Source organism: Panicum virgatum, chromosome 5N (assembly GCF_016808335.1).
Source record: "Panicum virgatum strain AP13 chromosome 5N, P.virgatum_v5, whole genome shotgun sequence".
Classification (NCBI taxonomy): Eukaryota; Viridiplantae; Streptophyta; class Magnoliopsida; order Poales; family Poaceae; genus Panicum; species Panicum virgatum.
In genome coordinates this window covers 234,117-303,329 of record NC_053149.1, presented here as the reverse complement: position 1 = coordinate 303,329, position 69,213 = coordinate 234,117, and the positions used below count along the sequence as shown (strand labels likewise).

The window sequence follows — 69,213 nt, the reverse complement described above, 5'->3', positions numbered from 1 at the left end:
GAGGAAGTTGACGTCCAGAATCTGTCCCGGTGCTGCGTCACTGTTTTTGGACCGCGGGTATGTACGTAAAAGTCTTAGTCCTTGTGCCATTCCTGCGCTTTTGGTTCCCAAGAAAGATGGTACTTGGTGTAGGTGAGTTGATTGTAGAGCCATTAATAACATTACCATTCGATATCGCCATCCTATTCCTAGACTTGATGACATGCTTGATGAGTTGTGTGGCGCTATAATTTTTACAAAGATTGACTTGCATAGTGGTTACCACCAAATTAGAATGAAACTTGGAGATGAATGGAAAACAGCTTTTAAGACTAAATTCGGCTTGTATGAGTGGTTAGTAATGCCTTTTGGTTTGACTAATGCACCAAGTACTTTCATGCGATTAATGAATGAAGTTTTAAGAGCTTTTATTGGACGATTTGTGGTGGTTTACTTTGATGATATCTTGATTTATAGCAAGTCTTTGGATGGAACATATGGATCACTTACGTGCTGTTTTTAATGCTTTACGTGATGCACGTTTATTTGGTAACCTTGACAAGTGCACCTTTTGCACGAATCGAGTCTCTTTTCTTGGCTATGTTGTTACTCCACAGGGAATTGAGGTGGATGAGACTAAAATTGAAGCCATAAAGAGCTGGCCGGTTCCCTAGACCATCACACAGGTGAGGAGTTTTCTTGGTCTTGCAGGATTTTATCGCCGCTTTGTCAAAGATTTCAGCACCATTGCTGCGCCGCTGCACGAGTTGACAAAGAGGGGTGTGGTGTTCCAGTTGGGGAAAGGCACATGAGGAGTCCTTTTGCACTTTGAAGGACAAGCTTACACATGCTCCTTTGCTGCAACTTTCAAATTTCGGTAAGACTTTTGAGCTTGAATGTGATGCTAGTGGAGTTGGCATTGGAGGTGTTTTGATGCAAGAAGGTAAACCCATTGCTTACTTTAGCGAGAAATTGCATGGCCCTGTTTTGAATTACTCTACGTATGATAAAGAATTGTATGCACTTGTACGTTCTTTAGAGACGTGACGTCATTATTTATGGCCTAAGGAATTTGTTATTCACTCCGATCATGAATCGCTTAAGTATCTTCGTTCTCAAAATAATCCGAATTGTAGACATGCTAAGTGGGTTGAATTTATTGAATCTTTTCCTTATATTATCAAACACAAGAAAGGGAAGGATAATGTGATTGCCGATGCTTTGTCTAGACGTTATACTATGCTGTCCCAACTTGATTGTCGGATTTTTGGGCTTGAATCGATAACAGAACAATATGCGCTAGACCCTGATTTTAAAGATGTGTTGCTGAATTGTAAAGAGGGACGTACATGGAACAAGTTTGTGATAAATGACGGATTTGTGTTTAGAGCTAACCGTATATGCATTCCAGTTGGTTCCGTTCGTCTTTTGTTGATGCAGGAAGCGCATGGAGTAGGTTTGATGGGACACTTTGGTGCGAAGAAGACGGAGGATGTTTTGGCCACACACTTCTTTTGGCCAAGGATGAGGAGAGATGTTGAGCGGTTCGTGGCTCGCTGCACTACATGTCAGAAAGCTAAGTCGCGCTTGAACCCACATGGTTTGTATATGCCTCTTCCTATTCCTTCGGTTCCGTGGGCGGATATTTCTATGGACTTTGTTTTGGGATTGCCTCGGACGAAGAGGGGGGGAGTGATAGCGTTTTTGTTGTGGTCGATCGTTTTTCCAAGATGGCACATTTTATACCTTGTCATAAAACAGATGATGCCATTCATATTGCTAACCTCTTTTTCAAAGAGATTGTTCGCTTGCATGGTATGCCTTCTACTATTGTTTCAGATCGTGATGCAAAATTCTTGAGTCATTTTTGGCGCACACTATGGAACAAATTGGGGACAAAGTTGTTGTTTTCTACAACATGTCATCCCCAAACTGATGGACAAACAGAGGTCGTAAATAGAACATTGTCTACAATGCTGCGAGCAATATCGAAGAAAAATTTGAAGATGTGGGAAGAGTGTTTGCCGCATGTGGAGTTTGCATATAATCGGGCGGAACACTCCACCACCAAGGTAAGTCCTTTTCAGATAGTGTATGGTTTTAACCCTTGTGCTCCCATTGATCTTTTACCTCTACCTACTACTGAGCATGTACATAGTGATGCTAAGGAGCGTGCTGATTTTGTTTTGAAATTGCATGCTTCAACTAAAGAGAACATTGAAAAGATGACTGAGAAATATAGAATTGCTGGTAGTCAAGGTAGAAAGGAAGTTAAACTTGAACCGTGATTTAGTATGGTTGCATTTGAGAAAAGAAAGATTTCCAGATTTGAGAAAGTATAAATTGATGCCACGTGCTGCTGGACCATATAAAATTTTGAAAATGATTAATGATAATGCATATAAGCTTGAGTTGCCTCCCGAGTTTGGGATTAGTCCCACCTTTAACATTTCAGATTTGAAGCCATATTTGGGAGAAGAAGATGAGCTTGAGTCGAGGACGACTCCAATTCAAGAGGGGGAGGATGATGAGGACAGCACTCCTACGGATACAAACAAAACTCCTCAAGATGATATACAAGGTCCTATTACTCGCGCACGCGCTCGACAATTGAACTTACAGGTGAGCTCGTTCCTAAGTAATGTTTATTGTGAATCTGAGTATAGATGGCTACCTAAAGACTTAATTGTACTTAGGAACAAAGGAGAGGACCAGCAAGGGCGTGGAGAAGGCCTTGGAGACATGGAGGACCAGCAAGGACGTCCGGAACAAGATGGAGGCCCAAACCGATTCGACTTCGTTTCAGTTTCGGACTCCAGAAACAGCCCATACTAAAACGGACGCCCAGGTCGCATACGGAGTCGGATTTGGTCACACTTGATATGGATAGAAATATAATTTCAATATGCTTCCAATGGCACTGGTTTCAGGCCCAAATTCATCCGGAGTCGACGGGAATAGTCCAAGGAAGTTGACATCCAGAATCTGTCCCGGTGCTGCGTCACTGTTTTTGAGCCGATGGTCCGTGTATCGTGTTGGAGCCCAATAGGGGCGCGTCCAGGGGGTCTTGCATGACCTAAACCCTTATTAGCAGCCGCCGCTGCCATCGTGAGACTTTGGGTTTTGCTTAGATTCATTCTGTCAAGAACAGTTGTCACCGTTCATCAGTTTGTGAAACCCCAACTCGTGAGATTAATCATTCATCTGCAGAGTCACTTCATTTGAGCTGTGTTCTTTCAAGTTCTTGCTTGTGTTTTTCATTGCGCTTGCAGGGATTAGCCTTCATGGCGAGGTCAACCGGGTTGTGACACGGTTGATAACCAAAGGAGGTGTGGTGCTAAGATTGCTGGATTCGGGTCTTAGGATCTGAAGCCGGATCGGTGTGTTGTTACGAAAATGGCCTCTCATGCCATATTTCAATATAATGTTTTGGTGATTGATATAGACAACACAACACTTGGACTAATATGATTGTTAAGATGACCATTCTCAGGCTTTTAGGTTCAAGTGATGACAAAGAGAAGATAGGCGTAGCTAGGCCCGAACGGCCGCACCTATGGTGGTTCCGCACCTCTTCGGTCCAAAGGACAAGAATCGAAGAGACTGTGAAGAAAACCAAGTCAAAGAAATCAAGACAGAGATACTTTAGTATCACTGGTTGAACCGACGCTGAGAAAATCACATACGTCGGTGCATTGACTTGGAGCACACCAGGAAGTTTAGTATCACCAGTTGAACCGACGTTAGGGATGTTGAATACGTCGGTGCAATGGACCCCGAAGCTGAGGCAAGGTCTATACACTAGATGAATCGACGATAGGGTCTTGGTGAACGTCGGTGCAGTTGTCCAGAGAGTTTGTTTTTTAGAGTTCACAGGACAACTATACTCATCGGTTAAACCGACGCAGCATTGGTTGATTGCCCGTACACACAACGGCTAGTTTTTGAGGCGGGCAGTTTAGTATCACCGGTTGAACCGACGATGGCTATTGGAGGTGCGTCGGATTAACCGGCGTTAAGTATTTTTCTGGCAGCTTTTCTCCAACGGCTATATTTGCTTGTGCTGCCTATATATACCCCCAAGGCCGGGTCATTTGTGTGTGCTGGAGTTGCTGAAAGCTTACTACACTTGAAGAACACCTCCAACCACCATAGAGCTTCATTGTACATCATATAGGCTTAAGCACACTTGTGAGAGTGCTTAGTGCTTGATTAGGCTTAGTTCTTGAGAGAACTAGCTTGAGTGAAAGTCTTGCTGCGGCAAGTATCTTGTGTACTCATCGTGTGACCATCCGAATTGGTGTGGAGCGGCAATGACACTTTGTGCGGGGAAGGAGACCCCTCTTGGTGAGAAGCTCCGATAGTGAAGACGGTGCCGTGGGTGACGCTTCGAGAGAGACGGTGGCGGTGGCCTTGTCTTGGTGACTTGGGTCACTTAGCCTTTGCTTGCTGGGAGCCTTGGTGGCGAACGCAAGACAGTGATCAAGCGGAGAGACTCGGCATCACACTTGTTCGTGTTGGACAAGTGGCCGTGGACGTAGGGAGGGACTTGGTGTCCTAACCGAACCACGTTAAATCGTGTGTCTTGGTGTCTTCACGGGAGTTTGCATATTCTCTCACTTACCTCTTTACTTATTGTATTACGTTTTCGCATTTACTCTATCTTGCGTGCCTTTACTTTCCTAGTTAGTTTGATTAGGATTGGCTATAGGTTGCAAGTCTTTTAGGGGTAAGTAGAGAGTAGCATAGATAAACCTTAGTCATAACTAGCATGTGTAGGACGTGTTAGGTTTATCTCATGCAAATAGATTGAGCCCTAGGATAGAAAGCGATTAGCGACCCTATTCACCCCCTCCCCCTCTAGGGTCGGACACCCCGGTGATCCTTACATGTGTCTCGCTCCGCCTACAACGAGAGTTATCCAGAACCTGACGGAAGATCGGGAACCCACGTCCCCATTATATCTGCCAAGTACCCCGGTAACAAAACTCAAGTCAGGGCGTATGCACACTTGTGCATACTATAAGCTTCCGACAACTAAAGCATAAGGCACTGCCTTCATTTGTTCGAGCTCGTACTTGTTCTTCGGACACTGATGTTTCCCGAAACTATCGCCCTTGACTATTGGAGCAGGTGTGGGTTTACTCTTATGCATACCATATTTTTTTAATATCTTTTCTAGGTATGATTTCTGTGATAATGCCAACACCCCATTTCTTTTGTCTCGATGAATCACAATTCCTAATACGAATGAAGCTTCACCGAGATATTTCATATCAAACTTCAAGGACAAGAATTTCTTTGTTTCTTGTAGTAGATTGACATCACTGCTAGCTAGCGGAATGTCATCCACATACAGGATGAGGAAAATAAATTTCCCGTTCTTGAACTTTGCATAAATGCAATTGTCCTCTTCGATTTTTTTAAATCCAAACTTTCTTATTGTTTCATCAAATTTCAAATACCACTGCCTTGAGGCCTGCTTCAAGCCATAAATCGACTTCTTCAGACGGCACCCTAAGTTTTCTTTGCCTTCCACGACAAAACCTTTCGGCTGTGCCATGTAGACATTTTCATATAAATCCCCATTCAGGAATGCCGTCTTCACATCCATCTGATGTAATTCTAGATTATAATGTGCCACTAAGGCCATTATTATTCTGAAGGAATCTTTACATAAGACCGGAGAAAAGTCACATTGTAATCTATCCCTTCTCTTTGCGTAAAGCCTTTCGCCACAAGTCACGCTTTAAATCTTTCTATGTTCCCTTTGGAGTCACATTTAGTATTGTAGACCCGTTTGCAGCCTACTGTTTTAGCTCCTTTAGGAATTTCTTATAAGTCCCAAACTTTAATGGCACTCATAGATTTCATTTCATCTTCTATGGCTACAGTTCACTTGGATGAATTCACGCTTCTCCTGGCTTTTTCAAAAGAGGTGGGATCATCCTCCATTTGAATTTCTTCACTATTATAGACTTCATAGTCATCAGAAATAGCTGGTTTTCTAATTCTTTGTGGCCTACTCGGGGCCACTACGACTGGTATTTCTTGCACAGGAGGCTGCTGTTGCTCCCCCTCGTCCATGGCAACGGGTTCTAATTGGTCCTGAGGAATAGGCTCCTCATTTCCATTTGTTGCCACGTCAGGAGAACTAACAACAGGCGTCAGCACTGTAGTTTCCTGCTCTATCGGTGCCGCAACCACATGCAACGAGAAATAAGGCTCTTGACTCATCGGAGTGGGAATGAATACCCGCTTCTCTTCAAGATCAATTTTTCTGGCTACCATGCTCCCCCTGATCATCTGATCTTCTAAGAAGGCAGCGTGTCTTGTTTCTATAAACTTCGTGTGTCTGTCGGGACAGTAGAAGCAATAGCCCTTAGACTTTTCTGGATAGCCAATAAAATGGCTAGTGACTATCTTGGGATCTAATTTCCCAATGTTTGGATTAAATACCTTAGCCTTAGCTGGACAGCCCCACACACGAAAGTGATTAAGCGAGGGTTCTCTTCCTGTCCATAATTCATACGGTGTTTTTGGCACCGACTTACTTGCCACACGATTAAGAATGTAGATAGCGGTTTTTAACGCCTCCATCCACAAGGTAATCGGTAGCGTGGAGTAGCTCATCATGCTTCTTACCATATCCATCAGGGTATGGTTTTACTTTCTGGTACTCCGTTCTGCTGAGGCTCGCCCGGTGTAGAATACTGGGCAAGTATGCCATTTTCCATAAGGAACCTTGCAAAGGGTCCTGGAACTTGGCCATAGGGGGTGTGCCGACCGTAGTACTCCCCTCCACGATCGGATCTTACTATCTTGATCTTCAAATCATGTTGATTTTCTACTTCTGCTTTAAATATCTCGAATTTATCCAATGCTTCCGATCGTTCTTTATTTTCTTAGCGAATTTTTTAATGCAATCAATACATTATTTCTAATTCTAAAAATTCTAATGGCGGAAGAATTGATGCTTTCACTAAGCACTCTATTCTCCCCCTCGAAATATGGCCTAAACGAAAGTGCCATAATTTCGACGAGATTGCATTAATTCGTTTGCGTTTCTTTGTAACATTCTCAAATGAGTATGCATTCTTATTCTCAGACAGTGATAGCAAATGTAACTTGTCTTGTTGAGAGGCAAGACCAACACATTCTTTATTAAAATCTATTTCACACTTGCCATCACCCAAAACGACAATCAATAGAGTCATCATCTTATTGTGACACACTTATCGTATTCCTTCTGATTTGTTCTAGATGGGAAAAGTTTCTTATTGTTCTGATAGTTCTTATTTTTCTGCTAAACATGGAAGACAAGCTCACCTCCATTGACGGTTTTGGGTCTATCCTCTTTTTGACTGCACATGGTAAACAGTTTCTTAACGTTCATATTTTCTGACTGAGTGTTCTAATTGACATGAAAAGTCGAAAAGTCTTTGGGAATAGATTTGAACACCAGCTGAACAACAAAAGTATCTAGAAGAGGCATGTTCATTGTCTTAACCTTGTTTGCCATGTGGCTTATTTCTAGAATCAGTTATCTTATTCCACCGCCAGCATATTTCATGGTAATATGCTGCTCAGTCAAAGTGGCAGCATAAGCGTGGATGATTCAGTGAACTGAGTCTTCACAATTGCTAGATACTCAGTAGCGGTGGCTCATTCTGGAATTGCCAATCTGAAATGGAACCTCTAATGATCATCAGGCACTTGTTGTTTGAAAAATTCCAACATGCCTGCTGAATTTTCCATTTGGTCCAAGCAATGTCATGGGCTTTCTATCAAATAGCCCATGCATCGTCTACTTGTTTCTGAGCTCTTACGAGATATTCTGGTTCTTCTGGAGCTGGCATTATGATGACTAAATCTATATTAGTGATCGCCAGAGCAATTTGTAACTTCTGAAAACCATTTTCCATAAATTCTGGCCAATTAATTCTGGAATGGCATTCACATATGACATAGCATTGGATCACAAAATTCGAAAACATGAGTACAAATTCAAGATAACAATAATGGCATATTCAAATTTAACTTTGGTCAAAATTCAAACATACAATATTCTGTGCATCAAGTCTAAATCACCTTTGGGCAGAGATAGAAAAAAATACATAAAATTTCTGGACAAGATTATAATATTGTAACATCAATTTTGGTCAGAAATTATAATATCATAATTCACAAAATTCTGTGTTCAAGTCAAAATTCTATATTCAAAATTCAAATTCACAGTATTCTGTGCATTAAGTCTAAATCACCTTTGGGCAGAGATAGAGAAAATGCATAAAATTTCTGGGAAAAATTATAATATTGCAATATCAACTTTGGTCAGAAATTATAATATCATAATTTATAAAATTTCTGAAGAAAAAAAATGAAATTCTATATGCCTCTATATTAATTATCCCGTTGATTCAAATTAACATAGAGAAATCAATAATAATGATTCTTCGCAGCGGAAATACGTAAAATTCTAAATATTCATGACATATTTCTATAATTTTTTGCTCTTTAAATAATACACGTTGGTGCATATATTTTCAGAGTTTGAATTCTAATCAAATTCATCTAAATACATATTCAAAAAGTGCTTCTGAATAAAAGGAAAAAGGGAAATTCTCAATTTTCTTCGGAACCCAAAACTGAAATCGGCCCGCGGCCCAGTCGGCGCACAGCGCCCTTCCGCGCGCCCAGGCCGCAACCTGGGCCTGGGCCGCGCATTCGGCCTGGCCGCGGCTCCCACCTGGGCCGATTTGGGCCCGTTCGCCCGGCCGGCCACTGCAGACCGTCGGATCGAATCCGACGGCTGCCGGCGATTGCAGCAGATCAAAACCGCGCACGGCCGGTCCTCCCGAACCCTAGCGCCAGTTTCTTCTCCCCCCTTTTTCTCGGTCGAGCCGGCGGTGGCGGCTCTGGCGGCTGTCGCCGGCGCGCGTGCGGTCGCGCCGCCGTCGGGCCGGTGACCCGGCATCGCTTGGCCGCGGGCATGACCCGATGCGCTTCTTCTTTCTTCTTCTATTTCTTGACCGACGGCGGTCTGATTGGCTCGCCGGAGTTGGCTCCGCGCCGCCACAGGCCCCCTCGCCGGCTGCGCGCACACCTGTGGGGCGCGCTGCTGTTGAGTGGCCCTTGTGGCGGTGCACCGTGCGCGCGCACAGGGGTCGAGGAGCTGCGGCTCGCGACGTCGAGGGGCGGCTCAGACTTCTTCGCCCGCACGCGCGCGTCGGCGTCCCGGCGGCGCGGCAGTTTGGCTTCTTCACGCGCGTGCGCGGCGGCGCCCCGTCGGCACGGCGAGCTACCCGCGCGGCGTCGAGCGACGGCCGGCGGTGGACAAGGCAAGTTAGTCCCACCACTCCTTTCTTGGTTCTTGTGCTAGGGTTAGGGTTCTTAGTTCTTGATCTGAAATTTCTTAATTCAAAAAGTCATCTCCTCTAGTCTCTTGCTGATCTCGACCCCAAAACCCGATCTACACTCTAGATCGGCCAACTGATACCATTGTTAGATTCTGTTCTTCTCTGTTTCTGTACAAGATCATCTTCTAGATGTAAAACCGGGTATGGGGTACAACTTCTTGATAGGATTACAAAAGGGTTCATCCCTAAACTACTACAAGAGAGAGACAAGGGACAGAGGGAGAGAGAGAGAGAGAGAGAGAGAGAGAGAGAGAGAGAGAGAGAGAGAGAGAGAGTAGGTGACGCAGACCATCGGAGGGAAGTCGCGGGTCGGGGAGGAACTCGGAGTTGGCGAGGACGGGGACGTTAGCGGCGATGGGGAGCAACGTGGTGGCGCTTCCCGTCGGCCTCGCGCTTACCCTAGATCGGTAGGGGTGTGGGAGAGGGTTGCGGCGGCAGTGAACCTCGTGTCTAGTGCCCCGGACCCTCTCCTGTTCTATATAGCGCGGGCGACGGGGGCCCACCAGCCATATGGGCTGGACACCCCCGATTAGTGTGCGATCAAGAGGCACGGCCCGATCTTTGGATCGGCCCTGGAGATCAACTCCAACATATTTATGCTGGAAAGAGCAATTATCTTCCACAGGCAGTAGAGGTCATGTCTCAGAAATGTTTGAACTGAAACTCTCAGAGCTTTGTCACATTAAGCTCAATGGTTGTCTAATCGTTGAGATTGGTTGTTGCTGCTGGTTACATGCATTTGCTTCAGCCGTCGTGAGACACTGAATCATGAATGTATCTACTGAGCTATAGCCAGTAATTCCTTACAGTACCACTTACTTTCTTGACTGTAGTCTCAATTGCTGTGTTTACATAGTAAAAAGGTTAACCAATACAGATTTTGCTGGATTCACTAAACATGACTGAGGTTTGTACCTGATTTAGGATTGAAGGATATCTGAGTGTTCTAGTCTAGATACGCAAATAATAAACCTCTACATGTGTGGGTGGCATTTGCATGTAGCAGGTCTTTTGTTCTTGCTCAAACAGTTCACATTAGTCTGTTAGCTCAGTATCATGGATAACATGGCGGTGATCAGTTTTGACACTTTTCAAACTTTTAAGGTGTCAGGCCTTTTGAGAGAACATTAACTATGTCATAGCTCATGACAGTGATTTTATGTAAAGCCTCATTTTCATGCATTGTTTTCAAATTCTTATGAGAGTTTTCACATACACGTGGTTACTTCTATGATATATCAAATTAGATCACAATTAATTGCAATGTGCCAATATAGGTACTTAGCATTGGTATTTTGTTATGATTATGCAATGTTGAATGCGCACCTATGGTATTACCCTATGTTCTATGCTATAATAAAATATTCTGCGCATATAAAAATGGAGACTAGAGCATAAAAGTTGAGGTAACTTTCTTTTTTAGTACTACAGGTCTTGACTTCTTCATGGAATCAAATTTTCCATCTATTATAGGAAATTTCAATTCTGAAAATGCCCTGTTAATACTATGTCAAGAACTGAGCACATGTGTCTTGCAGTTCCAATCCTGTTGCACCAACTGGAAGACGCATAAAACTCTGTTGGACTGAAGAAGCAGCAGCTTTTTTGAGGGTAATGGTTCTTTGGATGTAAATTTTATTGTTGAAACACCATCTTTGGCGCTGGCTGTTGCCAGGCCAGGTTTGTAGTATGTAATTGTAATGTCTTGCTTGGCTGTGTGTATTTATACTTTTCACTGTCATGATTCAGGAAGCGATGGCAAAATTCACTCCACAGAATGATCGCAAATTCTGTGGATTCAGATACTAGAATATGGCAGTGATGTGTTTCACAGGACGCGCCTGCCATCTGATTTGAGGGTTAAGTGGAGGAACATGAAGAAGTGGGCAGGCTACTGATGCTGACAATCTTCCATATATGCAGCCGTTGTGTCATACTAAATTACTAACCATACCTTCATCTCTTTGAGTCTTCAAATCTGATGTTGTCCACATGGAACACTGATGAGGTACTAGAACATAGCAACATAGCGGAACACTGATGTGGTAGAAGTACATAGTGAATGTGCTGACTCCTCACTGCAAGTAGGAATGCAGGGGTTCTTCTAACTAGGATGTTGATGCTTGCAAGGCGTCGTAAGCCTTTACTGCATAATGCCATTATTAGTGAATGATCCAAGACTGGCAGGTAAGTAATTATTCCTGTATCTTTTGGCCGTGGTATCGCAACTAATGTCACAACCTATAATGACTTGTAGTTTAAGTTGATACTGCAGCAGGTGAGGATACGTAAACATGGGTAGAAAACTTTAAGGACATGTTTGGATGTAGTCGGATTAGCAACAGTCCACACGTATTGAGGTGGTTTAAAGTGTAACTTGAACTAAATTTTATTTCAGTCTACCCAACAAATATGGATCGAGGTGAATCCAATAACATCCAAAGAAGACCTAAGGACATGTTCGGTTGTGAACCAACATGGCCTAGAGTCAATCCTGTTCAGTTAGTCTGCCAAACACCATATACTGAGTCTATTCGACTATACCGCCGGAAGGAATCAAACCACTACTCTTGAGTCGTGGAACGAATCCCTGTAGAGGCGAGCGTGACAATCATGACACTAGGTCCTCACAATGGCATCGACACGAGAGGAGTATTTCACTAGCCCCTACTCACGATGGCTGGTCTCGTTGCACATGTACCCTCGCTTAATCCTCCCGTGGATTGGTCCCACTTGGAGAATTAATCCTTGCAACCAAACATGGCTTAAATTAGTTTCCATCTTTGCCAAAGTGATTCTAAACCGATTACCATTGGATTGTAACTCATTCTTTCCCCTGCCTGTTATTATTAGGTCTAGGGACGTAGCCAGTGGCAGGGCAAGCCGGGCTCGAGCCTGCCCTACCGCTGTCGAACACGTGGAGCCCCACCTCAGCTCTGCCTTAATTTGTTAGCTATGGATGAAGGTGTAGGAGGGGCTACTAGAGGTAGAAGAAGACGACCTTCAGCCCTCCCTTTATTTCCTAGCTTCGTCCCTGATTAGGTCCCATTTAGAACTCATGAAGTTTTATACATGAATAATGCAACAAATTTCATAGGAACCTTTTTAATTTTATAGAAAGAAGTTAGGACGTAACAACAAAAAACTTTCCAATATCACAAAGGAGACCTTAATATATGAATCATTCGTTTTTCTTTTTTGAAATCCAATAAGGAAATGCACTCATGCAATGTCCGCACCTTTTGTGTGGGCTGTGTTTAGATCCACACCAAATTTTGGAGATTCCCTGTCACATCAAATCTTTTGCCTCATGCATGGAGCATCAAATGTAGGTAAACGAAATAACTTACAATTTGGATGTACTTTGCGAGACGAATCTTTTGGGCCTATTTAGCCCATGGTAGGACAACAGTTACCACAAACAAACGAAAATTGCTATAGTGCTATTTTTCAGCCACTTGCCAAATTTTGACAGCAACTAAACACAGCCTGACTGAATTCGAGACAGAGTTTAAGATTTCAGTTTTGACATTTTGCATTGGAACGCTAGCACATTTACAAAATGCACCTTTAAATTTTGGGCTATTAGAAAATGTGCTCAAGGCTTCTTTCCTCCCCAAGTCGAATCCCCCCATCTGAGCAAGACCCCCGCCGCGGCTAGCGCCGCAGCCGTCGACGCCGACCCTCTCCGGCAGCCGGTAAGTTCCCCTTCCGCCGCATTTCCCACTTCCTGAAAAGAAAGTCTCGCATGCATGAAGTACTAAATGAAATCTATCTGCAAAACCTTTTTAGGGATGGGGTGTAATTTTTTGCGACGAATCTAATGATGGTAATTAATTGATAATTTGCTACAGTGATGCTACAGTAACCATCCTCTAATCGCGCGGTCAAAGGCCTTATTAGATTCTTCAGGGTCACTAGCGCGAGGGTTCTGCAGTTGGTTTTGTAAAATGGATTTGTTTGATACCGTAATTAGCGGTCAAAATGTCACTATTCATTAGCACGCTACAAAACTAGCGCGAACCAAACAGGGCCCCTGTCTCGCGTACGCATCAATCCCTAACCTCACCTTCCCAATGCGCAGCTTGCGGCTTGTCCCTTCACCGCTCCCGGCGGCATGGACTGCGCAAAGGGGACGGCGGTGGCGAGCCTCTACGACGAGCTGATGGTGGAGATCCTCTCGTGCGTGCCCGTCAAGGACCTCCGCCGTTCCACGTGAGTGTCCAAACCCTGGCGTGACCTCATCACCGACCCCCTGAACCGTAAGAACCTGCCACAGACCCTGGAGGGCTTCTTCCACGGCAGCGCCGACGGGCATCACAGCTTCGGACATTTCACCAGCCTGTCGGGGACCGCAGAATCCGTGCCTCCAGTCAACCCTTCCTTCTCCTTCCTGATGGGAAAGCTGCCTGGGGTTGAGCACATGGTCCTCATGGATTCATGCAACGGGCTCCTGCTCTGCTGGGTTCTCGCCTTTCTTATCACCCAATCAAAATGCATACACGAAGGTTAAACAGGGTAGAGTGGCAGAGTTTCGGCCTCATACATGCACGTGCCCAGTACAGATTGGTTGGGGTATTTATACCCCTAACCTTTATAACATACTGACTATAATGCCCCTACCTGCCCAGAATATTCTACGAATATTCCGGACCGTAGGTCATTTTATACAGGTTGGAGTGTACAAGTTGTTTACCCTATCCGATTCGTAATCGAGACGCTACCCCGAAGCTTCGCAGTAACCTTCGGATCAGCGGTTGACCTTCGTTCGCCTCCCTGGACCTTCGGTAGCTTCTAGGGACCTTCGGGCAATGGGATCACCTTCGGGCCCCGTCAACCTTCGGCTTCTTTCGGAAACCTTCGGGCGCATCTTCTGACCTTCGGTCGAGTGGGTAACCTCCGGCTTTCAGTTACCTTCGGATCCTTCGGCTCCCGCCCTACAGTTTTGGTCAACCTCGGACGTCTGAGACGATGATCCCCAACAGTAGCCCCTCGCGCGCGAGGGCCGACTTCGACGGGCCGAACCCTCGAAGCCTCTATCACCTGCAACCAAAAAACGTCTCCCTCCGTCGGAGGTTGGGACGAGCCGAAGGTGACTTCTTTATACGTGTCGATTTTTTGTTGGGTGGAGTTTGGTATTCTTCTCGATTTTACCGTTGATGCAATTGTTCACTTTTACCTCCCTATATAAGGGGGGGTGAGGCGTCGCTTTCACGCCTTCTGCTTGTAGCGAAGCTCTGTCAATTTTTCGAGCTTGCCACGTGTAGTGTTGCGATTTGCCCGGAGCTTCTAGTTTTTTTTTTGCCTCTGCAGCTTGTATGTTTTTTTAGGGAATTTCACAGGTGTTTGGTGCTCTCGCAGGAATGGCTAGAGTGAAGATCACTGCAAAAGACGTCATCAAAGGTGCTGGTTCATCTGAGGAAAGGGATCACCTTTCAGAAGGGGAAGAAGATTTGTCAAACGTTGAAGCCGACCCTTTGGAATTGATGAAGAGGGAGAAGCCTGCGCCGGCTCTACGGTTTGGACCTTTGCTCATGTCTGCTGCTCTTATTGAGTCGTATGTTGAGCGAGGGTACTTTCTTGCAGGGGTTTGCTGCCCGTCCCAAGCTGAGGAGACGCCAGACCCCCAAGACGGGGAGTGCATAGTGTTTCGCGACTTCTCTGTCACTGGGCTTCGTTTTCCCCTTGATCCGATGGTTCCGGAGATACTTGATCGGTTTAAGGTGAAGATTCATCAGCTGACGCCAAATGCGTTTGTCCATCTTTCAAAATTTTTCTGGGCCGTGAAGTCTTTCAGGGGGCCTATCTCTATCGACACATTCTGCTGCCTTTATGAGCTCCATCCTCAAGGTCGGAAGGTTAGGTTCGCGGACGAGGATGATGCTTACAGTGCTCAGAGCAGATATTGCACCTTCGTGCCTCGAAGGCACAACAAATCATTGAAGATTGATCGTTTGGAGCTTTCATACTGCTAGAAGAATCGATGGGATGATGATTGGGCGTAATTTTGGTTTTATGCTAAAGTTGCGTTCCCTAGCGCCGAGGACTCGACAGAGGTCTCCTATCCTTTGGCCTCGAAGGTTAATCTGGTGGAGCATATTAGCCAGGCCGAGTTCCGAAGGTCCGGTTCTGGCTTCAAGGATTGCTTGGACGCGTTTTCGTCAGCCGCTGTGCTGATCGGAGGAAGAGATTTGATTGAGGAGTTTGTTTGCGTGAGGATTTGGCCTCTGTCTGTTGGTTGGGATTCCAATTCCTTCGTGAGGGTTAAGGTTCGTGCTTCGAAGGAAGCACTTCCCTTCCCGAAGCTTGATTTGGTGAAGCCGTCTAGTGAGACGGATGAAGCTATCGTGGCGGAGGTCGAGCAAAGAGCGGCAGAGCTGGCTGGACCGTACCTGTTGAAGGAGTATGATTCTTTTGTCGTTTGCTGTCCCGGGAGTTCCCGAGTGAATTGGTCTTTGGTGGTTATTGGTGTGAACTATTTGGACCAGGAGGAGCCTAAGAAGCCGAAGAAGAGGAGCAAGGGAGCTTCGAATGAAGAACCCGCCGCCAAGAAGAGGAAGATCTCTTCTGCGGACGCTGGCTCTTCGAAGGCTGCTCTGAAGGTTTTGGCGACGAAGCCGCCCCGCCCACCTCCGAAGGTCATATCGAAGAAAAAAGTTAATCGCCTGACTCGGTACCTTCGGGGCGTTGCTAGTAGTGAGTCTTTTCTGCGAGAGCTAGAGGAAACCGTGAGTTTTTCTCCCCTTCGTGGGGATTCTATGGAGCTTTATCTTGATCAATTTGGGTCTCTCCTTTCAGGCCCAGACCGTGTTGGAGATGTTGTTGTGAAGCTTCACCCGTCAAGTGGTGCGGGCCTGCGGAGTGTCAGCTTGCTGGATCTTGAGGACGAGGGGGCTACTATTGACCTTATTATGCCTACTCCTACTGTCGATACTGGGCTGACTCTTGTCCCAGCGAAGGTTGTCGCGAAGGCTGCAGATGCTGCGGTTGCAACCTTGAGCGTGCAACCTTCAAAGGTTTTAGAAAGTTCTGCCAGCGAGAAGACTGATGACGCTGCTACTGGAACCCGCGGAGGCGGCGTTAATGGACGAGGACGCACGTGATGATGGTCAACTCCGCTTCGACGAGCTAGGTGGGATTCTACTGTCTCGTCCTCTTGATTTTCAGGGTCCGGATATTGATCCTTATCTTCCTTGGGTTCGTGAAGTAGATGTTGCCACCATGATGGCGACGTTGAGCCACGAGATCGATTTTGGGTCTGCGGTGGTACCTCTATCTTCGCAGGATACCTCCTCGTCCGGGAAGGAGCAACAACTGGAGAAAGAGTTCTTTGATGTCGAAGGTATTCTTGTTTATTTTGGTGGAGTGTTCGTTGTTGATTTGTTTTAATGGTTGTGGGTTGTGCAGGTTTTCAGAAGGAGCTTGAGGCGTACGGTACTGGTGACCTTGGTCGTGTGGTTGCAGCAATGAACACGAAGGCTCTCGTGGCTGGGAGGGTGCTGTTGCGGAGGGCGAAGGCGGAGTCTGATAGGGTGCTCGAAGGTTCGGCTGAGAGGCTTAAGCTGGTGGTTGAAAATGAGCGCTTGAAGAAGGAGGTTGCCACACTTCAGAATCTTGATGATCTTCGTAGCAAACAAAATGATGAACCGGAAGAGAAGGTTAGATGTCAAGATATCGTGATTGCCAAGTTGCAGAAAGAGTTGGACTCGAGGGAGGCGACCATCGAGGGCTTGTGACAGGAAATTGTTAAGGGAGTTGACAGTGAGAAGAAGGCTAAAGGCCTTGCCATTCAACTTTCTGCTGAATGCTCCAAAAAGGATCAGTTAATTGCAAAATTGCAGGAGGAGGCCCGAGAAAACATGCAGTTGCTTAGTGATGCAAGTGACGAAATCAGTGAGAAAAGCAATGCCATTTTTGAGGCTTACAGAGATGCGCTCGCAACCTTTGGGGCTGAGCCCGAGCCTTTGGCGAAATCGAGTGGTCTGGCAGTTTCTGGTTTGCTGGATTGGATGGTGCAAGAGTTTGCCGTCCTTGGAAATATCCTGACAAATATTTCTGATAACTCGGCCGTTGTCTCGTGCGAGAACGTTTTTGCGTTGCTTGAGCACGAAGGTTGTTAGGACATGGGCAAGATCGTTGATCCCGGGTATCAACTCTTGGATCCTTCGGAGTTGGAGGCTTGTGCTGCCAAGGTCCAGTCTGTAAAGAAGTCTTTTTTGCGAAGGTTTTGGCTATCTGCTGGTCGCCAAGTTGTGCGTGACACAGCCCGCCAACGTCTTGAGGAGGTTAGGGTGTTACACTTTGGGTTTGCATTCTTTGTGTGCTAAACTTTCTAACTGTTCTTTTGCTGTGTAGTCCAAGCGAGCTCATGAGGCGGCCAAGGGAATCGTCAATGAAGGTGTAGGAGCTGGAGAGCTGGCGGGGGCGTCTGGTCGAGCTGAAAGTGACGATGAGGAAGACCCGAAGGTCTAGGAATATAGTCTTTATGAAATGAACTTGTTGTTTTGTGACGTGAATTCTGATGTAAATATTCCCACCCTGGCCAGGCGGTTGTGCCGGCAGGTCGAACAATTTCTGTGGCGCCGCTTCGAATTGGGCGTGACGGCATCGCCGCTCTTTGGTCTGATTGGGAGCAATTCAGCTTTGCGCATCCGGGCGCGAGCGTAGCTGAGTTTTTGTAAGCTAGCGGAGCTAGGAGTATTTGATCTGGCTGAGTGGTGTGCTTTGTTCGTATGATGATCTGTGATGAACTTTATGTAATGTTGGCCATGCCTAGTCTGGTGATGCTTAAACTTGGTGTAATTTCCGCATGCTTTCTAACTTGTCGTTGTGTTTTGGTTGGCCCATTGCTTGTATGCCTTGGGAAAACGTCTCCCCTTACTTAGCTCTTGCTGCCTCAAGTTGGGCGAAGGTTTTGGTCTTTGGCCTTGTATGTATGATCGTGTGCTTTGTTCGGAATGAGCAGGTTTTGGTTATGGAGAAAAAACGTCTCCCCCCACCTTGCTCATGCTGGTCGGAGCTGAGCGAAGGTTTTGGGGTTTCAGCTTTGTATGTATAATCGCATGCTTTAAGCAGCATGGGCATATTTTGTTTTTAAAAAAAAGGTCTCCCCCCACCTTGGACATGCTGGTTATAGCTGCGCGAAGGTTTTGGGGGTTCCGGCCTTGTATGTATTATCGCATGCTTTAAGCAGCATGGGCACATTTTATTTTTGTTAAAACGTCTCCCCCCACCTTGCTCATGCTGAGCTGAGCGAAGGTTTTGGGGTTTTAGCTTTGTATGTATAATCGCATGCTTTAAGCAGCATGGGCATATTTTGTTTTTGAAAAAACGTCTCCCCCACCTTAGACATGCTGGTTATAGCTGCGCGAAGGTTTTGGGGGTTCCAGCCTTGTATGTATTATCGCATGCTTTAAGCATTGGCACATTTTGTTTTTGAAAAAAAATGTCTCCCCCCCACCCCCCACCTTGGACATGCTGGTTATAGCTGCGCGAAGGTTTCGTAGTTTTTGCTGTTAGGTCGACGGACCATGCACTTTAGTTTTTAGGGCGAAGGTATTTTGGCTTTGACTTTTGGTCAACAGCCCCTTACCTTTTCGTGCTTGTTGCACTTTAGTTTTAGGGCGAAGGTGTTTTGACTTCGACATTCGGTCAACAGTCCCTTACCTTTTTGTGCTTGTTGCACTTTAGTTTTGTGGCGAAGGTGTTTTGGCTTCGACATTTGGCCGACAGCCCCTTGCCTTTTTGTGCTTGTTGCACTTTAGTTTTAGGGCGAAGGTATTTTGGCTTCGACATTTGGTCGACAGCCCCTTGCATTTTTTGTTCTTGTTGCACTTTAGTTTTGTGGCAAAGGTGTTTTGGCTTCGACATTTGGTCGACAGCCCCTTGCCTTTTTGTGCTTGTTGCACTTTAGTTTTATGGCGAAGGTGTTTTGGCTTTGACATTTGGTCGACAGCCCCTTGCCTTTTTGTGTTTGTTGCACTTTAGTTTTATGGCGAAGGTGTTTTGGCTATTTTTGGCGAAATGGGTAGTTCTTGAGAAAACGTCTCCCCCCACCTTGCCCGTGTTGCTGGGAGCGAGGGTTTTGGTCCCTTTGGATAAGTATGTTGGGCTCGTGCGGGAAGTGAGACTAGCTGACATAGTTTTACAAATTGCATCGAGCGACGGTCAAAGTTTGCAGCTTTAATGTTGCTTCGGCTGTCGAGAGCTTCGGATATAGGAGAAATTATTTTCATTCATAATGATGAAATTTACAAAGGGTCCGCCTCGTTAAAAACCTCACCTCCTTAGTGGAGTCCCCTTTGTGAGGAAAAGAGTACGACCCGAAGGTTCAAAAATGAAAAAAGGAAACTGAAAGCACCTAATGGGTCTGGTCCTGCTTATAGCTTCGCAGTCCAGCCCGTTTTACATTTTGCTAGATATAGTACTTTTTGAGGCTGTCCACATTCCATGAATACGGCAGTTCGTTGCCTTCGGAGTCTGCCAGATGGTATGACCCGGGCCTTTTGTTTGAGATAACGAGGTATGGGTCGTCCCACTTTGGCTCCATTTTTCCTACGTTTTCTGCGTTTGGCTTGCGCTTGAGGACCCAGTCTCCCACATAGATGTTCTTCTTGACCACCATCTTGTCCCTCCATTTGGTGGTTTCTTTCTGGTATTTGCTCAGATTGGAGGCTCCTTGTAAGATGTCAAGCTCTATTAGATCTGAGTCGTCCGGAGGGTCATTACCTTCGGGTGCGAAGGTTGCTCTTAGGCTTTGGTTTTTTAGTTCTTCTGGACTCATGGCTTCGGCACCATACAGTAATCTGAATGGAGTAAATTTGGTGGTTCTCGTTTCAGACGTGTTGTGTGACCAAACGACCTTCAGGAGTTCATCAACCCATTTACCTTTTTTCTGATCAAAGAGGCATTTTTTGATGCCAGTGAAGATGACGCCATTGGTGCGCTCCACAGCCCCCGTTGGATTGGGGGTGATAGACTGAAGAGAACATGAGTTTGGTTCCGATGCTTCGGCAGAATTCTTTAAATAGCTGTGAGTCAAACTATTTGCCATTGTTTACCGTGAGCTCCTTCGGTACCCCGAACCTGCATATGATGTTCTGCCAAAAGAATTTTCGAACTGCCTCGGAGGTAATTTTTATCATGGGTTTAGCTTCGACCCATTTGGTGAAGTATTCCACGGCAACCACTGCATATTTGTAATTTCCTTGAGCAGTGGGCAGGGGGCCTATGAGGCCCATTCCCCACCGTTGGAGAGGCCAGGCAGGGGCTATCAGCTGTAAGGGCTCCGAAGGTTTGTTGGATTTTGGGCCTAGCTTTTGGCAAGCTTCGCAATTTTTTACTACTTTCTGTGCATCTTTTAGTGCTGATGGCCAGAAAAAACCCTGCCTGAAAGCTTTTGTTGCGAGGGGTCTGATGTCTATGTGGAATCCGTAGATGCCGGAGTGAATCTCATTAAGGAGTTCGACGCCCTGGGCAACTGGGATGCATTTGAGCCATGGGGTTACTACTCCTGACTTGTATAGCTCGTCTTGTGAGATCACGTAGCCTCTTGCTCTTTGGGAGAGCCTTTTCTCTTCTGCTTTGTCGGAAGGTTCGTAGTGTCCCCAAAGGTATGCCATTATCGGCGCCTTCCAATCTTCGCTGAAGATCGCGTTGATTCTACTTTCCTTTTTTGCTCTGGTCGAAGGTGTAGAGATTTCCTCGAAGAAAACATCTGGTGGGAGTTGCTGCTTTCTAGCGGCTGCTTTTGCGGGCCTGTCAGCTTCGTTCGTTCTGGGCATGGGGGATGTGGATGATTGTGAAGCCCCTGAAGTGTTTCTCCATTGCCCTTACAGCTTCCAGGTATTGGATGAGTTCGGGTTTCTTGGCTTCGGATTCTTTTTCTATATGGTCTGCTATGACCTTCGAGTCTGTTTTGATGAGACAATTTTGGTGCCCGAGTGCCTTCATCTTGCAAAGCCCAAGTAAAAGAGCTTCATATTCTGTTGTATTGTTTGTTGATGGTGCTGACTGGTCAAAGCTGAGACGGGCAGCGTATCTTATTTTTACTCCCGAAGGTGATTCGAGGATTGCTGCAATACTGACTCCTTCGTTCTGCCAAGCTCCGTCACAGTGAATTGTCCAGGTTTCAGTGGGCTCTTCTTCCTGAGCTTCGGGGGACGTCCAGTCTACTATGAAGTCGGCCAGGACCTGGGATTTGATTGTTGTTCGCTTTTCAAAGTCGACTACTAGCTCTGACAATTCTGAAGCTCATTTGGCTATTCTTGGCGAAGCTTCTCTGTTATGTAGCAGGTCGTGTAGAGGTTGATCAGAGATGGCTATGATTCTGTGGGCCTCGAAGTAGTGGCGAAGCTTGCGGGAGGCCATGATGACCGCATAGGCTATTTTTTCAAGTTCTGAATAATGCAACTTGGATCCTGCTAGAGCTTCGGACGCGAAGTAGACTGGGAATTGTTTGCGAGTGCCATCTGTGTCTCTCTCGACGACTAATGTGGCGCTAATAGCTTTTTGAGAAGTAAAAGTGTATAACAGGAGTGTCTCCCTCGAGTCTGGAGAGGTTAGTTTGGTCATGTTTTGGAGGTATTCTTTAAGGGAATTGAAGGTTTCTCTTTGTTGTTCGCCCCATTCAAATTTCTGAGAGCTTCGGAGCACCTTAAAGAATGGCAAGCTTCGGTCTGCTGAGCGTGGGATAAATTTGTTTAGGGCGGCGATTCTGCCCGTGAGCTTTTGTACATCCCTTATTGTCTCCGGCTCTTCCATGTTACAAAGAGCTGCAATTTTGTCTGGGTTTGCTTCGATGCCTTTGGTTGAGACCAGGCATCCTAGGATCTTTCCCTTGTGTACCCCAAAAATACATTTTTCGGGGTTGAGGCTCAAGTTTGCTTTCCGGAGGTTGGAAGGTTTCTGCCAGGTCTGAGATGTGATCTTGCCGTGCGGCGCTGATGACGACGATGTCGTCGACATAGGCTAGGATGTTCCTTTTTAGCTGTGGCTCCAGGACTTTGGAGGTCATCCTTGAAAATGATTGGCCGGCATTTTTGAGACCTTCGGGCATTCTTACGAAACAGTAAGTGCCGAAGGGGGATATAAAACTTGTTTTCTCTTCGTCTTCGGTTCTCATCCAAATCTGATGGTACCCTGAGAAGTAGTCCAAAAGTGACATTAGCTGACTGTTTGCAGCTTCGTCAACGATTTTGTCAATTCGTGGGAGAGGGAAATCATCTTTTGGGCAAGCTTTGTTCAAGTCAGTAAAGTCTATGCACATTCTCCATTTGTCGTTCTTCTTCTTGACAGGCACTGTGTTGGCGAGCCAAGTTGGATACTTGACTTCGTGGATAACTGTCGCGCCCAGTAGGCGCTGTACCTCCACTTTGACAGCAGCAGCCTTTTCGTCGGACATCTTCCGGGGCTTTTGCTTTTTTGGCTTGATGCCAGGTTTGAAGTCGAGGCGATGCTCAACTATGTCTCTGCTGACCCCCTGAAGGTCACCTGCTGACCATGCGAACACGTCTTTGTTCTTGTTTAGAAAGTCGAGTAGTTCTTTTTCTTCTTCTGCGGATAGTTGTTGTATTTCTTAGCGTCATCACTAGGAGTGGTTAGTTCCTAGCAACGGCGCCTCGAAGATGTCGTGTGGTATGTCTTAACGTTTACAGAAGGATCTGCAAGCACACGGATATACCGTTGTAGAATTTCACCCGGAAGTATTCAGGGTATCGTTATTTATATTTTCCCAAGGGATGGCTAGGTTGTGTAAAGTGTATTTACTTAGTTGCATAACCATGACACGTATGAGCAAGATGAAGACCACTGACTATACAGGGGTAAGTGATATATAATAAGGATAATCAAGGGTAATGTGACACACACAGAACAGCCAACTCTCATGAATAAAGAATAAACAAGCAATCCTAAGGTTAGTGGGAGCATAGGCAAAGATTCCTGTTATACTAATCATGTTAGCGGATAAGTTACGTTAGCTGCGTTGCTTAGAGCTGCAGGTGCCGGGAAATTAGGGACATCGGGGAGAATGACCCGCACTGGAGAACATCCAGTCCTGTTTCATCTTTGCATGAACTCCTACACCGTACCCGAACGTCGGGGAGTACACTAACCGAGAAGCAGCTTCCCGGCGGACCGACAGGGAAGTCACCACCTGCAGTCTACCCCACTCACACCGTGGAGCACCGTCATATCCGAATGATCCCGCATACCCGGGCACCATGCCCGCATATGAGGTCACTACCCTAGCACCCCCGGGTCCCCCACCCTTCGGATGGACAGGTAAGATGCTAAGGCAAGCCCAAAAGCACAACGAACCGATATCCTTACCCAGATCATCTGGTCTAAGCATGCAACTACTATAACTTGATAAAGCACAGCTCAAGGCTAAACAAGCTACGAACATAGCAAGATAACCAAGAACGAACTCTGAATGATTAGCATAAAGAAAGTCGGAATACAAAGCCATACCAGAGGCCGAGGATTGCTCACCGACCCCGAGGACGACTGGATTCGCTAAGAGATGAAGTACTAGCCTAGCTCCACTACCCTAAGGAGTACAAGTCACAAGAGAGTGTAGAGAGAGAGGCTTCCAAGTGGTGTGTGAGAGAGTGGTGGGAGGCCCCTTTTATAGCTTGAGAGGTCAGTTCCCGCCATCTCTATATATGGAAACATGCCAAACCGTCATTGAGAGGATAGGATCAGTCTTCCCGCCAAAACTCAGCGGGAAAACTTTCCATAGGGGGTCGGCCGACCCCCCTTTGGCGCCACTGGCCACCGTCCTTCTCTGGTACACTGACTGGTGGGTCCTAATGTCAGGTGCTCGGTGCCAGGGCTTGGTTGGTCGGTTTGGTCTGGTTTGTGGGCCTCCTTTGCTCATGTTACGCAGGATATGATCGTCTATGTCTTCTGTCTGCGTATTCGTCGTGTTTTCGTCTTATTCCGGACTTGTGCTCCTGAAATCATAAATTCTTGAAAACAACTGTGGAGCTAGGTTAGTGATATAAATATGCGAGTAAGAGGTATAGTTTTTCTTCTTAAATGAGTATAGTTGACGGTCATATTTCGCACTTAACGACCGTCAACAATAGTGTTGCACTTATTGTTTCAACCTTATCCGGGAGGTGCTTGTCAAGGGGTACTCTTTTGACTTCGCACCCTTCGTTGAAGGTTACTCTCTCTTTGTTGGCCTTTTCGGAGGTTGTTGTCTTTTTAGCTTCGAGGACATGTACGTTTCTTTGCCCTGGGGCTACCCCTCGCTCAATGTCTCTGGCGAGCTGCTGATTGTCACGCACGATGATATTGCCTCTTGATGCCGGCATTTTCATGCACAGGTACAGTTGGTGTACGACTGCTTCGAATTTGTTGATTAGTCCTCGGCCGAAGATGGCGAAGTAGGGGTAGTTCATCTCGACGACGTCAAAAGTGATATGTTCTGTTCTTGGGTTGATGGTGTCACCGAAGGATACAGGGAGTGAAATTTTTCCGAGGGCCTCAACCCTTTTCCCTCCGAACCCAATTAAAGGGATTTCGGCTGGATGGAGGAGGTTTCTATCTATGTTCATTCTGTCGAAGGTGCTTGAGAAAATGATATCTGCAGAGCTGCCAGTGTCAACTAGTATTTTCCCGATGGTCCAGCCTTGGATGTTTGCCTCGATCACCATTGCATCAGTGTGCGGGTAGCTGTTGAGGCTCATGTCCTCCTCTGAGAAGGTTATCGGCATGTGGGACCAAGGTGTTTTCTTTGCCGGGCCGTAAACTAGGATGCTTTGACTTGTCTGAAGTAATCTCTGTGTTGCCTCTTATTTTGGAATTCGAGGGTGGAACCTCCGGATATTGGCATAATCATGCCGAAGGATGGAAGTGCAGCTGTTTGGGGAGTTTGGGAGCCTTGAGGCTCTTGCTTTGGGGGTGGGCCTGGAGGTGGTGGAGGTAATTCTTCCTGAGCTTGCTGTTGGCTCGAAGGTGGAGGTAAGGAGAGCGATTTGGGGTAAGTTGGTGGCTGAGGGGCCAATTGTTTGGGTATGGATTGTAGGTGAAGGCGGGCATGGGTTGAAAGGTTGGATTGTATAGTGTGGGTGGTGGCGGGAACGGCGGCGCCGAAGGTCCTGACCACGCAGTATGGCTGACCAGTTTTGCCTTTTTCTCTTCTTCCATTCGCTCTAGTGTTCTCTTCTTCTCGGGGCAGAAATTAGTTGTTTGATCCGACTCGTTACCATGAAAATGGCAGAAATTTTTTTTCGATCCCTACGAAGGTCCGCGACCTTTTCCACGACCGCGCCCGCAACCTCGACCCTTATGCCCTGAATAATTGCAGCCTTGGTTGTTGTGTTGACTTTCGCGGGATTTATTTGGGGGAGTCATGAATGGGTCCTGACCTTGTTCAGGTCTGTTTTCTTGCGAAGGTTCCACGGGGAAAACGAACTGCGGGTTTTTGTTCTGGTAATTCCAGTTTTGTTTTTCAGCCTGCCTCATTATCCTTCGTTGTTCGACTCTCCGTTTGTGATCTACATCTGACCTGGCGTATTTTTCTGCTTCTGCATATAGGTCACTAAGTGTTCTGGGTGGCTCCCTAGACAGGTGCGAGGCTAGCTATCCAGGTAGTAAGCCGGCGATGCACTTGACGATTGCATCTCTTTCTGGGAAGTTTGGAATCAGAGCCTTTTTCTGGATGAACCTTCAGAAGTAATCATAAAGTGGTTCTTTGTCTCCTTGCAGACACTGGAAGTTTTCTATGGTGTTCGGGTCGAGTCGCCCGAAGCCTTGGAAGTCCTACCTGTCGCTTTTAGCTGAGGTCAGCTTGTAATGGAGCCCGAGGGTTTGTGGGAGTACCAGTTAGCTACTGGACCTTCGCATGCCATGATGAAGGATTTTGCCATGATAGGGCTGTCACCACCAGCCGAAGCTATTGTGGCTTCCTAGGCCATGATGAACTGGGTGGGGTCTTCCGAACCGTTGTACCTGGGGAGTTGTGTTGGTTTGTAGCCCAGTGGCCACGGTGTGTGCTGCAAGGCTGCAGACAGTGGCGAGTTTGAGTCATATGTGCCAGCCGAAGGTGGGACGTAGTGGTCTTGGTGGGTATGAATGGTCCAAATGTTATGGATCTCGTTCTGATGGGGGGCCCATCGGAGGTTGCTATTCATGATTGGACTGAGTAATTGCACATTCTTGTTGCATTTTATCAATTTCTGCTTGTATGGCTGCTACTTTGCGCTTGGCCTTCGGCCAGTTGGTTTGCTCGCTGCAGCGTGTTTTGCTGCGTGGCCAGCTGCTTGGCGATGATGTCTTTTTGACTCTCCAAGGCCCGGAGCTGGAGGCTCACGGCGGTGAGCTCATCTTGGTTGGACCCCGAAGGTTCTGTAACTTTGGGTGCTCCATTGGGTGGTTGGTTGTCTTGTGATAAGGGTTGTGTGGAAAGGTGTTCCTAGGAGGTTTGAGAATCATTTTGGTTGTCATCCGCGGGAGGGTCTGTGGGCTTCCTCTTGTGTGGTGCCATCGGGGGTTGGTTTTCGAGCTGGGAACACGGTGGGCGTCCTTGTTGGGTTCTCGGTTTTCTTATCACCCAATCAAAATGCATACACGAAGGTTAAACAGGGTAGAGTGGCAGAGTTTCACCCTCATACATGCACGTGTCCAGTACAGATTGGTTAGGGTTACATAATGACTATAATGCCCCTACCTGCCCGGAATATTCTGCGAATATTCTGAGGCGTAGGTCATTTCATACAGGTTGGAGTGTACAAGTTGTTTACCCTATCCGATTCGTAATCGAGACGCTACCCCAAAGCTTCGCGGTAACCTTCGGATCAGCGGTTAACCTTCGTTCGCCTCCCTGGACCTTCGGTAGCTTCCAAGGACCTTCGGGCAACGGGATCACCTTCGGGCCCCGTCAACCTTCGGCTTCTTCCGGAAACCTTCGGGCGCATCTTCTAACCTTCGGTCGAGAAGGTAACCTCCGGGCTTTCAGTTACCTTCGGATCCTTCGGCTCCCGTCCTACAGTTTCGGGCAATCTCCGGCGTCTGAGACGATGATCCCCAACATGCTCTTTGGGTGCACCCGGGAGGACAAGTTCGGGTACATCGTGTGCAACCCTGCGACCGAGGAATTGGTGACTCTGCCCGCCAGTTCCAGTTCTTGTCCTCTCCCACCTCCAATGGAAGAGAGCTATTATATCACTGTCTATGATGGGGTGGACGAAAGATATGCGCATACCTTTCTGATGTTTGACTCTGCTGTCTCCTCGCACTTCCACTTGGTCCAGATCTGGGACAATTTCTCAATGATGAAGGTGGAAACGGTGCACTCCTACTCGTCTGAAACTAGGGCATGGAGTGACAGGTCAAGCAAATGGAAGCAAGGTGAATGGGGACTGCAGGGTCAAGCCATAATCAAATTCACAAATGGCAGGGCTTTGATCAATGGTCTACTGCATTTTATTGTCTACGATGTTCAGGAAAAGGAGGATCTGATAGTTGTAGTGGATGGGGAAGGGAAAACTTGTAGGATCATCCGCTGGCATGGTAAGGATGTGGCGACAATTGCTTTTATTGGTCAATCCCAAGACCATCTGCAATGCATAGGTGTGAATGTGCAATCACAACAAGGCTCCAATATGCACTACATGTGTTGGAGTAATGGGCTTGGCCCATTCATTCTAAAACATTAAAAGAATTTAAAGCCCACTATTAATGCTAGGGAATCAATGCTTAATTCCGTACCGGGAATTGAGGAGGATCTCAACCGACTTAAAAGGTGGACTTCGTGTACACCACTTGTGAAGCCGGTAAGAGGAGGACGGTGAATCACACGCGCGCGCGCTCGCTCGCCTCGCCGGGCCGGGCCGGGCCGTGGCCGTGGCCGAGGCCGAGGCGAGGCGCGGCGCGGCGCGCGTGCGCGGCCGGACGTGACGTGCCGGACGTGACGTGCAGGTGCGGTGCGGTGCGGTGCGGTGCGGCGTGGCGCGGACCTAAATGACTCTGATGGTGTCCAGGTTCAACGATCCTGAGCATCTGAGTCACTATATAAGGAGTGCCATTCCCCTCATCCATTCTGCACCAGAGCACTGAGGCAACTCGGCTCCTCTCTTCTCCCTCTCCAGTTGCAACAACTGAGTTCCCCAACGCTAATTTCTGCGCGCACAGAATTAGCGTGAGCAGGCCTCCGAAACCTTGCTCGCCTTGAGATCCTGCACGGGATAGGCGGGCAATCAGGTTTTTGGGTAACGCTTTAGCGTGACTGCTCAAAAATACTAAGGCTTTGCCCGATTGTACGACTACTTCCTGGTGGACGAGCCGAACGACTACGTCGACTACATTCTGGTGGCCGAACGACTACGTCGACTACATCTTGGTGACCGTTCGCGGGACTGCACTGCGAACTTCTTCCTGCACCGATTTAGTTCGACTACTTCGACTGAGGCCAACCGAGTAGATGTCTACTCCAGTTGGTAACAGCGCAGCCAATGCCTCCGGCAACGGCCCCGCTTCAGGGTACTCCCTAAAACTTTGGTTATTTATATTGTTTATGCTTATATGTGTGATAAGTATAAACATGTTCACATGTTTTATTTTACTCCTTAAAGTCATAGAAATATTGTTAGTTTATACATTTAATTTTGGAATTAAAATATACCGAAAATTGCCTAGATATCTAACAATCCAAAAACCTGATTGTGTTAATAGGCTTTCGGTATCTAGCTTTGCTGCATCAATCAAACCATCACCTTTTGATGGTTCAAATTACAAACGTTGGCAAGAGCGGCTTATACTGTGGTTAACACTATCGAGAGTGATCCATGTGAAAGAGGGTAAGCCTGAACAATTCTCTCCAGAGGAAGGGAGTGCGTTCGATGAGGCTGATATCCTCTTTCGAGGCTTGATCATTAGTGTTCTCAGTGATAACCTGGTGGATTCTTATATCCGGCTGCCAACTGGCAAAGCATTGTGGGATGCTCTTGAGGCTCAATATGGAGTATCTGACGCCGGGAGTGAGTTGTATATCATGGAGCAGTTCCTTGAGTACAGGATGGTCGAAGACCGTTCTGTAGTGGAACAGGCTCATGAAATACATACTCTGGCAAAAGATCTCAAAAATTGCAGCAAAGAGTCCCCATGTGTGTTACCCAATAAGTTTGTGGCTGGAGGTATAATCTCTAAGCTTCCACCTTCTTGGAGGGACTTTGCTACTTCTCTAAAACACAAGAGACAGGAGTTCACAATAGATGGACTCATAGGGACTCTTGATGTTGAGGAGAAGGCGAGAGCAAAGGACATACGTGGGAAAGAAGTTGTTGGTGCTTCAAGTAGCCAATCTTGTTCAGAAGAACAACTCCCACAAGAACAAGAAAAAGCCACCTGCAGAACCAACCAAAGACTAAGAAGACAACCACTTTTAAGAAGAAGAAGAAGACGGGAGCTTGCTATGTGTGCGCTAGTACGGATCACTTTGCTGCAAAGTGTCCGAACCGCAAAGGCAACGACTCCGCCAACATGGTTATTAGCGAGCCTGGAGGAACATCGGGGTACGGTAATTTATTACCTACTGTTCTTTCAGTCTTTGGTTCACCCGAGTGGTGGGTTGACACTGGTGCTAATATTCATGTTTGTGCTGATGCTTCTTTGTTCTCTTCTTACCAGACCGGCGGGACTTCCTCCTTGCTGATGGGGAACGGATCACATGCGCGTGTTCTTGGTGTTGGTACGGTAAATCTGAAGTTTACTTCGGGGAAGACCGTGCAGCTGAAGAACGTACAGCATGTCCCCACCATCAAGAAGAATTTAGTCAGCGGCTCTCTACTGTGTAGAGATGGTTTCAAATTAGTCTTTGAGTCCAATAAATGTATCTTGTCTAAGTTTGGTACTTTTGTTGGAAAAGGTTATGAAAGCGGAGGCTTGTTCCGTCTTTCTTTGTCAGATGTTTGTAATAAAATTGCATACAATGTTATTAACGTTGATGAAACAAATGTTTGGCATTCGAGGCTTTGTCACGTTAATTTTGGTTGTATGATGCGCTTAGCTAATTTGAGCTTAATTCCAAAGTTCACTTTTGTCAAAAATTCTAAGTGTCATGTATGTGTTGAATCAAAACAAACTCGTAAGCCTCATAAGACCGCGGAGGCAAGGAGCTTGGCACCCTTAGAATTAATTCATTCCGATTTGTGCGAAATGAATGGAGTGTTGACAAAAGGTGGTAAAAAATATTTCATGACTTTGATTGATGATAGTACTAGATTTTGTTACATCTATTTGTTGAAGTCAAAAGATGAAGCTTTATACTACTTTAAAATCTATAAAGCTGAAGTAGAAAACCAACTTGAGAGAAAGATCAAAAGAGTTAGGTCAGATCGTGGTGGCGAGTATTTCTCAAATTTATTTACTTTATTCTGCGAGGAACATGGTATTATTCATGAGAGGACGCCTCCCTATTCACCTCAGTCAAATGGGGTTGCCGAAAGAAAGAACCGCACTCTAACGGATTTGGTTAACGCCATGTTAGATACAGCAGGGCTTTCCAAGGAATGGTGGGGTGAGGCTATATTGACTGCATGTCATGTCCTAAATCGTGTTCCTACAAAGAATAAAGAGATAACTCCATTCGAGGAATGGGAGAAGAAAAGGCCAACACTGTCATACTTACGTACATGGGGTTGTTTGGCAAAAGTGAGTGTGCCAATAACCAAGAAACGTAAGCTTGGACCTAAAACTGTGGATTGTATCTTTCTAGGTTATGCTATTCACAGCGTTGGATATAGATTTTTAATAGTGAAATCTGGAGTACCTGACATGCATGTTGGTACTATAATGGAGTCCAGAGATGCTACATTTTTTGAAAACATTTTTCCCATGAGAGATGAAACAAGTTCATCTAGACAAGAGTTCATCGAGGATGATGGCTCTGCTGAGCCGATAGAACACAATGAACATACACTTGTAGAAAATCCTGAGGAGAATAACAATGATGCTCCGAGAAAGAGCAAGAGACAAAGGACTGTAAAGTCTTTTGGTGATGATTTCATTGTATACCTCATAGATGATACACCCAGAACCATTGAAGAGGCATATTCATCTCCTGATGCTGACTATTGGAAGGAAGCAGTAAGGAGTGAGATGGATTCTATTATGTCTAATGGAACCTGGGAGGTCGTTGAACGTCCTTATGGATGTAAACCGGTTGGATGCAAGTGGGTGTTCAAGAAAAAGCTTAGGCCAGATGGTACTATTGAAAAGTACAAGGCTAGGCTTGTGGCCAAGGGTTATACCCAAAAAGAAGGAGAAGATTTCTTTGACACTTATTCACCAGTTGCCCTGATTGACCACAATTCGGGTGTTACTTTCCCTGGCAGCCTCTTATGGTCTTCTCGTTCATCAGATGGACGTTAAGACGGCTTTCCTCAATGGAGAGTTAGAAGAGGAGATCTATATGGATCAGCCGGATGGGTTTGTATCAAAGGGTCAAGAAGGAATGGTTTGTAAGTTGTTAAAATCTTTATATGGTCTCAAGCAAGCGCCTAAGCAGTGGCATGAAAAGTTTGATAGAACTTTGACCTCTGCCGGCTTTGTTGTGAACGAAGCTGACAGATGTGTGTACTATCGCTATGGTGGGGCTGATGGAGTGATTTTGTGTTTGTATGTGGATGACATACTGATCTTTGGCACTAGCCTTAATGTGATTAAGGAAGTCAAAGAGTTTTTATCTCAAAATTTTGAGATGAAGGATCTGGGAGAAGCTGATGTTATCCTTAATATAAAACTGGTAAAAGAGATCAATGGTGAGGTGATTCTTACACAGTCTCACTATGTGGAGAAGGTGTTAAGTCGCTTTGGTTATAGCGACTATAAACCTGTCTCAACACCATATGATGCCAGTTTAATTCTTAGAAAGAACAAAAGGATAATGCGAGATCAGCTGAGATATTCTCAGATCATTGGTTCATTAATGTATTTAGCGAGCGCTACAAGACCTGACATCTCGTTTGCTGTAAGCAAACTGAGCCGGTTTGTTTCAAACCCGGGAGATGATCATTGGAAGGCTCTTGAAAGAGTAATGCGCTATCTGAAGGGGACAATGAACTATGGAATTCACTACACCGGGTACCCAAGGGTACTAGAAGGGTATAGTGATTCAAATTGGATTTCTGATGCTGATGAGATAAAGGCCACAAGTGGATATGTGTTTACACTTGGTGGTGGAGCTGTTTTCTGGAAGTCTTGCAAGCAGACCATCTTAACGAGGTCAACTATGGAAGCAGAACTCACAGCATTAGATACCGCCACTGTTGAGGCTGAGTGGCTTCGTGAGCTCCTTATGGACTTGCCGATAGTTGAAAAAACCGTTACCGGCAATCCTAATGAACTGTGATAATCAAACGGTAATTGTCAAGGTGAATAGTTCTAAGGATAACATGAAGTCATCTAGACATGTGAAAAGGCGGTTGAAATCTGTCAGAAAATTGAGAAACTCCGGAGTTATAGCCCTGGACTATGTTCAGACGGCTAAAAATCTGGCAGATCAGTTTACAAAGGGTCTTTCACGAAATGTGATAGACAATGCATCTATGGAATTGGGCTTGAGACCCACGTGAGTCATTCTATAGTGGAAACCTTGTCCTATGTGATCGGAGATCCCGTGAATTAGGATGGTGAAACAAACTAAAGTCTGACTGTGAGAAGAGAACCTTTGTGAAAAGGGCTCATTCCGTGTATAAGGTGCATTTCTCTTCTAATCTGTATGGCAGGTTGGTCTATACCTTAATGTGTGCCAGGTGGTTTTTTTTTAAACAAATGAGTTGTTTTCTTGAAACAAAGATGTTGTCCTACAGAACATCTGAAAGGAACACACCTATATGAGTTTGACCACTGGTCATGGTCTATGAGAATTGGGTATTCTCTAGAAACTCATGAAGGGCCTGGAGTATGACTTATAAGCTCCAAACCGCGGGGATGCTTATGCAGCCTAGTACCAGTGTAGGGCTCTGGTCAAACTTGTTTGCACAAAACTGGCAATTCAAGGCATAGTCCATTGCACAGTTGTGAATAAGTGTAGCCTTTGTCCTAGATGGAAGTTCAACTTAACAGTCTCTGTCGAATACTGGTATATCAATGAGGGAATGAGGGTATTTCTAGTGTGGCTTGAATTTCTTGGTGGGGATTGTTGGAGTAATGGGCTTGGCCCATTCATTCTAAAACATTAAAAGAATTTAAAGCCCACTATTAATGCTAGGGAATCAATGCTTAATTCCGTACCGGGAATTGAGGAGGATCTCAACCGACTTAAAAGGTGGACTTCGTGTACACCACTTGTGAAGTCGGTAAGAGGAGGACGGTGAACCACACACGCGCGCGCTCGCTCGCCTCGCCGAGCCGAGCCGGGCCGGGCCGCGGCGCGGCGCGGCGCGATGTGATGGCTATTTTGCCGTTGACAGCAATTAATTGTGCGATTAAATGTGCAATTAAATCTGTAATTAATGGCCATAACCGCATCACCTAAATGACTCTGATGGTGTCCAGGTTCAACGATCCTGAGCACCTGAGTCACTATATAAGGAGTGCCATTCCCCTCATCCATTCTGCACCAGAGCACTGAGGCAACTCGGCTCCTCTCTTCTCCCTCTCCAGTTGCAACAACTGAGTTCCCCAACGCTAATTTCTGCGCGCACAGAATTAGCGTGAGCAGGCCTCCGAAACCTTGCTCGCCTTGAGATCCTGCACGGGATAGGCGGGCAATCAGGTTTTTGGGTAACGCTTTAGCGTGACTGCTCAAAAATATTAAGACTTTGCCCGATTGTACGACTACTTCCTGGTGGACGAGCCGAACGACTACGTCGACTACATTCTGGTGGCCGAACGACTACGTCGACTACATCTTGGTGACCGTTCGCGGGACTGCACTGCGAACTTCTTCCTGCACCGATTTAGTTCGACTACTTCAACTGAGGCCAACCGAGTAGATGTCTACTCCAGTTGGTAACAGCGCAGCCAATGCCTCCGGCAACGGCCCCGCTTCAGGGTACTCCCTGAAACTTTGGTTATTTATATTGTTTATGCTTATATGTGTGATAAGTATAAACATGTTCACATGTTTTATTTTACTCCTTAAAGTCATAGAAATATTGTTAGTTTATACATTTAATTTTGGAATTAAAATATACCGAAAATTGCCTAGATATCTAACAACATGCAGATGTCAGTTTGGGTTCTTGAGGACTATGATACACAAGAATGGATCCTGAAGCACAATGTGAGCTCTTCTCAGTTCTTTGGATTCCTGAGTCGCATAGTTGAAGACTTCGATATTGTGGCCATTCATCCAGATCACAATTCGATAATCCTTGTTCAGCACTGGGACCAGAAACTGGTATCATATAACATAGATAGTAAGGAACTGCGTGCTCTCTGCACTCTAGGAAAGGGCTATCTGTTACTTACCCCATATGTTCCCTGTTTCAAGGAGTCATCGGTTCTTGCCACCAAGGATTGAGGTTGTTGCTTGTGGGGACTTCAGCAAGAACTTGATCTTCCAAATGTCTAAATCTTTTGTGTTTCCAGATTGATGTCTACATCTTTTGTATGTGCTTCCTTTTTCTTGGTCGTACTAGCGAGCAATTACTGAATGAGTTTTTGTTTCCTCGATGCTGTGTATGTTTATTTATGCTGGAAATTGCATTTATCTTCCATATGTTGCAGAGACCTTCCTCCAGCTGACACTCAGGCCTGGGAGAAAAGAAAGAAAGATCTTCAGGAAGGAAAGAAGAAGTGTCTCTGCGAAGCTCCTTTTGCTGTTTGTGCGAGGGGTGTCTTCATTTTGGTTGTATAGTCTGTCTGCGTTGCTACTTGTTCTTCTCTGGTTACTTTGTTAATGTGCCGATGCTGGCTTGATCGTTTAGGCTGGGTGTCGCTGTTAATTGGTTGGCTTAAGTTGGAAGGCTTAGTGGTTTGATACTGTGGGCCCCCTGGATGAATGAAGGCATCAGGGTGCCTATTATTTTCTTTTCTGATGTTTCTAGCTTATCTGTCCTGTAAGCAATCTTCTAAACTGCTGTGTATTTCTGTTCAAAGTAATGGAAATGGGTTTGCCCCAGTGGAAAAAAAATGTTGCAGAGGTCATGTCTCAAAAATGTTTGGACTCAGAGCTCTGTCACATTAAGCTCAAAGGTTGTCTAATCGCTGTGATTGATTGTTGCTACTGGTTACTTGCATTCACTTCAGCACAAAAGCTGAATCATGAATGTACTCTATTCAGCTATGACAAACAGTCTTAAGTGGAGGTAGTATTTTTTACATAATTTCTACAACTTTAAGTGAACTATGAAAAAAAAATCTTTCGAAAAAAAGTGAACTGTGGATTTTTCTTTCCTCTGTCCTTTACATGTGAAGAAATGAGAAAATATCTCATATAATATTTCTCTACTTATTCTATCTTGCGGTTTTACAATAACTTAGCCAATTGTTTTACGCTGAAGATAGAACAAAAATTGTATCCCTTATTTTGCCAAATGCCAACGTTCCTTTGTTTAGTAAAATAAATGTAAAGCTTAAAGAACTGGAGGCATTATCCTGGAAATCTTGCTAGTTGTCTACATGGTATAGCTAGTTTCTAACAAATGTTTCCATGTATTCTTCTGAAGAATAAGTGGCACTATGTAACAGATGATTGTGATTGATTGCATTATACTCAATGTCCTCACCACCACTAGGCTCAGGTGTGGTATCGTCACTACCTAACTCCTCCTCAGTGCGTGGTTTCTTCCCTTTTCTCATTTCGGGACCAATCTTAGTCTTCCTTTTTCCCAGATGTGTGTCCCCAATTGTTTCTTCGGCCCATGTCTCCACATCTTCATCGTGACCATGAGAAGAGCCTATGTCAGTGAACATCTGGCTCGGCAATGGAGTGTCAGTGAAGTCTGAGTCTTCATCAAATGCTGGGTCTCCATTGGACCTTGATTGCTTCATCCAATCTTGAATTGCTGATGACTGCCGGTACAAAGAAAGATCCATGAAACTGCTAACTGGATCATAGTCATATGGATCGACCCCTCTAGTAGCACGTTGCAGACGCAAGCGGAGGTTGTAGTTCACAAAGACCAATTTGTCCAATTTCTGGTGGCTCAACCTATTGCGCAGTTTGGTGTGGATGTAAGCAAATGTGCTCCAGTTCCTTTCACATCCACTAGAGGCTGCACACTGCGACAACAAGCGTCGGGCGACCCTTTGCAACACTGGTGTATCTCCCCCAAATGTAGCCCACCAAGCAGCTGGTGAAGTTTTCCGGTCAATGTGCGGCCCCCTTGCAGATTGGTCCCTCAGCAGCTTTTCTCGGGCCCTTGCTTTAGCTCTAGCCTTGTTCCTGTCCAACTGCTCACTAAAGAAGGCCTTAACTTCGGCTGGAACCGAAGGGCAGTCCTTCACATCTTTCCCCCTATGTGCTAAATGCTCTTTGAACCTTGTTGCTCCTCCCCCACTCTTCTCCTCCCTGCAATACTTGCATTTGAAACCACCCCTGATCCCACCCCTGATCTTTTGGCCATGCTCCCACACTAGGTCTGGCATTGTCCTACAATTACAGAAAAATAGTAAGGTGTAAGTTCATGAATAACACATGAAGTAGCAACTCATGTTCTTTTTTATGAATACCTACTAACAACCCATGAATATCACATAAACTAACAATTCATTAAAACTACCAATTCATACATTGAGACTAACATGAAAAAATTCATACATATCAACTAACTGATTTTTTCTATGCTTTCTATGTCACATGGTCTCTAGAATCTCAAATCAACTAACTTAGATCGACATCAACAAGCATCAACATAAAAAAAACCTTCTCATACCTTAGTTCCCGGAGCCGAGGCGAAATCCGGTCGGTTTCACCGGTTTTCCGCCGAAACCGCACCGAAATCCGCCCGGATTACGGATCCCTTCCGACAGCGCATCCAGGGAACGAAATTTCGGTGCGGGGAGGCGAAAATCGCCGGCGGCGGCGGAGGGGACCAGAGAGGAGACCGTGGAGGGGAAAAAAGAGGCTCGGGCGACCGTGAGGGGTGACGCTGACGACCAGATAAGGTTTACCGTGTTAACGGGTTAACGGGTCCACTCATCGTTAACGGGTCCGAACTCATTTAGTGATTTTAACCAACCAAATCAACTTATATTTGAACGATTTCAAGTGCTACTCGCTCAAAAAAGCACCTAGTTTTTTATCATATTTTTTTCATATTTTTTTTACAAATTTTTTTGAATTTTTGAATTTCGAAACGAAATTCACCGAAAAGTAGCGAAATTTCTCTTCCCGGTAACTAGCGGAAACGGAATTTTTACCGGAATTTCGCCGAAATTCCGCCGAAATTGTGAACCTTGGTCAAGGCCAATTTGAGCAACGGACGGTTGCTACGTCGGGGTACGGGTGTGGGGTCGCCGTGGCGCCGACTGACCCTACAAAAATCCACTGCACACCGGCCACCGACCACGATTTGGAACCATCGCCGGTTGCTGGATAGCAGTAAAAACCGAGAGCATGGAGCCATGGAGCACCAGCACCGGCCGGCCCATGCCGCCGCCGCCGCTACAGTGAAGTCGGCGCGTGGACCACCACCCCACGCGATGACAGAGGAAAGTAACGACAAGTCGGCGCTGTAAATAAAGTGGGTGGTGCGGCTGCATTTGCATTGGAGTATATACTTACTGTGCTGTTTGATCCGGTCACACAATTTATTTGCTGGGAGGGCAAAAATGTGCCTTTCTTTTACTATTTTTTTTTGGGTTGGGCATGGAAGTAAACACGGAGAGACGGAACCGCTTGGATTCGCCACTCCTGATTTCCGCGCTTCAGGGCGAAAGGATGCGCGGGCAGGACTGAAATCGGCCTATCCCTCCACTGAAATTTGGTCTCATGTGGCTAATTTGTTGGGCGTTGTTTAATTTATCTCCTAATTTTAATTCATCCAATAATTTTAATGAAATGAATTATATAGGATTTATCAACTTCTAAATTTTGAATATTAGCTACGTACTCCCTCCATCCAAATATCTCCAGCGTATATCCCTCCAGTGTAATGACCAAGGAGGCCGCACGCCTCAAGAAATTTTCATTAACTCGCCGTAATTTCATTAATGCTCCGCGTCGGTTTAGTTCCCAGCAAATTTCCCGTCTGACGGCGTAATCCCGCGCGCCGAAACTGAATTCCTCCCGCGCGTACACCCTCAGTACATCGGTTCTCATAGACCCATACGAAAATTTGGCAGCCAAAAATCAAAATCCGTCGTTCCATTGCATTGCCGCCAATACTCAATTTTCGTTTTGAGTTTTTCACGGGCTATATAAGACGATGAGGTGGAAGAGGAAACGTACAGACTGATCTCTCCACCACAACTCTCTTCTTTTCCTCCTCTGATTACGGTAGACTAGATGCCTCCATTGCCTATCGATTTGAATGAAGAGGACCTGCATCCCATCGATTGGGATGAGATCCTCGAGTATGATGGCCCTGCTCATGAGCTTGCGTACGACATGGTTTGGGAGGATGCAAACCAAGGTACCGATCTTCTTTCATTCATGTTTTGCCTTTACTAACTGCTGCATAAGATCTTATTCTTATCTGTTCCTTTGCTGTTGATTTAGGCGAGCAAGGTGTCAATGACGATGCTGATGAAACTGAAGACGACGGCCAAGCTGACGAACCTGAACCTGACGACAGCGACGTATCGGATTCTTTGGATGGAGGCCTAACGGGAGGGAACGGCGTCGTTTTTGTAGCCACGGGCGAGCCGCCACAGCATCGAAGGCGCATCGCTTCCGAGGAGCCGCGCGCGCTTCGTAACCCTGCGAGCACGTGGTCCACACAAGTAACGACGGAGTAAGCATGACAACACGTCGGATTCGGATCGGGTGGAGTCTCTGTGCATCCAACATCAAAACCCAAAATCGAAACCCGAACCCAAATCCGAAACCGATTTAGGTGGAAATCCATCACAAAAACCAAACCCGCGGATACCCGAAACCCGAATGGATACCCGAAACCTACGGATAAATATACACATATTCATATGTATAAACAAGAGGCAACAAATAATAAATATTTTCATGAGTCAACTTTCAATAAATTTAATAGTCTAAGTAAACAAGTTATCATTAACATATTATAAAACACGAGTTTTAATTCAAAATGATTTATTTCAAATATCCATTGGATATCCACGGGTGGAAACCAAAACCCGAAACCGAACCCGAAACCAAACCCAAACCCGAACCTAAAAACCGTGGGCGAAAAACCAACACCAAACCCGAAACCCGCGGATACCCACACCGAACCCGATCCGCTGCCATCTCTACGACGGAGATATTTGGAAAAAAATAATTTTGCTCACGCGCCGGAGATATTTGGATGGAGGGAGTAGTCTCTCCGTGCTCGTAAAAGAAGTCATTTAGGACAATGACACGGTCTCCAAAACATAACTTTGATCTCTTATTATTATAAAAATATTTATAGAAAAGTGAGATATGTATATTTTTATGAAAATATTTTTCAAAACAAATCTATTCATATAATTTTCACATTTGCAAACTCAACAATTTAAATATTATTGATGATTTATATTCCCAATATTTGATCCAAAATATGTCCAAAACGATTTCCTTTATCAATACGGAGAGAGTATTTTTCAACGTCTAACACCGTCTCCAAGAGAGGAAGCATTACGTGACCCATAGCCAAAATGAATGGTGCACAGTTCGTTTAGGTGAAAAAAAGAGGGTCCAACAGAATAGGCAAACTGCAGACCCAATTTGCGTCCGTGCGGAGTGGCGACCCAAATAAGCGTCCGTCTCTCTCCTCGACGCATTCTCTGCCGCGCCCGCACATCATTTTCGCGGGAGGGGAAAGAAGAGGAGCGCAACCGGTGAGTCGCCGTCGACGAGATCTGCACCGAGCTAGGCTTCGCAGGTATGCTTCCCTGGCCAACCCGCCCCAGCACCGCGTCCTCAAGGCTCTCGCCTGCCCCGCGACGGCGCTGCCCCGCCGCCGCGTCCTCCAGGCTCGCCGCTCGGTGCGACCGCGCGCTCGCACCGGCCTACCGCGGCCCTGTGTGTGCAACCAGCAAGCAACCTGCTGTGATGCAACAAGATCTGCCATGCATTGGAAACTAGTATAGCAGCAGCATTATTGTTAGTACTTTTGATTTGGTTTGTTTTCGATTGGTTTGATTTGGTTCAGGGGAGCTCAACCTAATCTGGCCGGTTGGCCATCAGCATGAGACTCAATGAATTTCAGGGTTTCCTGACAAGTTTTTCATGCCTCATTTCAATATTGCTTTCATCAGAAGAGCCAACCACTATGTTTTGTGCGAAATCTCATTTCAGTATTGCATTTCAGGGCTTGATGTGGGGGAATTCACTAGCAAATTATCCCCCCTTCTATGAAACAGAGAACTATGTAGACATAAACTCAGTTCGGAATTTCTTTCTCCTATTATGCGAAAAATCACATAGCAAGCTCGAGTGCCTATATGTTAAGTTCTATGTGTGTTTTGTGCCATGTTTAATTGATTCTCTTTGTACTAGGACAATGGATAACATTTTTAGTGTCACAAATGGTCGCGTTGCCGAATCCGAAGAAATCTTACGAGCAGATCAGTGGGCTTATGGTTATTCTGCCGCTTTTCAATCTCGGAATGATCCTCCATACTCCCAGGTTTATTGTAGGCATGCATGATGGTTTGTTTTATTTACATATCAATACATCGATGATTAACAATTCTTTTCATCTCTAGTTCAATAGGCATGGATCCTCCCAGATGTCCTACCCACCTATGAATGGACAACCTAGTCAGGGGTTCTCCATTGACAACAACCATGGCTCACTAGTGCACAAAATCTTTTGCATGACATTTCCATTTCATTAACAGTGGCGGTTTTTTGAAAAAATGTCACGGTTAATGCCTCGATTAACTGTGGAGGTTTTTTTTCATTAACCATGGCGGTTTTTGTAACCGTGGTAACCGTGGCGGTTATTATAAGAAAACCGCCACGGTAAATAAGGCCCAGATGCTCAGCCCACTTGGCAATGAGCAGCCCACTAGAATCCGATAAGAATTGCTGAGTATATAAGCCGACGAAGTCAAGGAAACCCTAACTCATCTCCTCCCCACACTCCATCTCCCTCAGCCGCTGCCTCCGCGCACGGCATTCTTCTCCCCATGGGGATCTAGGTGACACTCACACCCTCGAACAAGCGTAAAGACTTAACTCTGCATGACCTCCTTGACTAAGCTACACAGTTGCCTGAAAGCAAATTTTCACTGCATTGACATTAAATCCTTTTATGCTAACCACTATGGTGTGCTTTCAATAAATAGGAAGGCATGTACACAATTCATTGGGCTGTGGAAGCAAAAGCATGAAACTGGACAGTGGATCGAGGTTGAACCTGAAGCAATGTCTGCACGCTCCGAATTTCCTCCTTTTAATCCTTCTGGCATAATGTTTATGGGGGACAGCATGAAGCAAACTATGGAAACAATGTCTGTTTCCAACGGAGATGCAAGTGAAGATGCTTCTAAAGCAGGTATATTTCGATGTCCTAACACCCTCCAAGCGAATAACCTCATTGCTGTTTGGTGCAATGACTTAACTTACATTCTAGAAAGCTCACGATAGCTTATTTTTCCACAAGATTGGATAATTAGTATCCAGGAACCTTTCTTTTGATGGATGCTGGATTTCCTGTTCATTCATTATTTGCACAACTGTTGACTAACTCCTTGAAGCTATTTGTCCCATGCTTGATTTTAAAGTTGTTTTCCCATTTAATATGACTTAATAAAATGTCCTTGGATCTTAGCAATTACTTCTGTTGCTTGGCAGATCAGAGGACAACTCATCACTCTGGAGCTCCCCATGAGTTCTTCCATGGTCCATATTAGTCAGCATATCCACCGTTGGCTATGCATCCGCCTTACTCTATGCAAGGCATACCTTACTATCCTGGAATGAACCCATATTACCCTCCCCCCTACCCCCCAATCGATGATACCAGGTACCACCACTCAGAAAGGAGAGTATCAAAGAAATACTCCTCAGATAGCAAGGACTCAGAAACTTCAGATGACGAAAGTGACCAGAGCGGTTCAGAGAGGGAGACTTCTTATGGTCACAGGTCCCATAACAAGAATAAAAGGACAGGCAAGAAGAAGCCCAGTGTGGTTGTCATACGGAACATAAATGTAACGTCAAAAAGACATGGATCATCGGAGATTGAATCACAAACAGGTTCAGATGTAGCATCTGAGGACAGTGATGATCTGAACACCAAGTCCAGAAAGAAAACAGAATAAGAGCTCAAGTTCAAAGAAGAAAGATGCTAGAAAGATCATTCTTGAGTCTGCAGATGATCATAATAAGGATGAAATGTCGTATGGGCAAGATGGAGATCAAGGGAACTGGAATGTCTTCCAAAGTTTCCTGCTAAGAGCTGATGAGAAGACAAGAGATAATGATGCTGACCTATTCGCCAGTGAAAACAAACCACCCCCAGCAAGGAAGAAGGAGAGCACAAGCATTGATGATTCTATTCTCTTGACAGAGCGAGATTCTCCTGGTGCCAATGAACGTAATACAGTAGGTTTCAACATAGAAAATGGGAGGACTAGGCCGCATCAGATGCTGTCTGGTGATGAACTTATGATGTCTGGGCAAGGTAGTGGCGTTGCTAGTGATGGCATAAAGGAGATTGAAGGTGGAGATGTGAGATACAGGAGAGGAGCAAGTGATGACTTCATGATTTATGGGCAGGAAAAGTCAACAGACAGAGGGAGTTCTTTAGACCCTCTTGCGGAAGCACAGTACAAGAACCCTACACTGGTGGGAAAAAATGCGCACAGCATGGCAGATGAGTCTTTCATGATACCTCTTAGGTTCACCTCAGATGATAATTTCGGACCAGAAAGCCGTACTGCAATTGACATAGATGTTGAGCTTCCCTCAACTGTTCAGAAGATATCAGATGCTAAAGCTGGTGGTCAGCTTTTCTATGAGCCAGATGAGTTGATGCCAGAGCGTGGATGCGAAAACATTTCATTTGGATATGATCCAGCAATGGATTACAGTCAGATGCAGAGCCAACCTGCCACCATGGTTGAAGATTCACCTGTGGAAGAGATCGTTGACCAATGCTGAAGTAAAGAAGCCAGAGAAAGATAAGAGGATAAGAAATTCACAGGAGAGTTTGGATAAACGAAGGAAAGATGCTTCAGTGAGGAGATTATCATCATCAAAGGGCCCAATGACTGATGCACAGAAGTGTGCACAAAACTTGCGAGTATATAAAGCGGATCTTCAAAAGGCAAAGAAAGAGCAGGTATTGGTGCATTACTTTTTTTATAAATCCTTTTCTGCGAATTCAATCGTACATACTTATGCATAACAACATCTGATGCTCCTTGTCCTCAGCGTTTGTCCTTTGACCTAGCTAGTGTTTTACTTAATTTAAATTTTCAGGTTTGATGTTCTCCCATTAGATTGTCAAGAATCCTGTAGTTTTGATGTGAAATACAAATATGTGTTTTATTTTTTAAAACAACCAGAATTCCTAAGTACTGCTCCCGACCTAGTCTGACTTAGTGGAACACAGACCAAGTTGATTTATCTAACAGGCTATCCACCAAGTTGACTTAGTGGAACACAGACCAAGTTGACCAAGTTCATGTAATTGCTCCACAAAATAGTGTTCAGTACTTAGGAAGACAACTATATCTGTCACTACCTAATAAATGCACTTTAGAAAAAGTTGCCTTAGAATCAAGGTTTACAAATTATAAGTATTTACGCAAGATTCACCTACCATTTAGCCAATTATTAAGGAAAATGGTTGTTTAATCAGGATGATAAACGGATGTTTAAATGGCAGGAGTTGGCCACCGTGCAGTGTTTAAATGAGCTGAGCTGCCGTTTAGGCATACAAGACAAATGATCTAACATGAAGAATAACTTGCATGCACCAACCAATTCAACCCAAAAGCTTAAGTTGATGAGAAGAGGTGGGCAATTCACTTATACTTCACCCCCCCCCCCCCTCATGTGCAGGTTCCCTTAGGTCTCAAATGTGGAAATTAGGAGTCGGCTGCAATTATTTTATTTAATCGCGCCCACCGGGATTCGAACTCGAGATCTCTGGCCCTAATACCATATTGAGTTGCATGCACCAACCAATTCAACCCAAAAGATGAGCAATTCACTTATACTTCAACACTTACAATGGATGTTTATTTATATTGATAAAAATAGTCTAACCTGTCAACTTTGGTTGTTGCTGTGGCTGGCCACTGTGCAGTGTTTAAATGAGCTGAGCTGCCGTTAGGCATACAAGACAAATGATCGAACATGAAGAATAACTCGAATTAGGATAGTGGTTCTTGTTGTCCTGTGTTTTCTTACAATGGATATTTATATATTGATAAAAATAGTCTAACCTGTCAACTTTGGTTGTCTCTGCTAGATTTCTAATACTTTGCAACATCGAATTGGCAATTTTTTGCATTTCCAGGAAGAGGAACAGATGAAACGGCTAGAGAGGCTTAAACTGGAGAGGCAAAAGAGAATTGCTGCAAGAAGTAGCACTTCCAGTGCATCAACCACACTGCAGCAGCCCAAAGTGAAACCTTCTTCCAAGGTTTCTCCCAGTACCTACAAGAGCTCAAAGTTCAGTGATGCAGAACCTGCATCCTCTTCACCTCTCAGAAAATTTCCTGCCAAAACTACCACAGGAACTGATCCTCATCCCCCAAAAACAGCAAAAGCAAGTGTTGGTGTATATTGAGCCCATGCATAGAGGCCCATCTAGAGTCCCATGTATAGGAACTATATATCCCACCCTTCTAGGGTTTGGAGGAATACAAGCCATTATTCTCTCCCACACCTCTCTACATGGTATCAGCTAGCCTTCTCTTCCTCTAGCCGCCGCCGCCGGCGGCGGCGGCGGCACCATGGCCGGCCGGCCGCCGGCGCCGCCGGGGCTTCTCTCCTTCCCTCCCCTCTCCTCCTTCACTCCCATCCCCTCCTCTGTTTCTGCTCTGGGTGCCGCCTCCCCTGTCCTGGGCGCCGCCGCCTCCTTCCCTGCCCAGGGCGCCGCCGCCCGGCCACCCTACGCCGCCGTGGTGGGTGTGGCCGGCGGGGCCGCGAGCGCGGGCTCCGGGGCGGGCGGGGTAGCCCCTGCTGCTGGATCCGCCGCCCCCGGCCCTCCTCTGGCCGTGGGTGCGGGAGGCCCGGACGCCCACGGCGCTCCTCTGGCCGCCGCCGCGGCGGGAGGCACGGGTGCCGCCGGCGTCGCCCCACCCGCTGGACCCGCCGGCCCTGGTGCTCCTCTGGCCGGAGGCACGGGCTCCCCCGGCACTCCTCTATTCGCAACCGCCGCGAGAGGCACGGCGCGCCTGTGACATGGGCTGCACGCCCTGCTCTGCTCTTGGGCCCTTGCCCCTGCAGGTCGGTGCGCACCTTGGGCCGCAGGTCTGCTCCGCGTGCCGTGCGCGTGCGCTGCACGCCGCAGGAGACAGCAACGGCCTGGACGCCGCCGATGGCTGCCGAGCCTCGCCGCTCGCCTGCCTCCGCCTGGCCACTGATGCAGCCGTCCTCGACACACGTGCGTGGCCCCGGACGCCCGCTCCTCTGGCCGCCGTCGCCGCACCTCTGGCCGCGCCCACCGCCGCCGCGGGCGCCGCGGATGCCGCGCACGCCATGGTCGTAGGTGCCAAGGACGCCGCGGTCACCGCGTGCGCTGCTGGCACCGCAGGCGCCGCAGCCGCCGTTGCTCCTCCTCCGTCTTGGCCAGCCTTCGGTATGCCTCCCGGCGACGCGCCGTACGCCGCCGCTGCCGCCCACGGCGTTGCGCCCACGCCACCCATGGCCGCGCCCGCGGCGCCTCTTCCTGCGCCCGCGCCGCCCGTGGCCGCGCCCGCGGTGCCTCTCCTCACCGCGGCCCTCCTCACCGCCCAGTTCGAGGCTGCAGCGGATCAGGAGCGGGCCCGCGCAGCTACTGCGGCCCTCCTCGCCGCCAAGTCCGAGGCTGCGGCGCCTCAGGAGCGGGCCCACGCGGCTGCCCTCGCTTGGGAGCGCGAGCGTTACGCGGCCGATGCTCTCACTTGTCGGGTTGCCGCGGAGAAGCCCTACTTCCTTGTCCCGCCCATCGTCCCCTTCACCGAGCACGACGCTTCGTCCTCCCACCAGACTTCGGCCTCTGGATCCGGACCCCGGATCGACCCGCCCGACCCCCTCCTTGGTGCTCCTCTCACCGGCCAGACCGGGGGTGGGGGAGGCCGAGGGCGTCGGCGACGGAGGGGACGTGATGGTGGTGCTCGGGCCACTCCGGACCCGACTCTGGCTCCCACTCCTGCTCCTGGCCCTGGAGGTACGCTCTGGCCATCCTTCAGCGCCCCATGGCCAGGGCGCATCCCGATGTGGCTGTTTCAGGGTCGGCGGGGGGGGGGGGGGGGGCTCGTCCTCAGCCCCAGTCGGCGGCCATGCTCGCCGCTGCTGCTCCCCCGTTCGCGCCGTTCTGGACCCCGCCCGCTCCACCTAGCCAGCAGCCGATCTGGCCTGGGGGGTGGGACCAGGCCGCACTGGCGCAGTCCTTCAGCACCATGGGGCGGACGCCGCCGGTCCGCACCAAGTGGATCGCCGACTCGGGTGCCTCCTTCCTCACCACCCCAGAAGCCGGTATCCTCTCTTCTGTCCGACCCCCACACCCCTCTTGTCCTTCTTCCATCATGGTTGGTGATGGGTCTTGCCTTCCTGTCACCGCCGTGGTTCTGCTCCTGGCTCTTTTCGTCTTCCCAATGTTCTTGTTGCTCCTCAGATGGTTCATAATCTTCTTTCCATTCGTCAGTTTACAGCTGACAACTCTTGTTCCATCGAGTTTTATTCTTCTGGCCTCACTGTAAAGGATTCGGCCTCCCGGCGTCCGCTACTCTGGTGTGACAGCACGGGACCCCTTTACACCCTTCGCCTTCCTTCTTCCGCTGCACCACTCTCGCCTTCTTCGCCATGGCCGTCTTGGTCTGCCGCTTTTGCCGCGATGCCGTCTTCCACCACCTGGCACCGCCGTCTTGGTCACCCTGGCCGCGATGTTCTGGCTCAGCTCAGTCGTAGTACCGATGTTCCTGGTACTTGGTTTCCTGCTGAGCCCATCTGCCATGCATGCCAGCTCGGTCGTCATGTTCGGCTCCCTTTTTCTTCTTCTTCGCATGCGACGCATGCATTTGATCTTGTTCACTGTGACCTGTGGACCTCTCCTGTTCTTAGCCTTTCTGGCTATAAGTACTATCTGGTGGTGGTCGATGATTTCTCGCACTACTCTTGGACGTTTCCTTTGCGCGCCAAGTCTGAGACCTTCTCCACCCTCCTCCACTTCTTTGCCTGGGTGTCCACTCAGTTCGGCCTCACCGTTAAGTCCGTCCAGTGTGACAACGGGCGGGAGTTCGACAACTCCACCTCCCGTTCTTTCTTCCTTTCTGGGGGTGTTTAGCTGCGTATGTCTTGTCCGTATACCTCTCCTCAGAACGGCAAGGCTGAGCGGATGATTCGCACGACGAATGACGTCGTGCGCACCCTTCTGATCCAGGCCTCTCTGCCCTCGCGCTTCTGGACTGAGAGCCTTCACACCGCCACCTACTTGCTCCGCCGTCTTCCGTCCACTGCTTCTCCTGCTCCCACTCCACACCACGCTCTTTTCGATACCCCAACTCGCTACGACCACCTTCGGGTCTTCGGGTGTGCGTGTTACCCTAACACCTCCGCCACTGCTCCTCACAAGCTGGCGTCCTGCTCGACTCGCTGTGTGTTCCTTGGTTACTCCCCTGACCACAAGAGGTACTGATGTTTTGACCTCACCTCTCGCCGCGTCCTGATCTCCCGACACGTCGTCTTTCACAAGTCGGATTTCTCCTACTCCACCTCCTGCACACCATCTCCTGACCCCGAGCTGGAGTCTCTGTTTCCGACTGACCCGGTGGTTCAGCCATCTTTTACTGTCTGTCCTTTCCCTGCAGGTTTTCCTGGTACACCGGCACCGTTCCCAGTGATCCCTGCTGCGCCGAGCGTGGCCCCAGTGCTTGCTCACAAGCTGGCGTCCTGCTCGACTCGCTGTGTGTTCCTTGGTTACTCCCCTGACCACAAGAGGTACTGATGTTTTGACCTCACCTCTCGCCGCGTCCTGATCTCCCGACACGTCGTCTTTCACAAGTCGGATTTCTCCTACTCCACCTCCTGCACACCATCTCCTGACCCCGAGCTGGAGTCTCTGTTTCCGACTGACCCGGTGGTTCAGCCATCTTTTACTGTCTGTCCTTTCCCTGCAGGTTTTCCTGGTACACCGGCACCGTTCCCAGTGATCCCTGCTGCGCCGAGCGTGGCCCCAGTGCCCGCAGTCGCGCCACGCGCGGCCCCCGGACCTCCAATCGTGCCGCACGCGGACCCAGTGTCTCCTGCTGCGCCACGCGCGGCCCCGGTGTCTCCTGCGGCGCCACACGCGGCCTCGGTGCCTTCCCCTGCACCTGCGCGGTACGCTCAGCCGGTGCAGGTGTACCGGCGTCGTTCGGCGCCGACACCGGCGCCGCCGCGGTACGCTAAGCCGGTGCAGGTGTACCGGCGTCGTTCGGTGCCGACACCGGCGCCGCCTCCTGCTCCGGAGGCTTCTGCGACGCCTCCACCGGAGCCGTAGCCGCCGCCGCCTCCACCGGCTCCCTCTCGAGTCAAGCCGGCAGTGTACCACCCGCCCGTCGTCCATCGGGATCTTCGGCATATCCATCCCATGGTGACTCGGCGGATGGCGTCTCAGGCCGCGACTCTCTCCGCCACCGAGGGAGAGCCGCAGGTCTCTCTGGTACCCTCCTCTGTCCGCGACGCCCTGGCGGATCCTCACTAGCGTCGTGCGATGGAAGAGTACGCAGCTTTCCTTGCTAACCAGACGTGGGATCTCGTGCCTGTTAGAAGCTCAATTTTCACTCTCATTGAGCTGAGAGGATGACACTAAGTTGGGGAAGTTTTCTGGGTTTTTCTTCATTCACACTCACAATGCCATGCCTTCCAACGGGAGGGGTGGCCACGCTTTTATACAAGGGCTGCAGGGCAGCCAAAACACACACCAAGGACTAGTCTAAGATGTTGTCCTCTAGGTCCTAACTGTTGTCCTCTAGATGCTGTCCTCTAGATGCTAATGCTAGTCTAAGATGCCAATGTGCTGCAGCTGCAGCAACCACCACGCAGCAAGGACCATGCAAGGTCTGAGATGCTGGTCAAAAGAAAAACTGAAACCTGTCCTAGGTGGAGACCCAAAAAGATCGAGATGACATAGACTTATTCCTTCATTCTCCCCCTAAGTCTTGTCCGTCGTCTTGTGGGAGGGTTGAACCATTCCGGTCCTGGAGCAAAGCTCAAGGAACTTGATCCTCCCAAGGGGCTTGGTGAGCAGGTGCGCAAGCTGATCCTTGGTGTTGATGTAGCTCGCCTTGATGCTTCCTTCCTCCAAGCAGCCTCGGATGAAGTGATACCTTACCCGGATGTGCTTGCTCCATTCGTGGAAAACGGGGTTCTTCGCCAGGGCCAGAGCGGACTTGCTGTCCACCCTGAGCTCCACCGCTCTAGTGTCTCTACCGAGAAGATCACCAAGCAGTCGAGCGAGCCAGAGCGCCTGAGTCGACGCGGTGGAGGCTGCTATGTACTCGGCCTCGCAGCTGGACAAGGCCACCACCTGCTGCTTGACCGACTGCCAGCTAACGAGGCACTCGCCGAGGAAGAAGAGGATCCCGCTCGTACTCTTGCTGGTGTCGATGTCGCCGGCGTGGTCACTGTCGCTGTACCCGACGAAGTGTGCCGCCCCAGGGCACCTCGGGTAGTGGAGACCGTGGTCGAGAGTCCCCTGCAACATAGCGGATGATCCTCTTCACGGCCTGCTGGTGCTCCGTCGTCGGTCGCTGCATGAACCGACTGACGTAGCCGACGGAGAACGCCAAGTCCGGCCGTGTGTGGGCGAGGTAGCGGAGGCTCCCCACAAGACGCCGGTACTGAGTAGCGTCCACCTCCTCCGCCGTGCTGTCACGGCTCAGCTTCAGCCTCTCCTCCATCGGAGTGAGAGCTGGGTTGCAGTCGGTGAGCCCAGCGAGCTCGACGACGCGCTTGGCGTAGGCGGTCTGTCGAAGTGTGATCCCGGAGTCGTCCTGGTGCACCTCGATCCCCAGGTAGAAGGAGAGAGGCCCGAGGTCGCTCATCTGGAAGGTGGCCTTCAGCTCCTCCTTGAACACCGCCACCTCCGTATCCTTAGAGCCGGTGATCACCAAGTCGTCGACGTAGACACCCACCAGCAGGGTATTGCCTCCTTTGCCCCGCCGGTAGACGGCCGCCTCGTGCGGGCTTTGCTCGAAGCCCATCCCCTTGAGCGTGGAGTCCAGCTTGGCGTTCCACGCCCTCGGGGCCTGCCGCAAGCCATAGAGGGCCTTGCGCAGACGTAGCACCTTACCCTCCTTGCCGGGGATCGCAAACCCCGGCGGCTGGTGCACGTAGACCTCCTCGTTCAAGTCGCCATTGAGAAACGCCGACTTGACGTCCATGTGATGGACACGCCAGCCCTCCTGGGCAGCTAGCGCAAGGAGGAGTCGCACGGACTCCATCCGTGCCACGGGAGCGAAGGCATCGTCGAAGTCGACTCCCTCCTGCTGCACGAAACCTTGTGCCACCAGGCGAGCCTTGTGCTTGACGACGGTGCCAGCCTCATCCCTCTTCAGCTTGAACACCCACTTAAGGGTGATCGCGCGGTGACCGCGAGGGAGATTAGCAAGCTCCCAAGTACAGTTCTTCTCAACCGCGTCCATCTCCGACTGCATCGCGGCATGCCATGCCGCGTGTCCCTCGGCCTCTGCAAAAGACCGAGGCTCGCCTTCGTCGCACGCGAGGTGCAACTGCGCCTCCAGGTCGTGAGGCACCAGTCCCGGCACCGGCTGATCGCCGAGAAGGTTCTCCATCGTACGGTACCGCAGCGGCTCACCGTCGTGGTACGCGTCGATGCGCTCCTCGTCGTGAGAGAGCGGAGTAGCGAACTCCACCGGGCTGTGAGCAGGTGCTGGAGTAGGCGTGCCCGGAGGAGTGCTTGTCGGCGCTGGAGTGCGCGGCGTCGCCGGCTGTGGTGGTGCAGCCGAGGAACTCGGCGCAGCCGGAGTCGCAGCTGAAGAGCGTGGTGCCGCCGGTGTGTCGGGCGCCAGAGTCGGGGGAGGCTCGGGGACCGGGGTAGGCACGCTCGGCGAAGAAGAGTTGCCTACTCCCCCAGCTCCCTCGAAGTGGACATACTCGACGGTGAAGTCGTCGTACGTCGGAGCCGAGCCGTCGTCCACCGCCTTGTCCCACGCCCATCCTCGCCCTTCGTCGAACACAACGTCGCGCGCCGTGCGCACACGCTGTGTCTCCAGGTCGAGGATGCGGTAGGCCTTCGAACCCTCCGCGTAGCCAATAAACACTCCCGGAGTGCTCCTGTCGTCGAGCTTGCCGATGTGGCCAAGCTCCTTGGCGAACGCGAGGCAGCTGAAGACCCGCAGGTGGGAGACCGCCGGCTTACGCCCATGCCAAGCCTCATACGGCGTCATGTCGTCGAGTGCCTTGGTGGGCGAGCGGTTGAGGATGTAGACGGCCGTCACCACCGCCCCTCCCTAGAAGACAGCCGGCATCCCCCTCTGCTTGAGGAGGGCCCGGGCCATCCCCACAACCGTCTGGTTGCGCCGCTCGACGACGCCGTTCTGCTGCGGGCTGTACGGCGCGTAGTAGTGGCGCTGGATGCCCTCATTCGTGCAGTACGCCGCGAACTCGGCCGCCGTGAACTCGCCGCCGTTGTCGGTGCGCAGCACGCTCAACTTGCGGCCGCTCTCCGCCTCCGCAGCGGCCTGAGCATGCCTGATGGCGTCCGCAACCTCTCCCTTGCTGCCGAGGATCATCACCCACATGAAGCGGGAGAGGTCGTCGACGAGCAGCAGGAAGTAGCGCCGTCCTCCTGGTGTGACCGGTGTCACCGGGCCACACAAGTCCCCGTGCACGAGCTCGAGTCCGCTCCTTGGCTCGGAAGCTCGCCTGCTGGGGGAAGGAGTGCCGCTTCTGCTTCGTCAACACGCAGACGTCGCAGAGCTGCTCCATGTGGTCGAGGCATGGGAGGCCTCGCACCATCTCCTTGGCGCCAAGCTGCTTCAGGGCCTCAAAGTGGAGGTGCCCAAAGCGCTCGTGCCACTGCCATGCCTCGTCGTCCCTGCGAGCTGCAAGACAAAGAGGCTGGGCCACCCCAACGTCGAGGATGTAGAGGCGGTTCTTCCCTCGAACCACCCTGGCGAGAAGCTGGCGACGGTAGTCCCAGATGCGGAGGACCCCGCTGTCGATCACCACGCGGGAGCCGCTCTCATCGAGCTGCCCAAGGCTGATGATGGAGTTCTGTAGCGCCGGGATGTAGTAGACTCCGGTGAGCATCCGGTGCTCTCCGGACTTGGCGGTGAAGATCACGGAGCCCACACCCTTGATCTCCACGGCGGAGGAGTCCCCGAACCTGACGGAGCCACCTACGTCGACGTCCAGGTCGGAGAAGAACTCCCGCCGCCCGGTCATGTGGTGCGTGGCGCCGGACTCGAGGTACCAGCCATCGACCCTGTCGTCGTCGGAGCCGTTACCGAGGAGGACTCGGGCACGCGGCTCGTCGAGGTGGAGTAGAGCGGTGGCAGGCGGTGCCGCCGGATGCGGCTCCATGTCCCCGTGGAGTAGGAACAGAGCCGGCTCGTCATCCGGCTGGGCCTCTGCGACGTGGGCTTGGCCCCCACGCCTCCGTTGCGGGCAGTCCCTGGCCCAGTGGCCGGGCCTGCCACAGTTGTGGCAAGCGTCGTCTCGTGCCGCCTTGGGCCTATCGGCGGCGCCGCCCTGAGCATCTCCGCTGGTGCCACCCTCGGCGCGCCCTCGTGTCCCGGCTTGAGCACCTCCGCGCCCCTTTCGCGGCTTGCCGCGCTTGCGGCCACCAGTCGAGGAAGAGGGCTCCCCCCTCCTCCTGTCACCGCGCCGGGCCTCCCACTGCTCCTGAGTAAGGTGGAGCTTCCCACCGATGGAGATGCCTCCCGAGGGAGGCTGTGGCTCGTCGCTGTCGACGACCTTGAGGCGACCTATCGCCTCGATCGTCATGGTGGAGAGGTCCAGCAGAGACTCGATCGAGCGAGCGGTCTGCCTGTACCTCTCGGGGACACAGTGGAAGAGCTTCTCGACGGCTCTCTCCTCGTCGTAGGTGTCGTCGCCGAACTGCACCACCTTTTGCAGCAGAGTGTTGAGACGGAGGGCGAAGTCATCAACATCCTCACCTGGCTTGAAGGCCAGGTTCTCCCACTCCTTGCGAAGTGCCTGGAGAGTGGTCTTGCGGGCGCGGTCGCTGCCGATACGTGCTGCAGCGATGGAGTCCCAGGCCTCATTGGCAGTTCGCTACTTGGAAAGCGTGAACTGCATCTCTGGCGGGGCTGCTGCGATGAGAGCATCCAGCGCCCGTCGATCCTTATCGTAGTCGACGTCGCCGTACCAGACTGCCTCCCACATATGCCGCACCTGGAGCTTCACCTCCATGACCGCGGCCCACTCGACGTAGTTGGTCTTGGTGAGGGTGGGCCACCCACCGCCGGGATCGATGTCCCTGACCACCGCCTGGAGGCCGTGGTAGCCGGGGGCGCCGCCGCGCGCACCCCAGCCAGGAGCGCCGCGACCGCCCTGCGCGCCGCCGCCAGGGGCGCCGCCTCCGCCCTGCGCGCCGCCGCCGGGTGCGCGGCCCCCTGGACCGTCGCCGGGCGCGCCGCCATCCAGGCCGCCGCCGGGCGCGCCGCCGTCCAAGCCGCCACCGAGCGCGCCGCCGTCCAGGCCGCCGCCGGGTGCGCGGGCCCCTGGACCGTCGCCGGGCGCGCCGCCGGGCGCACCGCCGTCCAGGCCGCCGCCGCCGGGGTGGGCTGCTGCCCACCGCGCGGTCCGCTCCCGCGCTCTCTCCCTCTCCAACTCCTCAAGGTCCTCGTCGGCGGTGGCATCGCCGGCGATGGAGCCGCTGAGGCTGCCGCGCAAGGTCTCAACCTCGACCTCCGCCGCACGCGCTTTATGCTCCGCCGCCTCTGCTTCCACCTCCGCCCTGGCCGCCGCCAGCTCCGCTGCAGCCAGCCTGGCCGCCCTCGCCACTGCTGCAGCGGCTTGTGCCGTCGCTCGCCTGCGCTCCTCTGCCGCGGCGAGCTCGGCATCTCGCTGACGCCGTGCGCTCGAGGCGACCGAGCGCTGAGACGGTGCGTCGGACATGGCGCGCCTCCAAGGGGCTGCTGCATGGAGAAGACGCAGCCTCAGACGAGCTGCTGCTCGTCTGCTCGGGTGAGGAAGGTGGAAGAGGGGCTGCTGCAGGTGCTGCTGCGCTAACTGCTGCTGCTGCGCTAGCTGCTACTGGTGCTGCAGCAGCTGCTACTGCTGCTTGGGAGGGAGAAGAACAGGAGATATCCAGTCTACAGGAAAGTACGGCCCTGATACCAGATGTTAGAAGCTCAATTTTCACTCTCATTGAGCTGAGAGGATGACACTCAAGTTGAGGAAGTTTTCTAGGCACGCATGCCTTCCAACGGGAGGGGTGGCCACGCTTTTATACAAGGGCTGCAGGGCAGCCAAAACACACACCAAGGATTAGTCTAAGATGCTGTCCTCTAGGTCCTAACTGTTGTCCTCTAGATGCTGTCCTCTAGATGCTAAAGCTAGTCTAAGATGCCAATGTGCTGCAGCTGTAGCAACCACCACGCAGCAAGGACCATGCAAGGTCTGAGATGCTGGTCAAAAGAAAAACTGAAACATGTCCTAGGTGGAGACCCATAAAGACCAAGATGACATAGACTTATTCCTTCAGTGCCGCGTCCGTCTGGTTGTAATGTGGTGACCGGCAAGTGGATTTGGACGCACAAGCGTCGGGCTGACGGCACATTAGAGCGCTATAAGGCTCGCTGGGTTTTCCGGGGGTTCACCCAGCGGCCTGGTGTGGACTACGATGAGACCTTCAGTCCAGTGGTGAAGCCCGCTACGGTGCGCACGGTCCTCTCGCTCGCACTCTCTCACTCCTGGTATGTGCACCAGCTGGATGTGAAGAATGCCTTTCTTCACGGCACTCTGTCAGAGACAGTGTACTGCTCTCAGCCCGCGGGATTTGTGGACTCGAGTCGTCCAGATATGGTCTGCCGGCTCAACAAGTCCCTCTATGGTATGAAGCAGGCTCCTCGGACTTGGTACTCTCGGTTCGCCACGTTCTTGCTCACTTTGGGATTCACCGAGGCCAAAGCTGACACTTCTTTATTCATCTACCGCCGTGGGGATGAGACTGCATACCTGCTGCTCTATGTTGATGACATTGTGCTCACTGCCTCCAGTCAGCAGTTGCTTGAGCGCGTCATCTCCTCTCTACAGCAGGAGTTTGCTATGAAGGATCTTAGTCAGCTCCACCACTTCTTGGGCGTTACTGTTGAGACTCCCCCGTCTGGCCTGTTCCTTCACCAGCGGCAGTATGCACTCTACATTCTGGAGCGGCCTGGGATGACTGATTGCAAGCCATGCTCCACTCCTGTCGATACTCAGGCGAAGTTGTCTGCTGATCTGGGTGATCCCGTGGCTGATCCTACTGCCTACCGGAGCCTTGCCGGTGCCTTGTAGTACCTGACCTTCACCCGGCCAGATCTCACCTATGTCGTCCAGCAGGTATGTCTTCACATGCACGATCCCCGGGAGTCTCACCTTACTGCGCTGAAGTGTCTCCTCCGCTACGTCCGTGGCACTGTTGGCTTCGACTTGGTTCTTCACCGCTCTCCCACCTCTGAGCTGGTGGTCTACACCGACGCTGACTGGGCTGGCTGCCCGGGCACTCGCCGTTCCACTTCCGGCTACGCCGTCTTCCTGGGCGGCAACCTGGTCTCCTGGTCGTCCAAGCGGCAGCCGGTTGTCTCCCGCTCCAGTGCTGAGGCGGAGTACCGGGCTATCGCTAACGGCGTGGCGAAGGCGTCCTGGCTCCGACAGCTCTTGGTGGAGCTCCACAGCCCGCTCGCCAAGAGCACGCTTGTCTACTGCGACAACGTCAGCGTCGTGTATCTCTCCACCAATCCCGTTCAGCATCAGCGGACGAAGCACGTGGAGATTGACTTGCACTTCGTGTGCGACAGGGTCGCAATCGGCGATGTTCGGGTACTCCATGTCCCGACCACCTCTCAGTTTGCTGACATCTTCACCAAGGGACTACCCTCCTCGACCTTCTCGGAGTTTCGCTCCAGCCTCAACATAGCAGGTGGCTAGTTGTGGCTGCCGGGGGGTATTTGCCCTTTGTACTTTCTTCTTGTCCAGTCTTGAACACCGCTGTGTCGGTAGTTCAGACTGCGGGGGGTGTTAGCTTTCTTGTTGTCCAGTCTTGAACACCGCTGCGCTGGTAGTTCAGACTGCGGGGGCATTGGTGTATATTGAGCCCATGTATAGAGGCTCATCTAGAGGCCCATGTATAGGAACTATATATCCTACCATTCTAGGGTTTGGAGGAATACAAGCAATTATTCTCTCCCACACCTCTCTACAGCAAGCAAACTAATTGGTAATACAAATGCAGTTAGTAAGTCAACCTCATCATTGACAGATATGTTCGAGAAAAGTGGGAAAGCCGAATCATCCAGTGAGCGATTGAAAAAAACTTGCTGAACCTAAAACCAGTTGTTTTACTGACCATCCTTCGAATCCCAAGTCAGCAAGCGTGGACCACCCACGGAGAAGAAGCATGCCACAGGATACCCAAAGAAAGAAAATTTCAGCTATAATGCAACTTGACCAGAGTAAATCAGCAACACTACCAGAACTGAAAGTCAAATCCCCACAAGCTCCTGCTGTTGTGACTAATGCAGTAGCTGCCAAAGAAAAGAAAGTGGTTTCACATGGAGGTAAAGCTCCTACAACAGAAACTGCTGGTGTAAAGAAAATTAATGGTAACATGTCAAGGATGAATAGCAGCGATGACAGTGTGGTAGTTGAGAAAACTGTTGTGATGCTTGAAAATGAGGTGGTTTCAACACCTCCAGTCACTCTACATTCTGAAAGAAATTCAGCAAAGGAAACTTCTAGTGATGACAGGACAGAGGAGCCCAGTCCAGAATTGGAGTATACTGCCATCAGAGGTCCACCTTCTCCACTTATTCTTCCGGATGCTGAGAGCCCTGTCACCAGTGGACCTGATGACCAGGGGAACTCAGTGGAGCTAGGAATTTGTGGCTGGGTATGCCAAACATAAAAAAAATCGAAGCAAAAAAAATTCGAAGTTAATACGCAATATAATAAACGATTAAGTTATACTGGCCATAACAAATCCATAATAATAACTAGTGGCGGCCTCCTTTGTGCTGGTGCTGGGGCGTTGGCACTAGGGCGGCGAGGCAGCTGCAGTCTGCCACTGGTGGAGTTGCCGTTGCCGAGATGGGGAGGTCGGGAGGTGGGTGACGAACTGCCGAACGCCGGTCTGGGGACAGGCGGAGGGCCAGAGGCCGAGAGCCGAGGGTCGGAGGCGCATTGGGGCGGACATGAAGCCAGGGGGCAGGGGCGTGCCGCAAGCAGAGAGAGAGAGAGAGATTCTTTTGTATTTTGGGCTTCCTTGTTGGGTTTTGTTGAACTAGGACCATAAGTTTGTATATAATACTTCCTCCGTCTCAAAATAATTGTAGTTTTTGGCTTTCAAATGTTGTCCCACAAATAGTGTAGTTTTAGCTTGTCATAAGATCCATCTAATTAAAGCGCAATACCAAGTACCAAGAAAGCATTGCATAGAAAAATATAGTGCCAAATGAAAAACCAAATAAATAACACGGTTTTCTATCACAATTGGTAGAAGTAATTAGGGGTAACAAAATCATTTCATTGAATAAGTAATGTGTCTGAAATTTTCTAAAACTACACTCTTTGTAAGACGGAAGGAGTAGTATATATCTATGAATACATATTAGTATTTTTCTTTAAATCTTGGGTATGCCTAGGCATACAGGGGCATACCCCTGGCGCCGCCACCGGAACTCATACGAGGTATGTTCTTTACACTGTTCTTTTCGGTTCTCATTCAAACCTTTGTTCATCCTGATCTATCTCACTGTTTCTCTGCGTAATATTTCTGATTTGGTATGTAATTAAAAGGCCGAATTTGCTCATTCATAATAAAATTGAATGTTTCTTTTTATGATGGCATTATTATTTGATTACGGGATCACATGAGCTAGAGTTATAAAAGAATGCCTGTTGTGATTAGGTGGTGACTGAGTGTCGAAAGAATGAACCTGAGAGGCCATCCTTGGCTGCCGCGGAGAAACCCTACCAGGCCCCTTTTGCTAGGGTGACATCGCTGGAGAATGCTTCAGACTACAGTCCATTGCCTGTGCAAGAATCAGAATCGCTTGTGCCTGCAGATAACATTAAGGCTCGAGTACCTGAGCCTGTGCACTCTTCACTTGACGGCAATGAGGTAAATGAAAAACCTCGAAGCAAAGAGCCAAAAGGATTTAGGAAACTTTTAAAATTTGGCAGGAAAAACCACGCTTCTGCTTTGACAGAGGGTGCAGTGGATTCTGATGCATCATCAGTTGATGAATCCCCAGCGGGAGATGGTATGTAGTCTGTCTGTTGACACTAACTTGCGCCAACACACTCGAATGCGCTAGAACGCGCGTTGATCGTCGACACGATCTTCACCAACGGGCTCCCTGCGCACAGACCGGTCAGACCGGTTCTACAGAGAACGCCGCGAAGACCTAAAACCTCGAGCTCGGGAGGGACCCCGTCGGAGCTCGTGGATCTAGGGTTGCTCTGAGGTCGGCAGGCCACTCAGAACGCCATCGAACGCCGTGGAGACGAACGAAGAACAGCAGATGAGATTGGAAAAGTTAGGGTTTGGAGAAAAAAGTAAAGGATAAATGTGTGAATCGATTGGGATTACCCTGAATCGGCCGTGACCCTTCATATATATAGGGTGGGGAGGTCTGTACCCGTTCGGAGTCGGAACCCTATCAAATCCCGTGTCAAAATACAACTCCTAACTCGGATTGGGCGTTTCGGACCGGTTTGACCGGGGTGCAGGTCTTTCAGGAAGCATAACTCCCTCATCCGGACTCCGAATTAGACGTTCTATATATGCATTTCGATCGTCTCGACGAGATCTACGCAATGGTGCAGTCCAATTTGCAATTTGACAAACTTGTTTAGACCGGTCTGACCGGTTCAAGGGAGAGGTCTGACCGGTCCTGCCCAGATTGTCCAGAAAATCTTCATCGTGCCAATTTTGAGTGTCAACATATGCCCCCCTGTTTCTTGGTAAAACTTGCGTACCAAGAAACATATCTCCAAGCCCAAAAATGCACCTGAACAACGAGAAGCACCTACGCACCAATCATGTCTTGCTTTCAATGACGATAGTGTATATGGCAATGTCATCTAGCGCAAGTAGAATAAGCCTGAGTATAAATTATCTCGGCTGTGAATCATGTTCTTCAAAAGAATTGCTTCGGTCCATTTAGTAGAATAATCTATAGCAACTAACACGAACCAATGTCTTTTTGAAGATAGAGGATTAATTTTAACAATAAAATCCAATCCTCAACCTCGAAACGACCATGATTTGATAATAGGATGTATCAACACAGCGGGCACCAACAGTAAATCACCAAATCGCTGACATTCTTCACACCCCTTTATACTGCTTGAAATAATCAGACATCGTGGTAAACTAACACAAACCGGCTCTTTTAAACAACCACTTCACCTTGGGAGCCGATTGATGTGTACCACAAATGTCTTCATGAACTTTGCTCACAGCAACCCTGGCCTGATCCGAGCTCAAAAATTTAAGAAATAAATCTTCGGCTGTTCAACGATAGAGCTTATCGTCGACTAAAATGTTTTTAAGTGTTATCCGCCGAATATCTCTTTCTGCACCACAACCAAGATCTTTAGATAGGAGATTATATGAACCCTCCAGACCTGATCTTCGGCTTTAGTGATGAGTCACCTTTCATAGCCGAATTGGTGTTTCCAGTAGTATGGGCAGTCAGACCGGTCACATGACCGGTCAGACCGGTCTGGGCGGTCAGACAGGTTGCATCGACCGGTCGGACCGGTTCGTCCAGAACCTGCAACTTGGCCTTTGCTTGCATCGGCTTTCGAATATGAAAATATTTCTTCATAATTGATTAGCCAGATGCTTGCTTAGCTAGAGCAATGGCCTGTTCATTCTCTTCCCTTGGTATATATCTTATAACAAATTCATCAAAGGAAGAAATAACATTGAGGCACTTGTCAAAATATGCATTTAAATATCCATTGTATCATTAGCATACCTTGAATACTTGTTGCACCACCAAAAGTGAATCACCAAAGACTTAAACATATTTCACGCCCATAAATTGCAGAAATTTCAAGCCAAATAAGATCGCTTCATACTCAACTTGTTTATTTGTGCAATCCTCTTTTGATCGGTTTGAGAACTCAAAAGTACCACCAGTTGGAGAAATCAACACAGCACCAATTCCTTGACCATCATCACAAACCAATCCATCGAAATGTAATTTCCACGGTGTGCAAGGAACATAACCGACTTACAAATCATGCTTATCATTAATCCAATGCTCAACAATGAAATCCGGTACAATTTGGCCTCTCATAGATTTCAAGGATTCACAAGCCAAATCATATTCAACTAAAGCATAAGCCCACTCGCCGATTCTATCATTTAAAATCGGCTTTTGTAACATGCGCTTGAGCACATCGGTTTGACATACTACTATGCAAGTACTAGATAGTAGATAATGCCTCAATTTGGTACAAGCATAATAGAGAGACAAATATAACTTCTCAGTAAAAGTATACCTTGTCTCCGCATCAATAAGTCGTTGGCTTATATAAGTGATGACATACTCCTTGTCTTCGGTTCTTGAGTCAAAACAGCCCCAATGACATTATCTTCAACAGCCACATAAAGCCTGAAAGTAACCCTTCTCCTAGGCGCCTTGAGCACAGGTGGTGAAGACAAATAAACCTTGATCTTTTCAAAGACCTCTTGCTATTCTGCCCTCTAAGTAAATTCGGTTTCATTCTTTAACCGAAGAATATAAGTAAGAGCATCAATATGCCTTATTACAAATAGTTTGCCAATTTTCTAGCTCAAATTGAAAAACTTCTAATTTGGCTTTTATTCGCTGATGTTGCAATTTTTAACCAGCTCAAGACCTCAAATACATGATCAAAGTCTTGAGAGCCCCTTGCAAACTAATCTGTTGCATAGAAACTTCATGAGGTAAATTATCATTTGTCAATATTTTGCCCCCCGAGCACTTAAATGTCGTCGAGCTCCATATTGCTGCACTTTTTGTGTAGCCTCATGATCCACTAGCTCCTCATTGCCTTGTACCGAGAATGTTAGCGGTGTTTCTCCATCGCAAGGAACCGAAACAGGCATTGCTGATTCGGCTTTCTGTTCTGCTGCAACCTCAACCGGTCTGACCGGTTGCTCTGGGCGGTCAGACCTGTCGCTTGTACCGGTCAGACCGGTCTCCTGAGGCGGTTCGACCGGTCGTGCTGGCTGGTCAACTGCTTTGACCCTCCATACCTTGCCTTGAGGGACCATTGGTCTGTAATGGTTGGATTGTTTGTCCCTCAGCCTCTTGAACTCTTTTTCCTTCTTCTCCTGAGCACGTAGACGCTGCAGCTTCCTTCTTTGAGTACGAGTCAATCCTGGAGGACACCATCTTGGTTGAAAGTACTTTGATGTTGAACTACTGCTGTTGGCCTCACGATCATTAGCCATGATCGGCCTTTGGATAGAAGGATTGACTGATTTACCAAAAACCATTGGTCTTGTACCCGCATCATTGACAACCACTTTGATATTGCCGATATGCAGAACATCATCGGCTTTAGTTTTCTCTGGATCAATAGTGGGTTGTATCTCTTCTTTCTTCTCCTTGACACTGTAAACCTATATCGGAGAATGAGCTTTGCCCGGCCTCTGATGAGACCAGTCTGACCGGTGCAGGCTGCCGCCTCTGACCTGATTGGTTGGATCTCAATCGGTCATGCACTGGTCGTGCAACCTTGCCGAACACAGGCCTTCTGTGATCCTCCTCCCTGTGGTGAGATGGTGGGTATAGCATCGGATAACAATACATCCAAATTCCTTCATGCCCCCCATGTAGGACAAGAAAAACCCGATGCCGGTGACGCCCATGGCGTGGTAGTACACATCTTTTGAGAAGGGAACGCTGTAGTGCTGTCACCCCTACGCTTGCTGGATTCTCCCATAGGAGAAGAACGCTTTCCTTGACGCGGAGGTGAACTTGGTTCTTTTTTTAGTGGCTGATCTTTTGGAACGGCCTTTGTGTACTTGTGCAGTAGCTGAGCGAAGGTGAGCTTCTGCTTTGTAGAACTCCCCTGCACCTTCGACTTATTAACCTTCCGAATACCTCCTTCCGGGCGCTTAGGCTTGAAAGTTCTGGGCCGACCTTTTGTCAACCGGTCAGACCGGTCATGCCTGAGTTGCAGGCCGACTCGTCTTTTGAGAGCAACTTTCTTGCCCCCCGGGTCTTGAAGCTTTGACAGTGATCTTTAGTGACTCCTTTCCATCAAGAGTCTTCTCCATCGTCACTTCCCTAGCCTGAATCTTGTCATTGATATTTTTCGGCCTTGGCTCACCAATGATAATATTTTTCCCTTTTGCTCCTTCGGCTTGTTCCGGCCGAATGAGTACCTTGACATTATCCAAATCAATCGTATGTACAGGGAATGACGCCTTGTCATCTTTTACCTCATGTATTACCAACTGTCCTTCATTAACGGCCGATTGGATTTTTCGACGAAAGATATTGCAATCATTAGTTGCATGAGAAAAAATATTATGCCACTTGCAATATGCATGCCGCTTCAGCTCCTCAAGCGGCGGTATGACATGAGACAACTTGATGTTTCCGCTTCTAAGTGAAACGAGCTTGTTCTTGCCGATTCTTTGGAATCGGCTTAAGCGATGAACAAGAACATGGCTTAGCATCTGATGGCCATATGAATTCAGCAATATAAGCTTTCTTTTTCTCATCGTGCGAATCAGATTTACAATCGACATGTATGGACCGATGAGTATTATGGGTATCTTTTGCGTTCTGGAGTCTAAATTCTAAACCCAAAACTTTCATGTGCAAATAATTAATAGTGTAGTACTCAAAGCTTTCGAGTTCTTTTTTCAAATAAGAACGCAAACCATCAAAAGCCAAATCAGCCAATTCCTTTTCAGAAACTGTTAAATTGAAACATCGATTCTTTATATCTTTAAACCTTCGGAAGTAATCCGAAACAGACTCATCTTGGCCTTGCCTAACCGATGCCAAATCCGACAGTTTAGCTTCATTGTGCCCATTATAAAAACGATCATGAAACTTACGTTCCAACTGATTCCAAGATTGAATAGAATTCGGGGCCAATAAAAAAACTCAAGAAAAAGCGGTTCCAGTCAAAGATAATGAAAATAAGCGAATGCGCAAAGCCTCATGAAAATCAGTTTTTCCCAGTTGTAAGATATATTGGTCAATGTGCTCCCAAGGTGCTTTATTATCATCACCACTAAATTTCACAAAATCAGGAACACACCAACCAGCAGGAAAAGAAACTAAATCAAATTCAGGAGGATATGGCTTTTGGTATAATGTAGAATTACCTATATCCACACCGAATTTAGTTTTCATCGCACTAGCCGGATTCTCTTTTAACCTAGCGGGATCAGCTTTGTATCTACCACTCGTGTATGCTTGTGCTACAGAAGTAAGACGATGTTCTATAGAATTATCTTGTACCGTCGTCTGAACCGAACTTATCAGTGCATGCCCAGCAGAATTTTCATGTACATTAATAAAAATCGGTTCATGTGGAGAACCAGATTCTTGTGAAGGAGAAGGCTGCACACAATTTGTCATCTCATTGGTTCGGCTAAGGATTGTCGAGCAAAGAGTAGACGTGTTCGGTGTAGATGTTACTGGGCTGACCACCATCAGACCGGTCTGACCGGTCCAGCTGCATTCGGCTGTACCAGCTGCAATGGTGATGTTTGCCCTGCAAAATAGTTCGTCGGCATGCCATATAGTGGTTCTTGAACAGATGCTGGCGTAGCCGATGAATTAGCAGTTTGGAAAAGCACAATTATCATCTACGGATTTGCCTTTTTTCAAGATATCTATTTGATCTTTCAAATTATTCATGGGCTTATATATATATGCAATTTTCTTATCCATAATAGATGATAATTGGCTAAACAAGTCGGAAGATAAAGTGCTTACATTGCTTATTACCTCGACTTGCTTATTCTTGAGCGTGAAGGAGGGCTTCACAAAGTCTTGAACCCTCGTGATCTGGCCTTGCTGGTTTTTCTTGAATCCCTTCAAGAATTGTGCTTTGAAGTGCTCCCTGACCACCAAGTACTCTTGGTGCTCGTCCTCGCTAAGTTTCTCGATAGATGTGGAGATGTTGCCTTCGTCGAGGTCGGTGATGACGCCCATCTTCTTTGAGAACTAGATTAGATCGGTTTAAAAACCAGATTAATATGTCTCCAGCGGAGTCGCCAAAAAGTGTGTTGACACTAATTTGCGCCAACACACTCGAATGCACTAGAACGCGCGTTGATCGTCGACACGATCTTCACCAACAGGCTCCCTGCGCACAGTCCGGTCAGACCGATTATGGCGACCGGTCAGACCGGTTCTACAGAGAACGCCGCGAAGACCCAAAACCTCGAGCTCGGGAGGGACCCCGTCGGAGCTCGTGGATCTAGGGTTGCTCTGAGGTCGGCAGGCCACTCAGAACGTCATCGAACGCCGTGGAGACGAGCGAAGAACAGCAGATGAGATTGGAAAAGTTAGGGTTTGGAGAAAAAAGTAAAGGATAAATGTGTGAATTGATTGGGATTACCCTCAATCGGCTGTGGCCCTTCATATATATAGAGTGGGGAGGTTTGTATCCGTTAGGAGTCAGAACCATATCAAATCTCGTGTCAAAATACAACTCCTAACTCGGACTGGGCGTTTCGGGCCGGTCTGACCGGGGTGCAGGCCTTCCAGGAGGCATAACTCCCTCATCCGAACTCTGAATTAGACGTTCTATATATGCATTTCGATCGTCTCGACGAGATCTACGCAATGGTGCAGTCCAATTTGCAATTTGACAAACTTGTTTAGACTGGTCTGACCGGTTCAAGGGAGAGGTCTGACCAGTCCTGCCCAGATTGTCCAGAAAACCTTCATCGTGCCAATTTTGAGTGTCAACACTGTCCCAAATAGTTTATTAACTTATTAAATACGTAATGCTGTTTGTATAAGGCCATTATATAACAAGGGGATTATGCTAATATTGTTTAAGAAAATCAAACACTAGAAAAAGAAGATATGGAAATATCTTCCAGCGCTTAAATACATCCATGCCAATTGTCAAATGTCAAGAGCTCACCACCTTGCTGTGGTTAATATTTCAGGGTCGACGCTGAAGAATCTCATTTCACAAGAGGACTCTGGTGCTTCTTCTAAAGGTTACTATTAATAGCACATGCAGTGTGTCTTTTGAATGTATTTTTCATAATCATGTGCATCTCTTTAATATTGTCGCTACTAAAATATTTTGTGAAACGGAAACGCCTGTTTCTTGTTCTTAATGCTCAAGCTGATCCAAATGAGCACTATCTGAATTTATTTCCAGAACTTGTTCGTGGAATGCTCACTATGCTTGTTTACTGCCGCAGCTTCTCGGTCGTTTTCCCTGCTGTCACCATTCCGCAGCAAGCACAAGGTGATTGTACTGTGAACATGGATCAGCAGCAGTTGGTAGGAATATCACAGTACAGTACATACTTTGGGGACGAGTTTGGAACAGCATCGTTTTTTATTTCTAGTATATACATGTATGTATACGTAATTACGTACATACTAATATACTATACGGTGGCCTCGTCTGTAAACAGCCTATGTGAAGCGTATGTATGATGGTTGGTTTGCATTGCATTTGTACATTCCTGCTGTTTTGTACCCAAACTATTAGTGGTGTCGAGTATGATTGTGAAAGGAATATAATACAGCCTGTCAGCAGAGTTATTAGTTCTTAAAACCCAAGATTTGCAAGTATTCTTAAACATTTTTTTTAATTCTCAGCTAGGTCCATAAACTCTGAAGTGAGCACCTAGTTTATAATTCTGGCTTTGTTCCACAGTTGTTCCATACATGGTATCATTCTAGCTTTGTTGTAAATAATTGACCATGTTTGTAAAGAATACCAATATTTATGTATTATTCTAGTGTCCGTATTATTTGGTGTACAAGTGTTGAGATGCTCTCTTCCCTAAAAATTTTGTTAAACTTCTATTCCCTTCGTTCCAAATTGTAGGATGTTTTGGCAAAGATACATAGATTTTGCTATGTATTTAGACATACAAAATTAATGTATCTAGATATTACCAAAATGATCTATAATTTGGAACCGGGAATGGATATTTGGATTTAGAATAATAGCACGAGGAGCCGAGCAGAAAGTATGCCGTTCGATTTGATTTCTGGAGTATGTTGCCTGCACGAATATGCTGTGTTCTTGTCGGCGATTGGTTTCAATTAATCAATCAACTACTAGCATACTGACTAAACTCTCAGCAGCATCAGCAGTCGGCGTCGGTGGCCGCCGGCGTCAACAATCCATCACGGTAGACATGCCATTTCAAGTATCTCTGGTGGCCCGGCAGGAGCGGCCGCAGCCGAGGGGCGGCCTTGCAGTCGGAGCAGCAGCAGCCGGCCAGCTCCTCGGCGCACCACCCGCAGGACCTGCGTGCAGTATGTGTAATAAATCATAGGATGAAGACGAAGACGAAGACGAGGACACACATCATGAGACGACGACACACATGTAAAGGCGGTTGCAGTCGATGTTGGCGCAGTTGCGGTGGCGCAGCTCCACCACCTCCGATCCGCACGCATAGCAGCGCCCCACCCACCTCCTCTCCTTCTCTTCTTCTGATGGTGATGATGGCCAACAAGCAGCAGGCCGCCTGAACGTCGCCGGCGGCAGCGATAGCCGGCCATCGAAGACGAACAGATTCCCCACCCACCCCGCGGGGCCCTCCGCCTTGAGATAGTTGGACACTCCCCCCTCCAGTGTATACAGATTCTGAAAGCCCTTCTTCCTGCACAACCACCACCAGCATCTAGACTAAGACTAGAGAGAAGTCGAGATCGAGAGCCAACAATATCTTTCGTTACCTGAGAATTGTTGAATATACATCACACCTTATCCCGCCGGTGCAGTACATCAGTATATCTGTCTTCTCTTTGTCTACGCCATTCAGAGGATCCGACACCTGCAATTTAATAAAGTACTCTTAATTGTTCGATTAATGATTACTTACAAACAAACAGGACCCATCCAACACAGTATTATTACCTCTCCTGACAGCCCGAAGGAAGTGCTTCTGAAGCAATCCACGTTAGGCCGCTGAACACCTTCAAAATGCCCAACGTCCCATTCATAGTCTGGTCCAAGATAACAAACGGAACGGAGGTATCATTACCAGTTCGAAGTCGAAAATTCGCAATCGGATAGAATAGAAGAACGATGATTTGCCATTCAACGAGAAGAACGATGATTTGCCATTCATAGATTGAGCAGGAATGATGTGCTTTTATCTATGTGCAGTGTAAAACTACTTCACCATTCCTGACATCAAGCAGCAGAAGCTTCCTTCCAGACATTTCACTTGAGGACACATCAAGGCATGCCCTAGCTTCAAGTCTTTCCTTCCACTTTGACGGCGTCAACGGCATTGCACGCATGCTAGGGTCCAGCAATGGAAGATGCAAACTCCCTCCTTCTAACTGGAATTTTTTGTTTCAAATAAGATGTCTTAAGACAAAATAACACTTGACAAGGGAACTGCCGATTTATATTAACAGAGTAGCGGAAAACAAAGGAAAATAAAAGGATACGATCCCAGACCTAAATGGAGACTTCAAGAGGAATCCACAAGCTCAAACCCCAGGCTAAAAGCAAAATGCCCACTACTAACATAGTCAGCACATCTGTGGATCAAACACAACATGACCAACAGAAGGGCAAAACCAAGCACCACTCTGATGCGTTGAACTAACTAAACTCGTGACATTTGCAAATGACTATTACACTACTCAAGGGCCTCTCGACCGGCTTTGAACTCCTCAGGATGACATGATGAGCCTACAATGATCACCTCCAAGCAATGCAGCTTGATTAGAGAGTCTTGGCAAGCAAACCAATAGACAAGAGAGCAGCCTAGTGGGGGTGGTTAAGCCAAAGGTAGGTAGCTCAAATAATGGCTAAAGGAGGACGATGATGGCATGACAGCCTCCAAATTGTGAAATACCGTACCTACAAATCACTTGTTTAGTATAAAGTAAATTTCATGGTTGGTTCGTAAACTATTGGAGGTTCTCCTCTGGTCCCCTATACCATGAAACTGAATTTTTGGCTCCCTAAGCTAAGTGGGTCATCTAGGTCCAAATTAGCCACGCCACACCCTAGGAGTTGACATAGCATGCTGATTGTGTTGCTACATGGAAGAATTTTTTTTAAAAAAATAACATTATTTTGGTGGAAAATTGCAAAACAGGATAGCAATCTTTAGTATATAACGCTGCAATTTCAATTCCAGGACTAGAAAAGAGCAGGAACGGTTGTCTACTAACTGCTAGCATGTAAACTTGTACAGGCACCAAATTTCTTGTC

The 69,213-nt window shown here is 48.3% G+C and overlaps 6 protein-coding genes, 1 long non-coding RNA gene and 1 pseudogene across 15 annotated transcripts in view; 7 read left to right on the top strand and 1 right to left on the bottom strand.

Moving 5' to 3' along the window:
- Nucleotides 1-8,858: 8,858 nt before the first annotated feature.
- LOC120671842 lies at nt 8,859-11,606 on the top strand. Of its 2 annotated transcripts, none has more exons than XM_039952098.1 (3): nt 8,859-9,320; nt 10,937-11,009; nt 11,148-11,606. In XM_039952098.1, the coding sequence occupies exons 1-3, from the start codon at nt 8,980-8,982 to the stop codon at nt 11,205-11,207; spliced, it is 474 nt and encodes a 157-aa protein (XP_039808032.1). In that variant the 5' UTR covers nt 8,859-8,979; the 3' UTR covers nt 11,208-11,606. The 2 variants fall into 2 exon arrangements, with proteins under 2 accessions (XP_039808032.1, XP_039808031.1); XM_039952097.1 differs by having other exon boundaries at nt 8,859-9,324.
- A 1,746-nt stretch (nt 11,607-13,352) lies between these two features.
- LOC120672740 lies at nt 13,353-34,875 on the top strand (annotated as a pseudogene).
- A 5,328-nt stretch (nt 34,876-40,203) lies between these two features.
- Nucleotides 40,204-42,897, top strand: LOC120672183. The gene is made up of 4 exons (XM_039952488.1): nt 40,204-40,339; nt 40,957-41,086; nt 41,751-41,959; nt 42,259-42,897. The coding sequence occupies exons 2-4, from the start codon at nt 40,986-40,988 to the stop codon at nt 42,315-42,317; spliced, it is 369 nt and encodes a 122-aa protein (XP_039808422.1). The 5' UTR covers nt 40,204-40,339; nt 40,957-40,985; the 3' UTR covers nt 42,318-42,897.
- On the top strand, nt 42,703-45,191 carry LOC120672184. The gene is made up of 2 exons (XM_039952489.1): nt 42,703-43,750; nt 44,936-45,191. Exon 1 carries the CDS (start codon nt 42,802-42,804, stop codon nt 43,567-43,569), a length of 768 nt encoding a protein of 255 aa, XP_039808423.1. The 5' UTR covers nt 42,703-42,801; the 3' UTR covers nt 43,570-43,750; nt 44,936-45,191.
- A 931-nt stretch (nt 45,192-46,122) lies between these two features.
- Nucleotides 46,123-48,552, top strand: LOC120672735 (translation initiation factor IF-2-like). The gene is made up of 2 exons (XM_039953296.1): nt 46,123-46,442; nt 48,432-48,552. Exons 1-2 carry the CDS (start codon nt 46,123-46,125, stop codon nt 48,550-48,552), a joined length of 441 nt encoding a protein of 146 aa, XP_039809230.1.
- A 9,864-nt stretch (nt 48,553-58,416) lies between these two features.
- On the top strand, nt 58,417-59,089 carry LOC120672182. The gene is made up of 2 exons (XM_039952487.1): nt 58,417-58,485; nt 58,706-59,089. Exons 1-2 carry the CDS (start codon nt 58,432-58,434, stop codon nt 59,066-59,068), a joined length of 417 nt encoding a protein of 138 aa, XP_039808421.1. The 5' UTR covers nt 58,417-58,431; the 3' UTR covers nt 59,069-59,089.
- Nucleotides 59,090-65,855: 6,766 nt separating this feature from the next.
- Nucleotides 65,856-66,775, top strand: LOC120672185. The gene is made up of 2 exons (XR_005674000.1): nt 65,856-66,004; nt 66,215-66,775. It is a non-coding gene; the product is annotated as an uncharacterized LOC120672185 (long non-coding RNA).
- A 121-nt stretch (nt 66,776-66,896) lies between these two features.
- LOC120672180 (rhodanese-like domain-containing protein 8, chloroplastic) overlaps nt 66,897-69,213 on the bottom strand; it is a 7,172-nt gene continuing 4,855 nt past the window's right edge. For 6 of the 8 annotated variants that reach the window (XM_039952481.1, XM_039952483.1, XM_039952476.1 and 3 more), the window contains 5 exons: nt 68,165-68,327; nt 67,897-67,985; nt 67,716-67,813; nt 67,361-67,660; nt 66,897-67,280 (listed from right to left, as the gene is read on the bottom strand). In XM_039952481.1, coding sequence (XP_039808415.1) covers nt 67,118-67,280; nt 67,361-67,660; nt 67,716-67,813; nt 67,897-67,985; nt 68,165-68,327 — 813 coding nt within the window. In that variant the 3' untranslated portion in view covers nt 66,897-67,117. Of the gene's footprint in view, nt 67,281-67,340; nt 67,661-67,715; nt 67,814-67,896; nt 67,986-68,164; nt 68,328-69,213 lie in introns of all 8 variants that reach the window. The other 2 variants (XM_039952477.1, XM_039952479.1) reach the window with 2 other exon arrangements.

Coding starts and splice junctions, on each gene's coding strand:
- LOC120672735 (XM_039953296.1), top strand. CDS start 46,123: ATGGTCGTAGGTGCCAAGGACGCCGCGGTCACCGCGTGCGCTGCTGGC. Junction 46,443..48,431: donor GCGGCCCTCCTCGCCGCCAA/GTCCGAGGCTGC, acceptor CTTTCCCTGCAG/GTTTTCCTGGTACACCGGCA.
- LOC120672182 (XM_039952487.1), top strand. CDS start 58,432: ATGCCTAGGCATACAGGGGCATACCCCTGGCGCCGCCACCGGAACTCA. Junction 58,486..58,705: donor GCCACCGGAACTCATACGAG/GTATGTTCTTTA, acceptor TGTTGTGATTAG/GTGGTGACTGAGTGTCGAAA.
- LOC120672183 (XM_039952488.1), top strand. CDS start 40,986: ATGGTCGCGTTGCCGAATCCGAAGAAATCTTACGAGCAGATCAGTGGG. Junction 41,087..41,750: donor ATGATCCTCCATACTCCCAG/GTTTATTGTAGG, acceptor TTCAATAAATAG/GAAGGCATGTACACAATTCA. Junction 41,960..42,258: donor TGAAGATGCTTCTAAAGCAG/GTATATTTCGAT, acceptor GTTGCTTGGCAG/ATCAGAGGACAACTCATCAC.
- LOC120671842 (XM_039952097.1), top strand. CDS start 8,972: ATGACCCGATGCGCTTCTTCTTTCTTCTTCTATTTCTTGACCGACGGC. Junction 9,325..10,936: donor GCCGGCGGTGGACAAGGCAA/GTTAGTCCCACC, acceptor TGTGTCTTGCAG/TTCCAATCCTGTTGCACCAA. Junction 11,010..11,147: donor AAGCAGCAGCTTTTTTGAGG/GTAATGGTTCTT, acceptor GTCATGATTCAG/GAAGCGATGGCAAAATTCAC.
- LOC120672184 (XM_039952489.1), top strand. CDS start 42,802: ATGTCGTATGGGCAAGATGGAGATCAAGGGAACTGGAATGTCTTCCAA.